Below are 69604 nucleotides of genomic sequence, written 5' to 3' on the forward strand. Positions count from 1 at the left end.
GAGGGGAAGGTGCTAAGGGAGAGGAGATCCTGAAGGTCTGATCCTGGATCGGATCTGAGACCCAGCAGTGCTGGAGTCTGGTGTACTGTCTCCAGCGCAGCTGTATCCTGGTTCCCTTGGCCTTTTATTCACCAGGACAAGCGGTCCTGCTTGGTTCAATGCCTGCGGCTGGGCAGCAAACAGTGGCTTCCTCAGGGGACAAGGAAAAAGAGATCAGCCCCTCCGTGCTTCAGAACGGGAGAAGCTCTCCTAGTAGCAGAGGGTTGCAAAGGCCCACAGGCGGCACAGCTCGCGTGGTGACCCAGCCGTAGCTCGTCCTTTCGCTGTGCCGCCTCTCACCGTCCTGCGTTCCTCGGTGAAGGCAGGTGAGGCAGGCAGGCTGCCTGGAGGCTGGAGATCAAGCCAGGTCAGCTGAGGCTGGAAGCCTGGGGAGACACCGGTATGGCGGTCTCCGGAGAGGGAGGTGTTGCCCTGAGGAAAGTGCTTAGGAAGTGGGAGAGTGATCGCCTGTCAGGGAATTAGGAAGGCAGCTGAAGAAAATGTCATAGGGCAGGCGGCGAGGGCAAAGATCTCAAATGGTAACAGAGCTCCTCCACAAGGATCACCGAGGTGCGTAACAGAGGGATGCTGCAGGCAGAGGGGTCCCCAAGGGAAAGAGGCGTGGGGGAGAGCTGCGGTAAGGTAGAAATGACAGAGGTGGTATCTGGGGTGAGCAGACGCAGACTTGTCTGTGTTGGACTGCTGTGTTTAGTCTCCATCCAGTTTTTCAGGCTGTAATAACTTGTGTTCACACGGTTTGTACGGTGGGTACGATAGGTGACATACGTTCTCCTGTTCTCTTTGAAAGGGAATTAAATTTAAACCGCTGTGGGTCCATCTTAATTTCCCATTGTTGGAGGCTGACAGATTCCCAGTGGTGGGTCCCCAAGTGGGGCAGCACTGGTAGAGCTCCAAAGCTGCAGGTAAGGTGGGACACACAGAGTGGAGGGAACACAATATTTGAATGCCATTGATTGCTGCCAGATGTTGCAGCACCTTTCCAGCTGGGAAAGAACAAGAATGAAGTCAGGGCAATTGTAAGATCCTCCCCACCATGGATAAAATCCGTATCTGCTCATGTGTCCTACTCCCACTGCTTAACAGTCCCCCAACTCCTGTGTATGTATGCACTTGCTCCATTTCTGACTGTGCCTCCCTGCTTAAAGGATGGCAGAAGGGGGTACAGAGGCAACAGAAAAGGAGGGTAGGCTATTTCATTACGGAAACTTGCAGTGGAGCATAGGGAATAGCTTCTCTGCCTTACAAGTCAGCCTCAAATGGGAATTTGGAAGAGAAAATGTCCCCATATCAGGGATTCTGACTGTAGAGTTACCCCACTGAGGTACCTCAGACACCTTCATTGGTTTGGTGGGAGTTGAAACATGACTGCCCGCCAGCTGAGCCTGTGACAGGGGAGGGAAAGCAAAGTGGAACTGGAAAGGCTGGTATCTGCCAGGGAATGTGGGCACGGTTTATTGCCTGAGAGCCGTGTGTGCTTGTCGACCACATCTCTCTCTGGATCTCTGTAGCCTTTTTTGTACTAGAAAACAGAGGACCCCAACTGACCTCCCTGCTGTCTTCTGGGCATCTTGAAACCTGACTGCTGGAAGGGGCTGGGCAGGTTCAACGTCCACTCCTGCTGCCTGGCAGGAGGAGACAGCTGATCTCCGCACAGCGCGCTGAACTCGTATAAACCTGCTTCAGCACAGCAGTTTACATCAGGTCCAGATATTAGGCGATCAGGGAGCCAAAATTAGAGACAGAAAAAGATGTATGGTATTCGAGCATGTCAATTCTTTGTGACTGGGGTCAAGGCAGGTCTTTTACTGCACTACAAGCCACCAAGGTTTGATTTAGCCTTTTGAAGGTCCCAGTGGGGACAACAGGCCATAAGGCTGCAAGAGTAAGTTGTGGTTTTGGTGTGTATTCTTCCCTGTTAGTTTGGTCATCTCTTTGACTGGATTGTCTCCTGCCAGCAACAGTTTAGGACCAATGTCACAGTACTGAGCAGCTCTTATTCCTCTCAGTCAAAAGTAAGAACGTGCTTGGGCTCACATAGGCAGTCACAACAATACTTTCATGTTCTGTGCAGCAATATCCCCAGCTTCTTTTGGTGCATAACACCAACCAGTGAGTGGCTTTGGTTTTCCTCCTAGTTTAAGAAGAGTGTCCTAGTGGAACATCAGCTTCCCAGTCATCTAAGCACAAAAAATTGGAATGTGACTTTAAAGGTAATTTTCTTGTTTCTGGTCTGGGCTAGGTGGACAGAATCTGACTGGGGTAGGTTCCTCTGATAGCATCGTCTGTACACATTCCCAGCAGGCAAGTGAGGGTTTATGATCCATAACTACACTTGCTTGCTTCCCAGCAAATTATTCTTTGGTGCCAGAGGCTTCAAGTAAGTAAAGGAGCGTGAAATCTGGGATGAACACAAACCAGACTGAAAATACAGCATTTGTAGTGGCTCTGTTTAGCAGACCTAGCAGGCACCTATGTCATGGTGTCTACTTTGAGTCCAGAGTAAGATCATGGATTACCTAGCTGGTGAAGCACGGGTCTGAGTCTCTGGATATTGGGGTTTGGTTTACGGCTCCATCACAGATTTACTTGTGGGCCAAACCATGTAATCACTACACACCTGGTTCCCATATCAGCAAAACAGAGTTAATACTAATTTTTTTCCCTTATGTATGTAGGTCTTGAGATAGATCTTGGGGACATGGCTATCTCTTACTGTTTATATACATACAGTGTTTTCTCTAGTGTCATCCTGATTTAAGCTGGACCCTTTAGGAGGACTAATTAGTCCTATTAAAAATCCACCCCTAGCTGGCTCCAGGCTCTGAAGATCATGTCATCAGTAGTTTTCATTTGTTGGTTTCTGCAATATTCTGAGCTCTGTGGGGTAAACTCTGGAACAATCTGGGGAGTGGCTGCCACGGGGAAGTAATTCCAGGTCTTACACTGAGCCTGGCACAGAAGGGGATGGGATTCAGGGAGGCTTGCCATATAGTTCTGGGAGGTTCTGCCATATGAACATCTGTTTGTCTCAGATAATGGAAACAGTGGTCAGACTTGTATTTTACTCCTACATTTCACCCCACAGGTTAAGGTGTTCCCATAAATCTTGCATCAACACTTGATTAGGAATCAGTTGCGGATAAATATGTTATTTACGGAGTTTTGAGCTCCACTGCATTTTTAGGTCAGTTCAGGATTTAGGGTCTCATGTGACTAGCACATTGTCCTCTCTGTCTCTGATCCAGTGATTCTTCTGAAAGGCTAAAGAATGTGTTATCTGATAAGTCTTTCGACCTGTTGAAGGTGGTTTGGCTCAGGGTCCCAAATTCCCAGGGAAACCTGAACTCTTGGCATAGGTTAGGCTGAATGGTTGTGCCCTGTGCCTTTGTGACACAAAGAGCTGCACGGAGCCTGCACCTAATGTCAGGCAAAGTGCAGGTGATATTTCTTCACCAAGAGAAACTTTGAAGAACTGAAAATTATTGAGTCACTGAAGTACTGGGCTTCCAACCAAAAAGAAAATCCTTCTGCGGGCAGCGGAGGAATCCTGCACATGTTCTGTCCCCATTGCTCAGTGCTGCACTAATTGCTTCACTTTACACAAAAATGCTGCAAGAACATTTTTCCCTTACAGAGTCATGCAACTTGTACCCAGTTACTTCTTAAAGGCAGAAGGATATCGCCTACTAGAAAGAGATATGTTTCTGTATCAGCTGTCTCTGTTTCTCTGTCTCCTTTTCTTCAGTTTTATTGCATTCTTGTCCCTTCTTTCACAAATATATTTCTTTTGCACAGCTATTCCTTTCTTCCATTTTCTTAACCTGCATCTTGTTTTCCTCTCACCTTTTTTTTCCTGTCCTTCCTTCATTTTCTGTAAGACAGATATTTCCTTCCCTTATTTTTTGTTTCAGTTCTTCTTCATCCCTTTTTCCATTTCCCTTTCTCAGTCACTGTCTGTGCTACCACGAGAAGATCTAGAAAAACATATGAGAGTTAAAGTTGGAGAAAGAGTGTTACAGTGGCTGTAGTGTCAGGACACTGGCTGGAGTTAAGGAGTAGGTCTAAACAGTCTGTACCCCACCACCATCTATGCGCACAACCTCCTCCCTTGAGAGAGGTTCCCAGGCCCACATCAATGTCCCTCGTAGTTCACCCACCCTTTGTTCAGCTGCTTGTTCTATAAACAGGTAGTGCAGTGCTTCTTATTTAAGACAGACTTCAATACAGGGGCTTATGAATCCAAAGGGGGATATAGGCAGTGTTTAGGCAACTACACCTAAAAAACACGTTCCCAAAAAAACACCCTCGGTGGCTGTCATGTACTGGAGGCAAATTTTTGTCATTGCTTTATTTCTGAAAATACTGTTTGCATCCCTGCTAGATCAGACATGACATGAAATGCAGTGGTGATTAGTGTGTTTTTGTAAAAAAAGCCTCCTTGGGAAGCCCTTCCCACCACCAGAGGCAACCGGAATGGTGGAGGTCATAGGAAGTTTGCGATTGCAACTTCTGGGTCAGGCAGTGGGACACATCCCCATACAAAGAATAATTAAGGGTGCATTGCGTATGAGGCACGAGGCAGCCTGATTCCTACCTTACCCGGCATAGGTACAGAGAGCAGGTGATCTTGGCTTCTAGTCTTTGCTCTGGTCATTTTTTCACCATGAGCGTGTTTGAACATATTAGGCAGAGCATATGTATATTTTAAGGACTACCACAGGTAGCTATGAGATCTAATCGGGCATTCAGAGCAGCACGGTGAGTAGGTTTGTCCCCACTTGTGGGGGACAACTTGTGGATCCATGAACACGATGTCTAGGAATGTAGAAAAAGGGTCCCTTAACGGAGAAGTTGAATGCTACTCTCATGTTCTGGGGTATTGCACTAATCATAGAGCTACTCTGTCAATGGAGAGAAAGAGCAGATTCTTTAGTAGCTGCTTGTTTAGGAGTAAAGAGAGGGGTGAGTGCAGGTTCAGAAAGGCAGAAGTTGCAGGTCCCCTCTGAAGGGAGACACCTCCCAGCAGTGCTGAGCACAGCAACACAGGCCGAGGAGTGCTGGGCTTTACTGTTTTCCTCTGTGCCATTTTGTATTACAGTTCCCCAGGGTGCTGGCTTTTTGGATCCATAGTAGCAATATCCATCTCTCCTTCCGGGCTTTTGGTTTCCATTTAAGGGACTGAGTGCTTATGCTGCAGTGCTCAGCATTGTGGCATCTCAGTCTGGAATCTACTTTTAGTCTCTCTTTGTCTCAGTTCTGCATCTGAAAAAGGCTCTTGCCTCCTTTCAGTGGGGTGCTGTGAAAAACCAAGGCTGTGATGTGCCCAGATCCTACAGTGCTGCAGAAGTGGTGTATATGCATACATGCCTCATGGATGGAGGGGGGTATGTGGAGATGCAAGAAGCGACATATTTTGCAGCACTTGACATATTTTTCTGCAATTCCCTTAAGACTGAGGATCTGGCAAGATACTGCTCTATTCTATGTCAGATTCCAACTGGCTGTACCAGAAGCAGTAATAACCCAGCAGTCCTTCAGCTGGGGATTTGGCTCACAGGCACAGTCCCTGACATCACACCTAAATTCCCATGCTCAGCCTCACTCAGCCAGTTCCTCTTTGGTGTTGGCATTTCTTTTATTCCTAGCCCCTAAATTGTCCTCCTGTATTTCTGCGTGGAGGGTGTGTGGATGTCTTGACAGGAGATGTCTGCGTCTTGCTTTTACTTCTGAAAAATCTCATTCTGTTAGGTCTATCCCTTCGCTCTTTCCATTGCCAAGGAGATTCAGTTTTCCAGGGAGGATGTCTGTCAGACTGACTGCTGTGAGGTATTCACTTCTTTAGCAATTCAACTGCTTGGGGATTGCAGGGCTGAGCTATGCACATATGTATGTGTGAGTAGGTGAGTCAGAAGTGAGGATGACTGAGAGGGACCCCGTGGTATACTGTGGGAATGCAAAAACAAGGAGCCTCACTGCAGCCTCCAGGAACACATGAGCAGCGTGTGCAGGACCGAGGGGCAGAGCAGAGCAGCTGAGCACAAGGATGTTGACACTGAATATGCTCCAGCTCTCTAAAAAAGCAGCAGTCGCTCACTATACCAATCCCCCCCCTCAGTCCTCATGTTTCTGAGGCTTCCACATGTGGTACTGTCTGCATCTGCCAAAAAATCTGCTTTACCTGGCCTCCCTCCTTCCCTCCGGCCTGGCACTGGCACAGCTGATAGCAAGACTGCTGCTGCGTGCTGAGGACGTGAGAGACCGCACGAGGATGCAGCCCAGCTCCCTCCAGCCACATCCTGACTCCCAAAAGGCTGATGGCACTAATCAAGGACAGAGAAGGGCAGCTTCCCACCCCCACTCATGCTTTTAACCCTGTGGTGACCACAGCATCCTTTCCCAAGGGACTTTGGGACAGAAATGAGGGAAGTACAGCTGCAGAGGCTGGGAGAGGAATGGGGAGGCACAGGCAGTGAAAAATGATGAGGGAAGGAGTGATGAGAGGCAGCACAGCTGGGGAAAGGAGGAGCCATTGATGAGTAGCAGGGTGAAGAGGCAATACGTGTCAAGGGGGCGAGCGTACAGAGAGATGTACGCTGCTCGGAAGCAATAGAGAAAAGGACAGAGGGAGAAACCACAAAGGGATGGAAGGAGACTTGAAGAAAGAAAGGAAAAAGAAGAGAGATGGCCTGACAGGGAGGAGGCACGAATACAGGAGGTGCCAAGAGCTGGCTACAGGGGTGTTATGCGACATGTAGACACCCAGGCACCCAGCCAGCGGGTACGAACGTGGTGTCTGGCCCTGCCTTGGGCAGAGTTTTGTAGAAGGGGAACTACTGATGTTTAAAAATGCTGCCTAGTGGGGAGAAGACCACTGGTTGAAGAGACCAGGTTTAAAGACTGGATGGACCCCTCAGTCTTTCCCTGTGGGTGTTTTCCCTTCTGTATGTCCCCTTGTTAGCACTCTTGTATCTCTGTCCGTAGCCAGGGTTAACGGACTGGCCACCATGTAGTCCCTGCACTATGGCTCCTTGCTATCCTAGACCTGCCATCTCATTTCTTTAGTTTCTGAGCCGGGGAATAGCCAGCTCTACTTATCTGTGTCATCAACAGAGGAATCTACGCTCTTCCTCATGCATCCAGTCTCTGCTTTCCCAGGTCCATTTCCCCATACCCACATTGTTTGCAGAACGATAACAGACTTGGCAGGAGAGCTAATTCAGGAGTATAATCTCTTTCAAACAAAGTGCACCCTGTTCCCACCTGGTCAATTAAACTGGAACAAATTCGTGCAGAAGCACTGACCTGAGGCCAAGCACTTTCCCTCCTGGAAAGATGTGTGATGGCTTCCCCTGTGAACACCACCTCAGCCCTACCTGGAGCTGGGGGATGGACAGCTCATCCCCACTGCCCACTGCCTGTCCGCTCAGGCAGACCGCAGCAGGGTCGGAGCCCACCATGGTGGTGGTTTCTGTGGGATACATACCTGTACAATCCACCCCAACCCCTTGAAGGAATGACTCCAAGAGTGAACAAGTGGCGTAGATGCTTTATGAAGCTGTTGCTGTCATAGACCAAAAGCCACAGAGCAGTGCTGAGCCCGTTTCCTCCCAGCTGTCTCACAATGTGTGTTATTTCTGGGGAACTCGGACTGCAAGCCTCTTGGTACTGAAGATATTTAAACCACCTCCGCCTCTAAGCTTATTCTTGAGGGAGTCCTGACTTCTCAGCAGCTGGCCTGTTCCTTACTGGGAAACAGGGCTGCAGTGACAGCTGTTTTGGAGAAAACAAAACATTTTGTGGGGAGGACTATTGCTGGAGTAACGTGGATTGGAAGGAGGGAGCCGTGCAGCCAGGACTGTGACATCTCCAGTCTCCAAAGCTTTCTCCGGGAGAGGCCTTGGCCAGAGCAGCCATGGCTCCTGTGCCATTCCCACTGCAACCTCTGCTCGGAGTTGCCACAGGGGAGTCCTGAGGACCTCTCCTTACACTTAAGTGTAAAGCAAGGGGTAGCTGTGCAGAACAGCAGTTGTGGCAATGTTGCAAATGGTGATGTAAAATATTACAAGTATTGCCCTTCACATCTTCTTGGAAAAGTACAGATTTCTTTTGAGGATTTGGTCAGTAGTGTTAAGTTTCTTAATGCTCTCAAAACTCTTATCTCTGCTGTTCAAGCTCTCTCCTTTTCCGGGTTTTGAGACCTTATTTATCACTGCAAAGAGTGATGTTTTTTGCACAATAAAATACTAAGAAAAACCCTCCTTCATTACCTACAAAAGTTTCTGTGTAGGATTTTATTTTGCTTTTAGTTTTGTTAATGTGAATGCTAGTGTGAATGCAAAAGTTAATGTTTGGTTTGGACAAACTGTGCCCAGCAGAAATAAACAATAAAAATATAGGCTTTCAAATAGGGAACAGGTGAATAGTGGTACACAGAAATGCATATATATAGACAAAAGTAGTAGATATGTGAATGCCAGCAAGCATAAATATGCAAACACAAACAAAAATACAGCTATATACTGTGTATACATTTATGCGAACACATGCATATGTACATACCTTTGAATGTATGAAGTTGCATGTGTGCAAGTATCTTTAGGTATTTAAGTGTATGCTCAGAAATAAAAGCATGTGCATATATGTGGTCATAAAGTAAAACACATGTACATGTTTTAATATTATGAATTCATGCACTGGTAATCTCAGACATGCTAGTACTTGTACAGGCATGCAATAGCACATATTACATACCTGTTTATGTATCAGGATATGAAGGTTTTATATAGAAATGCAAGTGTAATACAGGCCCCAGAGAACCCTCCGCCTGCCCATAGAAGCACACCTGAGCGTTTGCATACACAGCATCCTCGCACCGCTAGGCCAGCTGAATGTAACCACTCTAGTCTTCAAAAAGATGAGGACGGCCACAGGCAAGCAGATACATGTGTGTGTAGGAGTGGAAGTGAGCTGTGAAAGGGGGCAGGAATGATCCTGGAGGAGGACAAAGGGTGTGTGGAGCACCCAGAGGGAGCAATGCGAGAGCCAGATGAGTTTGCATGAGCAGGGCAGCATCATTGGAGGCTGAGGAAGGAGAGATGGAGAGCATGAATTGGGAAATGTGTGGTCTTCTTCTGAAAAGTGTCTGTATAAAATGAGGAGGCAGCTTAGGGAAGATGCCCACCCTGGCTTTCTGGGACCCCATTTCCAAGGGGGAATGGGGCAGAACTGCCAGGATGGGATGATGAGGCTGCATGTTGGGATCCCTCCTGTCCCCTTTCTGGTGGCTGACCCTGCTGGCAACACAGAGCGGGATGGGCTGCATAAGGCAGCTCTTCCTAAGGATGGGTTTAACCTCATCTTTCCTCGTCTGCTCCGCCTGGATCTCAGCACAGCAGTGGTGCGCGGTGTTTTGGAGCACTCTTCACATCACCCTCTTCCTCGTCCTACACGGGCTGCTCCTTGTGCTCCTGGCTACTGAGCAGCAAGTGTGGGGTGCTGGACTTGGGGCGGGGGGGGGAGCACTGCCACAGGGCAGCTCAGAGCATCTCTTGCCGGGAGGAGTGATAAATCCCTGTGTGCTAGACTGGCTTAGCCATTGTTAGCCCACGAGGTGAAACAGAGGGAGAGGGGGAGGCTCAGATGCTGCTGCCTGAGTGTTTCCAGCTCAACAGCAGCTAATTTTAGATTATAACAGCGAGGGGAGCAGGGAAGGGTCGGCCAGGGACTTTGTTTCTTTCCTGTGAATCCTGTTGCTGTAATCACATGTGATCTCAGTGAGCCAGTTTCCCAGTCGCTGCTCCGCAGCCCCCCCTGCCCCAGGCTACAGCCCTTCATGCCATTGCTGGAAAATGTAGTGTGAATCGGGCCAGGTACGTGGGAGCAGAACGTGGCTTAATGAGAAATGCCTCCAGAAGGCATTTGTGAATCCGCAGCTCCGCTTGTGCCCAGTTATGTGTCAGTGTGTTTCTGTGTCTGAGCTGCTGTGTCAACGTACGTGCATCTAATGTGTGTGTTTGCTGGAAAGCGTGTACGTATGGTGGGTGGGTTCGACCCTGCATGCCATATATGCATGTGCTGGCTGTGCCCGTAGTTTTTCTCTTACTAACGTTGGAGTGCGAGAAGTGTGCCTAAATGGGGACATGAGATAAGGTAGCTAACGCTGCTGAAATGCCTCCACCCCATGCCATGGTGTACAGGCCCAGACTGGCTCCGTGTGCCAGCACGCAGCATGCCCCAGCACCTATTGCACTGGTGCTGGATTGACCAGGCTGGGCATAAAACACTACTGTGAGGAAGCATGTGCTTTCTGATCGGTATCTGTGTGACTGAAACGCTGCAGCTGGTTAAGCAGCTAGAGAACGTTGTTTAGCAGAATTTGTCAAACTTCCCATCATCGTTTCATCAGGCTGGCGCAGTGCCCTGCACATACCAGAGAAGGATTCTTTTTATCTCTTCCAGAGAAAAATTGTTGCCCCTCCTTAAGAAATAACATTTTTTTTCCATCTGAATGTAGTATTTTCTTGAGAAATATGAAGTAAAGATTGGTTTTGTGAAGACTCATCACAAACAAACCACTCCTTATGCATGTGCTTTCCAGCCCTCGGAGAAAGGAGGGAAGTCTCATCTGAGGTCTCAGCGGAATGGCAACCCTAATTCACTCTATCCCATACCTTCTGTTCCTCCCCTGGACAGACCCCCAGCCCAACCACTCTCCTGAACTGGGTGTATTTTCCTGTTGCTATGCTGCCATTTAGGACTTTGCTAGGAAATTCTCTTTGTAATTTTATTCCTTGGTACAGTTTTTTCCCTCTACTTACGCTGATGTTTTTTTAATTGAACTTCATTAACCAGGTTGTTTTCTCACATTGCCCTTCAAATTAATTTTCTTGCTCGGGTGGAGAAAACCATGGTGAGATGCAGTGGCTGATATATAAAAAAACCTCACTAACGCTATTTTGGCCAAAGCCTCTCACTCCTGCCCTGCAGCCTCCTGCTAGCTCACCCCTGAGCTCCCATCACAGCTCTGCTCCTGCTTCCAATCCCCAGCTGCTGCAGCACCCATCCCAGTCTGGGACTGGGACATGGGCTTTGGGACAGTTTCGGACATAGTTCACCTGTTGCCTCCGTGTTCCAGAAAAAAGGAGGCAGAAACAGAGAGAGATCATAAGAAGGGCTGTTGCTTATGGAAATGATATATTTACAGCATTCTGCATGAGTCACATGCACATACTTCATTACTGCTATTCTTAGATATCGACCAATGTTAGAATAAAACAAGATAAACAGATAGCACAAGAAAAAGGCAAATGCACAGATACATGGCTCTTCTTTTTGCTGGAAAGCTGGGTTGCCCAGGCAACATCTAGCAGAAAAAAGTAGGCTTGTGGCCTAGGTGGTGGGCAGGAGTCTTTTTCCAATCAGAGCAAGAGGACAAGGCCTGAAGTGTTATGGGGAGTGGGACTAGGAAACCTTAGATGACTTTCTCGGAGTTGTCACGTCTCTCGCGTAGCACCAAGATAGATACAGGAAACAGAACTTTCAGTCTGATGCTAGTGTTTATCTAGCTCTCCAGCGTGTTGGTTTCTGCAGAACTATTCATTTTTCTAACAAAGGTTACTTCTCCTCTGCAAGCAATTGTTAGAGTATTAAAAACTTTTGACTTCAGTGATTTGATTAATTGACCAGGTTAATTAGGAAAGTTTTCAGAGACATTAGCTCCAACCTACATTTCACATGGTAGAGAGCAGAGGTTAAAGGTGACTTTGGTTTAATGCCATGATCTCTCCAGTGCTATGCCTGTGCTCTCCTAGTTGGGTAATTCTGCAATTTCCTCCTGTACCTCTCTGTCTGTTTTCATCTTTTCCATCTATTCACCTGTTACCCCTTTTCCTCTGGTGCTTTGCTGCTGCCTTTCCCTTCCTTTTCTCTTTTATTCCTCTCCCTTGCCCTTCTAATCTGTTTTAGTGCTTGCTTTTTTCCCCTCCTTATGCCTTTTCCTTTCTTTTTGTTTTTGCCTTCTGTCTCTCTATTGGTTCTCTTCTCACTCTCTTAACCCCCTGTTGTCTACGGGCCAACCTACTCCCCACCCACCATTTTGTTTCTCTCTTTTATCTTTCCTCCTTTTTTGCCAGCCTTCTCAGCTCCTCTCAACAATAGAAGTTACTCATGGCTTGTGGGGGAAGCATCTGGCCCATGCTGGCTCTCATTCTCGCTCCTTTGTTCTGAATGCTCTTTTGTTACAACAAACAGAAAAGCACAAAATCATCTCTCAAGGCAAACACCGCATAATAATCCTCCTTGTCCCTTCTCCTCTTATCTCTGAAGAATTTGTTCTCCAGGCAAAATAATAAGAAACATGAGAAAGGAGTCACTAAACTTGGAGGGGAAAGAGGGAAACTGGAAAGAGCTTCATCATATGGAGCAGCACTGCTGACTGAAAGTTGGGCAGATATGACAAAGCAGCTAGTGTAAGGTGAAATATAGCTTGCCAGGAGCTTGAACAGCAGAGTGGTGACCCAGTGGTTGGTCAGTCACTGTTGATCAGTCTCTGTTCCCATTAGGTTGTGGAGGCATGGACAGGATCAAATTTTTTTTATTATTCTTTTTTTTAGCACCCAATTTCTTGTGCCTTCTCCTCATTTGTCCCTTGAGCCAAGGCCTTGTGTACATGAAGTGTGTTTGACAAAGAACCGTACCTGTTGAAGCTCCACTGATGTTCTCAAAAAGCCACAGCTAGGTGTGTCTGTGTGGTCACTTGCCAGCTCCAGTATCTGAGATAAGATAAGAACTGGCTTGCCCATTGCTGGGGCTCTTGCTTAATGCTAAATAAGCATTCTCTAATTAAAACAGTTATCCTCAGAAAATATAAGTGCCCTGGAAATGAAACATTAGTTGGCATGCACTAGTTTAGACATGCAAGTGTTCTGAAAGCTGAAAAGAAAAAAGCTTGTTAAGCAAAAGATGAGCCTTTCCCGATCCCCATAGCTCTGTGGTTAGGATACGGGTGTTTAATGTGGGGCAGCCAGCATCAAGTTCTACCTGGGGCCGGTTCTACCTGGGGCCGGTTCTACCTGGCCCTTCCCTTCGAAATCCTCTGGCTGGCTGGCTGCTGGCAACCTACAGTGGACCTCCATCCTAGTACGGTTAATGCATTTTGCATAATACACCAGTATTATATTCACAAAAGCACTAGGTGGATAGTTTTAGTTGGTGCAGTAGCAGATGGCTCTGCTAAGGAGGTATTAAGGTACTTCCCCCAACAGCTGATCTTCAGAAGAATTATCTGGGATGTGGGGGGTAGGTGTGTGTCCTAGGGCAGGAACAAAACTGATATTTAGGAGGAACAGGCTGTGATGCAAACTTCAAATCTAAATATTTGAGCATCAGCAGATGAATTCAGACTGGGGCAAAACTCACTGAAATGGGAGGTTGGGGTATTTTCCCCACCTTCCTTAGGGAAATTTGGTTTTCGGTGATGCATATTGAGCTTGTGTCTCTTTCTTACCAGGACCAGGTCTGTAAAGATAAAGAAGTGCCACCCACTGTGTTTTGCATCATGTGTTAGAGATTTAATTTTCAGCTAAACTCTTATTGCTTCTAAGTTGGACTGGTAGCTATGTATGTATTTAATCTAATCTTGAAGTTTGGATTGCTCAGCACTTGCAACAGTCACGTGGGTCAAGCATAAACTAGGAAAGAGGCCATTTCAGAAGAATACTTTGCACAGTCCGAAGATTGCCTCTGAAATTTGGATGTGCTTAGAGCCTCCCCAAACTTGGCAACTTCCCACACTAACCGGTAGATGACTATTTCCAGAGCTAATGCCAGAGTTTGAGACAGCTGGGTGATCTGATCACATTCAAGGTGGAGTTTGCTGTGCTTGCAAACAAATGGAAAATAAGCTAGGAAGAAGAAAAATAAATATGAGTCAAGATTAGTCAAACAAAGAGTGTTTGGGAATTACGGCTGCATCCGGCAGCCTGATAGAGGCAAAGCTGCCACAGCTCCTTGCTCCCAGGTGCAACCAGTAGCAAGGCTGAGCATGTATTCCCTGTAGGCACATGCATAAAAACACACATATACACCACATATGTACACATATATACACGGCTGCACACAGATCTACACAGACACACAGAGCATTTACACAAACGGCACCAATGGCCTCATCCTGTTCTCCTCCCGGGCTGAGCAGGATGGAGGTCCAGTAGTGGGAAATATACATACATATATATATATATACACACATATATACACATCTATAGGGTGGTTCATTACAGGAGCTGGGCTCAGACACTCTGTCTGCCCCCAGATCCCAGTCTCCCCAGTTGCTGGCACCAGGGCATAGGAGACCCAAGGCTGCAGCCCCACTCCTGTTGCTAGTACAGACCCCATCATTCACACACACACACAAGTGTGTGTGCGTGCACGGCTGGCCAGGACTCCCCAGTCCCTCCAGTAGCCAGCCCGCCGTGGTCTCGCCCTTAGAGACACAGACATCACTGGGTCTCACCCCTATAGACCCCCAAACCCCACAGTCTCTCTGGAAGCTGGCTGGGACTGTCCTGGTCTCTCCGATAGGCAGCTCCATCCTTACAGGCACCCCCTGGCTCCCAGGCCACTTCACCTGCTTGCCAGCTGGCCCGGCTGGATCTTTGCTAGTGCTCACACCCTCACCTGCACGCACAGCACCACGGGCGCATGGACCCCTGTGACCTGGCACTCAGACCCCCATACACAGCACCCCATCCCACCCCCAAATAGAGACTACCTCACCCAGGAAAAGAGTTAAAAATAGAATTTAATAACGAGAGACGGCAAACTGCGCTAATCAAGCGGAGGGGTGTCCTGGCCAGCCAACAGCTTACATGCAACTGTCTCTTTTTTCCCCCATCCCTCCCTTTCCCCACTTTGATTCCTCCCCTAAACATCCCACAGTAAGTCCTGTGCAATCCCAAAATGCTCTTCTCCTGCATCCTGTAATGTGTCGGGTGCCTCTGATCTCAGCACCCCCCCTCCTCCCCCGGTCAGAAAGATGCTCCAGCCATTGTCTCTTCCCGCTGGGTTTCACACCCGGACAATGGGGCTGATGGCTCTCCAGGGCCAGCCCTGGGGGCAGGTGGGGCCCAGGCAGGGTGTCCCTTCCTCTGAGTCCTTAATTTGGGTTGCCACCTAGCATTGTGTCCCTCTTGTCCTCTGGGTGTGTGAAAATGGGGCCTTTGATGTGCTGATGGCTCCTGCGGTGGGCCTGGCAGTAGCTGGGGCAGGGGGTCTGTGCGCTTTGGGGGTGTGCGGATGAGCTTTTGTCACGTCCCCTAAGAAAATGTGCCCTTCTGCACAACGTTTTTTCTGTTGGGAGTAGTATTTTACCACCAGCACATAAACAGCCACGCGTGACCCCATTTGACCCGTGCATTTCCCGTTACATGAGGTCAGGTGACCACACCAGATAACCAGCAAAAGTGAAATTAAAAGACGAGTGCGCCAGTTCCCTTGAATCTTGCAACAAAAATGCTGGCTGGTCCCAAGATAATTTTCCTGAGGACGAAAAGACGGCGTAAGTCAGCTTTCTCTCCCTGCCCTTGTCCCCAGCCCCAGCCCTGAGCTGTTGCCATCTTCCGGAGTCAAAATGCCTGGCAGATTCTTAGTTCAGGGAAGACTTTTACTGTTTGACAGCGGTTTTGCGTGAGGTTCAGCTTTTTGTTACTCTCCTGGCAGAGTTTGGCAACCGTTTGACCTGAAGGACGGACAGCAAATGAGTTACGAGGCAGAGTAGCGCAGCGCGATCAAAAGGGCCCACGTTTGGGACTAAACGCAGCTGCAGGGCCGCCACTTCGGCTTTGCCCTCACAGGTTCCAGCTCCGTAGCGAAAAACACATTTAAAACCCAACAAAACCTCCCCTAAAGCCAAGAACTGTGCCTCGTCCGCAGCGTTGGGAGGTGGGGAGAGCACCCAGGGAGTGCGGCACTTGGGCCTGGGCTCTTTGGGGGGCTGTCTTGCCCCCCCCCCCCCCCCCGCGGCCTCGCTCTTTTCACCACAGATTGGCAACAGCTGTACCTCACACGGCTCCCCCCTCACGCCAGCCACCCCTTTTCTGTCACTAGTTAAGGTTGGAGCGGCATCAAATTCTGGCAAAAGCTTCTCCTCCGGGCTTGTGGCTTGTCACAAGCGCCCTGTCCCCCCCCCCCCCCGCCCCGCCGCACAACCATGGTGGCCCGGCGGCCCTGCACGCAGCCTGATGATGTCAGTGTTCAGTCAGAAAGCGGGTGTGAGCTCACAGGACTCTTCGGTGTAGCTTTTTTTTTTTTGGGTTTTTAGGGACAATTACGGGAGGCCCGGGAGCTCCTCCCCGGCCCCTCCCACCCGTTAACGGAGGCCATAAAGCCCGGGCTTCCGCGGGGCGAAGGCGTGCGCGCGCGGCCGCCTCCTCCTCTTCCTCGCGGGTTCCGTTAGGCGGGGGCGCGGCAGCCGTTGGCCGGCAGCCGTTGGTCGCCAGTCGTTCGCCGTTCGTCGCCGACGATGGATGCCAAGAAGGTAGGGGAGGGAAGGAGAGAGGGAGGGAGGGAAGGAGGGAGGGCGGATTTCTTCCTCCTCCCCGGTGCGAGGGGGTCGGCTCGGCTCCCCGGGCGCTTCGGCGGGGGGCCGGGGATTGGGGACGGTGTTGGTGGTTGTCGCGACTGACGGGTGGTCGGGATTCATCGCCGCCTCCGTGTCTGTTGGTCGTAGTGGAGATGGATGCGGGTGGTGGTGCCGGCCGGTCCTTCGGCGGGTGGCTCGGGAGAAGCCCCGGCTGGTGGGGGGGGGGGGTAACGGGGATTGGGGGTGGGCGACGACCACACACCCTCTGTTCGGGAGGGGCGGGTTGTTACAGATCGGAAGATTGATTTGTTTTCGTGCGGGTGGCCTGATGATCCGCATGATGCGATCTGTATTTTGCTGTATTGATCACGCGGTTTATTTTGCTGGCAGGGCAGCGCTCGTTTGTCCCAGGCTTCGTGATGCTAAAAGGGACGTTACTCTTAAAAGCGTTTTTTTTTTTTTTTTTGTGGCGGTGGTACGGCTTATGTTTTAAATTCGAAGAAGAAAGCAAAGCAGCATATCCTTTCCCCCTTTTCTCCGTTGGAGAGCGGGGGACGGAGCCGTTCTCGGTACCGTAGTTCATCAGCAGCACCAGCGGAGTGAGCTAATGACTGCCCGTGTTTGGATGCATCAAGGGGGAAAAGCAGGCGGGCGTGAGGGAAGGCGGACAGCAAACATCCAGCTGAACCCGGGGCTGGATGCCAGGGGATTACAGTTACAGAGGAACGGCAGAATCAGGGGGGCCCCGGGGCCCTCACCGCCATATTGCTGGGAGGTGCGGGTAGTGTGAGGAGATGAGGCAGAGGGAAGGAGAGCTTCTGGTCAAGGTCGCTCAGAGGAGGGCTGGGAGGCCGCTTTGGCTGGGTTCAACAAGTTGTGCTGCTGTGAGGTCCCAGACGGTGAGGGGGGGGGTGATGGTGAGAAGCATCTCCTGGATAATGAACGCTACTGATGCCTGCGGTCGGAGGGACCAGTGGTGGCTTGAATTCCTTGCTGGTGTATAGACCTCAGCCTTGAGCCTTTGGGTAGGGTGGGTGTAGGTGTACTATTTCTGAGCTCCCTGTTTGCCTTTTGGGAAGTGAGGCCCTTCCCGCAGTAACAGATGATCCATACATTAGGTCGTGGTCTGGCTCACTGGAAGGGATGGGTCAGGCCATGTGATGTCGAGGTGGTAGGAGATGAATAGCAGGCAACGGAGCTATAGCCCGGAGAAGGGAGTATGAAAGAGGGTAGAACTAACCTCCTTATAGCTTATGTACTGTGGAGGTAAGGGGTACCCACAAAGCAGGTACCCTATGGTCCCTGCTGCACCCAGAAGAAAAAGGCCAGCTGTGACTACTGCAAACAGTGACAAAGCCGAGCCCTGGGTGGGGGGAAAGATGCTCTTGTGTTGAGTCACTGTGTTGAAAATGTGGAGAGCTGGGTTTTGTCCTCGGGTTTAGCTATACCTGCTGGCTAGGGATGACCTGGCCTGAAGTCCTAAAAGTGCTTAGATGTCTTAATGTCCTTTTACAGGCATCCAGGTGATTTGAAAGAGCTGTGTCCTTGTGGTTCTGTGCCAAATTTCCTTGCAACAAAAGTGAGGGGAGGGGTCACAGGGTGGCAGGGAGGAGAAGGCCCAGATCGCCTAGGGTGTGAATGCTACCCCGGGAATCATCTGCCCTGGCAAGAAAAGGATCTTGTCCCCTTTGTCCCCATCACTAACCTCGGGAGCCTGAGACATTTACATGATGTAGGTGGGGGAAACCATGCCTGAGAGTAATTTCCCTACTTTCTGTTTACTGGGGCCTAACTAGCAGCTGCATGAGGGTTGTGCAGGCCAGAGGCACCTACATGCTTGGCTTGAAAGATTGGAAAAGGTGGTATGAGCACTGGCAGAAGGTTATTGGCAAAAATTTTGGATAGTCTTGGGAGCCACTGCCGCTGGAGCTAAGCTGGAAAATGAGAGACTGGAAGAGCTGTGACAGTAGGCCCCACAGAGTACTTTTCTCTCCTCTGCCAGCCTTAGGACGATAATTGGATAGTCTTGGAAAAAAGACTGTTAATATTTTTGGAAAAGCTTCCAGTCCCTCCCGAGACAGAAACATGATCTTTCCAAATTGTACCAAGTCAAGCACTGGCTGTCTAAGTGCCAGCTCCTGAGTCACCTGCTCCCCCACGCCTCCCTAACACAGAGCTGGTTTAAATGCCACAAGCTTTAAAAACTTAGAAAATGTCAGATGCTTTTCACTGACACTTAATTTTCTCTGTCTGTGGGTCTTCTGATGTTGGACCTTCAAGCTTCCTCTATAGCTCTGAGGGCTCAGCAGTTTTTATTTTAATAAACAGATTCACATATACTCAAATTCCAGGGACTGTGCTTCATTTAAAATACCAAGTATTACCACAGCTTCAAGAGAAATAAGCGGGAAGGTTGGCAGCACTGGTGCTGCCTCCTGTCGTGCCAGGTGCCCTGGGGCAGGGTTGGGAAGCTCCAGCCTGGGAAAAACAGTCCTGATGCTGAAGAATGCATGTTTTAACTGTTAGGAGTGGCTGCCAGTATAGCTCGTGGGCAGATTTGAGACTCGATTTATGGGAACTTGTCAGCTGGCACAGGGAAGAGTTAGACCCTTGTTTCATGACATGCCAGAGATCAGCAAAAGCTTTTCTGTAAAGCAGATCAACCCAAAATAACAGCCACTAATGCAGCCGGTGTATTCATTACTAATGAGCTGAGAATAGTTCATGCAGGTCAGGAGATAATAAAGGGGAGGTCCTGACTGGCCCTCATACTTCCAGTCACTTTTTCCAGCTGTACAGTTGCATCTCCCTTTCTGGGGTCTCTGTTACTGGTACCCACCCTTGCTGGATAAAAGCCCGTTACCTGCCCTTGGCACACTTGCGCATGGCACCTATGAGCTGTAGCTGCTGTTTATGCTGAAGAGAAACTTGGGTTGTGTAGAAAGCATGAATAACCAAGTTAACTAAATAATTTCTTTTTCCACAGAAAATCACAGCACCCCTTATTTATGCTGTTTCCATTGCTGCCATTGGATCTCTCCAGTTTGGGTACAACACTGGTGTTATCAATGCTCCCGAGAAGGTGAGAGGGAGAATGAGTTGGAGAGCTGGTATGACTGAGGGGCTGATGGGAAAACAAAGGTGTATAAAGGAGAAGAGCTGTCTCCCAAGCAGCTAATAATTTGGTTTTGGTTGATGAAGTCAAGAAGACATTCAAAACCCCCCCTCAACTACAACAATTGAGAGGAGGGGCAAAATTTTGTGGAGCAGAGAAAGCAAGCAGAGGTTAATTCTCTTAATTAGGACTGCCGAGGGGGCAGGAGGCCTCCATCTGCCGATTCCTGGTAGGTCTATGTTTGGTGCGTGGAGGAATGCGAGCCACTTCAGTTTTGGGTCAGAATAATCCAGCCATGGCAGAAGGAATGTAGAGAGCAGCATGCAGAAAACAGTTGAGGGTTCGTAGGGATTACAGTTGCTCTAGTTTAGTTTATCTCGGGGACCATCTCGGCCTTCTTTATTTTATTTGTTTATTCCTTCCTTGTGTTAAGTGTGAATTCAGTGCTTGTAAAAGGGTTGTGAGTGGGGCACTCTGATCAAATCATCTCATGACTGTAGCCTAAGAAAGAAAAGATGAAGAAAACGAGAAATGTGGTTTCCTTGTAACTATAAGATGGTTCCTCTCTCTCAGGAACTGAGTCACCAATACCACATCCACGCCGTCTCCGGGAATAGATGTCACATCACCGGGGGTGGGAAGGGGGGGGGGGGGGCGGTGATCCTCCCTAGCTAATGTCCTGCTGCCGTCTAGTGGGGGCAGACACTGAGGCCATGTCCTCCTCAGCCCTTGCAGAATTTCTTTCCCTCATTATCGAAGGGGATGCCCCAGAGATTAGCAGCACAGCCCTGTCACATCCCCATGGGGCACTGAAGTATCGTTTTACATAATGCTGCAGTTTTTCAGTATTCTGTAAATGAAGTGAAACTTTGTGTCTCTTAAACCATTTCCATGCCAGAAAGCCTGTCCTTGCCACCAGAGTTCTGGTATTGCCAGAAATGTTCCCTTCCATTCTCTGGTCACGTTTTCTTGCTCCCTCTCACTCCCAACTGTCTCACGCTCCCTCCCAAGCACCACGAGTGACTCACATCATCCAGAAGATGAGCCTGATTTCCTTAATGAACACTGGCCCACACCCCCATGTTCAGTGAAGTAACCTCTGCCTCGCCATACTGCTACCTGTCTATTGAAAGTTCCTCTTTCTGCACCCTCATCTTCCCCTTGTATGACTTGTTGCTGCCTGCTGAATTTTTTGGGGTCTATCCTTGCTTCTTGAATCCATGAAAACAGAAGGAAGACCTCAGAAGCAATCTCCCCTCTCCCCAGTGCAAAATGCCTCCCACTGGATTGTAACTCTGTCCCCATCTGGTTGCTCTTGCAGATCATCCGGAGCTTCTTCAACAGAACCCTATCAGAACGGAGTGGGGAGGTTGTCTCCCCAGAGCTCCTCACCTCTCTGTGGTCCCTTTCTGTGGCCATCTTCTCGGTAGGAGGTATGATTGGCTCCTTCTCAGTCAGCCTGTTCGTCAACAGGTTTGGCAGGTAAGTTGGGAAGAAGGGTTCAAGCCATTGGGAAATTTTTCCCTTCTACAAGGGAGTGTTGAGAGGAAGGGAGGAGGAGGAGGCTGGGGAGGAAGCAAGAATATGTGGGCTGCAAAAAGAAAGGGTTGCAGGCCAAGGCAGGAGCTGAATGGGAATTACTCTGTTCTCCTCCTGCCCTGAGATGGGGCGTCATGGGTAGGTTTACCCCTCTCCCAGTGATTTTCCTACTGTATTTGCCAGTTTAAGCTCAGTCTTGACATCTTTACCCTGGCAGGAGGAACTCCATGCTACTGGTGAACATCTTGGCCTTTGCTGGTGGCACTCTCATGGCCTTCTCCAAGATGGCAAAGGCAGTGGAGATGCTGATTATTGGCCGCTTTGTTATCGGCCTCTTCTGTGGTCTCTGCACTGGTTTTGTGCCCATGTACATCAGTGAAGTCTCGCCCACCAGCCTCCGTGGAGCCTTTGGCACCCTCAACCAGCTGGGCATTGTTGTGGGCATCCTGGTGGCCCAGGTAAGCATGACACAACCCGATCTTGCCCTCAGGGGAACGGAGGGCTGGGGGGGTGTGAGATGCTACAGTATGTGGCCCTGTCATACCCACTGGGGTGGAGGTGAGGAATTGGGGAGTATTTCAATCACTCTATTTCTCTCCAATTCTTGGTGTAGATCTTTGGCCTGGAGGGAATCATGGGGACTGAAGCACTTTGGCCGCTGCTTTTGGGGTTCACGATGCTCCCAGCAATCCTGCAGTGCGTGGCTCTTCTTTTCTGCCCTGAGAGCCCCCGTTTCCTATTGATCAACAAGATGGAGGAAGAGAAAGCGCAAGCAGGTGAGAACTCATCTCTGAAGGGGCAGGGCTGTCTTCTGGCTCCCCGCCTGCACTGAACTTGAGTGGGAAGCCAGGACTGACTCTGGAGCCTGTGGTGGATCAGGGTGTGACTCCCGGCGGGCACCAAGCCTGCCCTCCCATCCTTCAGGGTGCACCGGTGCCAGGAAGTGTGGGAAACCTGGCATCCCAACAGAGGCTCCAGGTGGGATTAAGGTGTGAGGAGTGGCACCTGGCCTGGTGGGATGTAGCAGGGCCAGCCACTGCAGCTCTGTCGGCTCCTCCTGAAAGGCAGGAAACAGGCTGACATTTAAAGAGGAGCTTGGAGGGTGTTTCCCTTTCCTACCGCAGAGGGCTGGAGTTAGCTCTGGCAAATGTGTGAACAGAATTAGGGATCAAATGTAAGTTTCGAGATCAAGCAACATGAGCAGGACCTGGGCCTGGTTTCCACGCTGATCACAGCACCCCAAACTCTGGGTTGAAAAGATGAGCAAGGCTGCATGTAGAGGCTTGGTCTTTCCCACCCAGCAGGCCCAAACACGGACTGGCAGGTGGTCCAGTCTTCCCAGTGTGCCCTCCCTGAAACAGCAGGATGGGGGAACCTACTGGTCTTGCGTGTGTTATACCTGGCATTTTTTGATTCCTCCCTCCAGTTCTCCAGAAGCTCCGTGGTACGCAGGATGTGTCTCAAGACATCCTGGAGATGAAAGAAGAGAGTGCTAAAATGTCCCAGGAAAAGAAGGCAACTGTGCCAGAGCTCTTCCGTTCTCCAAACTACCGTCAAGCCATTATCATTGCCATCATGCTGCAGCTCTCCCAACAGCTCTCGGGCATCAATGCTGTGAGTTATCTTCCCGTCCTATCTGCTGGCCTCCCTTATCTCTGGCTACACTTGCACTTGCTACTAGTGTTGAGAACCGTGCTTCCAAAAACCTGTTTGCGCCTTGACTGGAGGTCACAGTTTTGTGATACTGCAGAGATTGCTAAGATAAAAGGTGGAGATTATACTGCCTTTCACTTTTCCCCCACACACCCTGGCAAGACATTGCGGCCTTGCACAAAGTGAATGAACCTTGACTGGAAGCATACTGTTTTATACTGCTCAGTGCTTCTTAGAAACTCCCTGTTGGGCCTGCAAGCCATTAGGCAGAGAATGAGGGACACGTTCTCAAACACTGGAATCCTGACGGTGTCCAACTTTTGCTTCTCTTCACAGGTATTCTATTACTCTACAGGGATTTTTGAAAGAGCTGGTATCACACAGCCTGTGTATGCCACTATTGGAGCTGGCGTGGTAAACACCATCTTCACTGTTGTGTCGGTAAGTGGAATGGGACCTTACGGTGAGAGGTAACCTCTGCCTGGGCTTTTCTGGGAGGTGTGACTGAAGACAAGCAGCCAGGCTATGGCAAAGCATTGGGCTAGGCAATGGCCTATAAGAGCAAAGAAAAGAATGCATTAAACGCATTGTGTCAGGAGAGGAGGGGAGAAAAACCTATTGTTATCCTTTTAGAAGAAAGGGAGGGTGAAAAGGAGTGCATGGGGGAAAAGAATGATGAGAGAAGGTAGTAGCAAGAACCAGAGAGGAAAAAGTTGTACCAAGGATGGAGCAAGTGGTGACCTGCACTGAGATCACCACTGGCACTGAGGGCTACAGGCGGATAAAAGAAAGGTGCAGGGCACACTGAGCAAGGGAGCCTCTTCTGCTCTTGCTGCTGAAGTCATGGATTTCTTCTTCTGCCATGTTTCCAGCTGTTCCTGGTGGAGCGTGCAGGGCGCAGGACCCTCCATTTAGTTGGTTTGGGTGGCATGGCTGTGTGTGCTGTTCTGATGACCATCGCTTTAGCTCTGAAGGTGAGTAATTAGTGTTCTTGTCTAGGCTGACCCCAGCAGGGACCTATATAAGACTATACATCTGCCTTGTCCTGCAGTTCTGCCCTGCTGGCAGGTACAGCTGGGCCTAGAGCTGAGTGTGTGGCAGAGAACACAACTTCCTAACTGTGAAACTGTGCCACGGTGTTCACAGTGCAGCTGAGAAAGTTGTGACATGGGAGATGGTATTGTGCTGTGCCGTGTTTGCCTCAAATTGCAGCTGATCATGTTTTGTTCTCTTGCAGGACACTGTGGTGTGGATCAGATACATCAGCATCATTGCCACTTTTGGCTTTGTGGCTCTCTTTGAGATTGGCCCTGGCCCTATCCCCTGGTTCATCGTGGCAGAACTCTTCAGCCAGGGCCCACGGCCTGCAGCCATGGCAGTGGCTGGTTGTTCCAACTGGACCTCTAATTTCTTGGTGGGAATGCTCTTCCCCTATGCAGAGGTAAGGACCCGGTTTGCAAAGCACTGTGAGAGTGCTGCAGCACTGGAATAGGTGTCCAGAGTGGTTGCAGAATCTCCACCCTTGGAGACTTCAAAACATGACTGTATGACCCTTAACAACCTGAGTTCTCCTTGAAGTTGTCCCTGCTTTGAGCAGAGGGCTGGTCAGTCTTCCAGAGGTCCCTGATTCTGTGTTCTGATAGTTACTGAAGGTTAAGAGTGTTGCAGCTCACCTTTATATTCTGTCTTAACTGCTTGTAGCTTACAAATAGTTGGAAAAGCCATCTTAATTAGCACATCAAGGCTTTCCCTTTAAAAGCCTCAATTTTTTCCACCCCCAGAAACATTAAAGTGTTTCAGAAGCCCACAGGAACCCACTTTTTCTCAAGAAAACATTTTTTTAAATGAAATTAAGGGCACTGTTGGAAGAAGGTGTTAGAATTTTGACCTGTCAACAGCAAATGACCTTGCATTTAGGTTTATGAGCTTTTCAAATTAAAACCTTGTGTTTTTCTCTTCCCTGCAGAAACTATGTGGCTCCTACGTCTTCCTCATCTTCCTTGTTTTCCTGGTCATCTTCTTTATCTTTACATTCTTCAAAGTGCCGGAGACCAAGGGCAGGACTTTTGAAGACATCTCCAGGGGCTTTGAAGGACGAGGAGAAGCCAGCCCCACATCACCTGTAGAGAAGAACCCCATGGTGGAGCTGAACAGCATACAACCTGACAAAGAAGCTGCCTAAGATTCACAACACACCCCTTCTTTGACTCTTACATGTTTAAAGAGTCATTAAAGGAATGAGCAAAGAAAACAATGAGAACTGGGACATTTTTTCCCTCCCCCTCAATTGCTGCTATTTTCTTCTTTGCACCCACATATTCGCCCATTCTGCCAGGCTTACCAGCATTAAGCAAATCTGATATGGGTGATCCCATTTTCAAGTACTGGAAGGCACCTGGCACTTGCAAAAGTAATCTCATCTTCCCTGTCACAAACATCAGGAGAAGAGAGAAGAGCTGGCAATATTTTTGCTTTTCTCACCTATAATTGCTATTTGGGGTTAACATTTATGCACGCAGTGACTGTCACGTATTTGAATCTAACTACTATTTTTGTAGTGAGTTGAAGTGACCCACTAAACAAGTCCCCGGCCCTTTGAGTCTACTGTGTGTGTGTGTGCAGTGTTACACTGGAATTTAACAAGCCTACCAAAAAGCCATCTCCTTGCTTTTTCCTATCCAGTGTGCACTTTTTTCAGCCTCAGGAAAAAGGGGACCAAGTTACATGCATATTTTTTCCTGCTCTTTTATTTTTTGTATAGACAGATTGAAAGCATACTTTTACTTAAGTTTATTTATTTGTATGTCACTTTGTAAATATTTATTTTTTTAATGGTGTACAAAAATGTACAGATAATGAAATTGAAGATGTTTAAGAGAAATAGCTATTCTAACAAAAGATGCTGTAGACTTGAGGTGCAATAAGACTGTAAAGGAGAAAAGTGGATCTGGACAGGAGATTGGGTCTTTTGGATGGTATGTACAGCAGAGCCAATTGTGCACATCACTTAAGTAATTTGTGCCCCCTGGAAAGAAATTCAAACAATTGTGTACTAGTGAGAAGAGGTATGCTTGTTTGTCCACCAAAATCTGTTGTTTGGGATTTTTGGGGTGGCAATTTTAAATATTGTTGATTGGAAAGTGTGGCATTGCAACAAATGGGTGTTGTTAGTTTATACTTTTAGTCATGGTTAAGCATTCTATGGGATGGTTGAGGGTGGTGATTGCAGTCCAGAAGGTAACTTTTCCTGCCTTCTCTTAATTTTATTTTTTTGGCTTCTCTGCTGTACTCTAGTAGGTCTGAAAATCTGAAATTTGCAGGTTCTTATTTAAAGGTGTGTGAGGATAAAAATTATTTTCCAGAGCTGTATTTTCTTAGCAATTGTTATAAATATTAGACAGAGGCATGTAGCATGACCCTTCTGGACACGGGCATGGTCAGTTATGGCATGTGTAAGTTCATAAAGGTGGAGGTGCAGGACTAGAGACCAGAGCTACTGGAACTTGCTAGCTTAGCAGCATGGAAGGTTTGTAGTGCTCAGTGCACTGGTTGGTGGCAGTCCAAATGTTTTTTGCCCCATGCATCCTCTCTGGAAGATCTTGCATGATGTTGTGATGCTCAGCAGTGTGCAGCATGCTGTGTAGATGTGTACAGCTCTGTAATAGTGCCTCTGTTACAAGGGATATGGCAGACAGTAATTGTGCATCAGTAAATATTGGTTTCCCTGCTTGTCATACTGCTAGGCAATCAAGAGCATGTATACACCTACCCTTGCTGCCAGGCTAGCACAGTTCAGTTCAGGAAGGCAAAAAGTAGCACATATGGTATACTTGAAATCAAGGGGTGGCAGCTTTGCTTCACTGACTTGCAGCGCTCCGTTGAGAGAAACTCCAGGCCCATGTCTGTCCCGAGCTGCATAAGCTGTCTAAAGGTAGCACAGAGGTAGGTCCAATTTAAATTCCTGCTCTTAAGATCTTCAGACCTGAACAAACAAACTCGGGTCTACCTGCAAACTCATGCTGGAGTTCATCACTGGATATCCTAGAAGAGAGGCAGGCCCACAGATTCCAAGGTGGGTGAAAGGAAGAAAGGCTCAAAGGCAGGAATGACAGCAAAATTGTCGTAGCATGAATAGCCCAAGCTTTCTTGACAACACACTGCTTCAGAGCAGGTCAGAGAAGTTCCCATTGATGTATATTCTGGGGGTGTGTATCTGGCATTTTCAGTAACTAAAGTGATGACATTTCTACCTTCCCTAATGAGACGGTTGCAAAGATCAGTAAAATTTGCTGCTATGAAATACTTCCTGTGACTTCATTTGAAATACTCCAGGTTTGCACAATGCAGTCCTATTACATCCAGTTTTCCCTAGCTTTCTATCAGGCTTCCATGCCAGCTATTTATTCTCAGAAGTCTTATATAAGACTTCTTTTCCAATTTCGATATTTTGGCTCAGTTATACAGATTTCTGTGCCCTTCCTTTGACCCTCCAGCACTTCCAGATGTGATATTTCTACATGGGCATCTATATGTTAGGAAATTCCCCCTACAGCTGTGCATAAGAGCATTCCATACTTTGCATCAGAGATGTGTGGTGGCTTGGACCGAAATGTGTAGGTCTTTCTCACGTGGTATTTCTTTGTTATTTTCTTTTTTCTGTAACAGCATTGTAAGTATTTTGGATGGGTTTTATATCCTTATTATTGTGGTTGTTTCTTGTTTTTAAAATAAAAACTATAGAACTAAGTATCTGGTTTGGATTTTACCTTACCCTGTAGGTCTTCTGGTTCTTACTCCTTTATCACAGCCTGGGACTACATCCTGGAATGTCCCCACCTTCTGCCCTGCCACCTTTCTGGCTAGCCTACTGCCTGGATTTGCTGTTTTGTTCTAGTGGAAATTACCGTTTTGCTCAGCCTCCATACATATCATATCACCTTACTAAACTCCCTTACTACTTATTCCTTAGGAGTTTTTAAACTAGAAAGATGTTCTTCTCTGGCTCTTGTTTTGCCTGAATCCTTTTGTTTGCATCCAAATCTTTTCCCAGTATTTCTCAGTAACAGAAGGGGAGAGGAAAGAGGCTGGAGGTTAGGAGTCCTGCGCAGAGCTAAAACACCTGAGACTTCTGCCCCTGCCCTCTTCTGAGAGTGGTCCTCAACTTCTGTGCCACTGAAGAGGGAGTCCTTCTCCCTGTAGATGATGCTTTCCTCCCTCTGTCTGGCAGTGACCTTAACGTTCTCCTTGGAAATCTTGCCTGTGTACACTCAGTCCTGGGTGCCTGAGGGGAGCAGGGTGACAAAGAGGAAACCCCAATGCCTGGACAGAGGCCATTCCCCAGGAGCTGCTCCCTTACCCTGGGGGCTGTGGCATTGCTGACCCACTGGAGGTCTGTGGGGTGCTCTCACCTGTGGCTCTCTTGCCTCGAGAGTACCGAGCACCCACCTATTGCCATGAGGCAACAAGCTCTTGTTCTAGTGCACTCCTTTCCCTGTGCTACAGCCATCTTACAAGCCCAAGGAGTCTGTACCTGTGTTAAAATATCCTTCAGAGGAAGAGGATGGAGGGATGGGAGAGAAAGAAGATGACAGAACCCAAAATACCCTGGAGGGAGAATCGGGCTAATACAACTCCAGAGCCAGCAGGCTGCACAAAGCAACCAGCAAACAGTAGGGAAGTCTGAAAAAGCTCAGCATAACAGAGGCAGTACCAGCTTTCTGAAACCTGACATTACCGACTGCTGCGTGCTCCTAGCTCGTGCCTGTGTTTTGCACAGTTTGCTACATAACCAGCCTCAGAGCTGGGCAGCGCTCTGGGCTAAGCTGTGCATGATTGGTTTTCAACTCTGTGGCTGAGCTGAAAAAACCAAAACCCAGCTGTCTAAACACATGAGGATATCTAGGTCAAACTTAACCCTAACATTTCTGTTTTATTGTCAAAATGGGAACCAGAGAGCAAAATTGTTCAGGCCCAAAGCACATGATTCACTGAGCCCTAAATTAATGTTTTGTGTGGTTTTTGTGATAAACTTCTGGTTGGGGAATGAGTCTTTGTTTTAGGTGTGGCTATTTTATTTCTGAAAATTGTAAGGAAGCTTCAAGAGGAAAAGCTGTTTGCAATTAAATGGCTTGAATGCTTGAAGGTGGGTTGTTTTCAGCTGAAGCTCTTCATCAGGTTCAAGCAAGTGTGTAGGCAGTTCTTTTGGCCACACAGTCCCCCCACAAAAATGTCATTTATCTGACAGGGGTGGCAGAGCTAGCTTGGACAGTTATGTCTTTGAGTCTACCCACAGAACTTTGCTCTGGCTTGCTGGGTGCAAGTGGCACTGCAGAGACCTTCAAAGCATGGCATAGGCCTCAAAATCCAGCTGGTCCCCAGAGCACCGTGAGAGATTCAGGTTTAGCGGCAGCGGGCTTTTTTCTTGCTGGTATCCTCACGTTACCTCTTGGGTACATCGGAGCTGGTGAAGTATCACCTCTGGTGGGAAGCAGAACACTCCAAGTCTCTGCATCCCACTCCTGAACTGGACCTGCAATGAAAGGGAGAGAGGAAGCAAGGGAACACAAAAGAATATCATAATGAAGGAAGTGAAAATTTAGTAAGTCTGGGAGGAAACCCCCTCCCTTTGCCACTTCCCTTCTCTCTGCCCAGCACGTACATTACAAAACCTGTGAGATTCTCGGCACCTTCTCAAATGTCATGCTATTGGCAGAGACGGAGTTCGTGCTGGATCAGCACCACTCTGGATTCCATCTCTGTTCCAGTGCATTCCCCATCTGAGCAGCAGTTGGCAGAGGTGTTATCACCGGAAAAATCCCAAATGGCATGGGAAGTTTTGACATGTCTGTGAAATCAGGAGGCCCTAGGATGTGTATGAGTAATTAGATCACTGCAGAGCCCTTCTAGGAGACAAACCACTGCTGAGTGCACAAAAGATCCCCAAGGGTCACAAGAGACATCAGCCACGTCAAAGCTTTCAGTGCCATTTTGCAGGCTGGAGCATGATAGAGAGTGTCGCAGCATCACTGCCAACATTTGTCACTTTTTGCACATGTTATTTCTGACATATTTGTGTACCAGACAAGAAGAGCAGTTAATTTCTGTGAGAAGAAATGTGGAAAAAAAAAAAAACAAATAAACCAAACCCCAAACATTTTATTGGAGGTAGATTTTACTGCTGCATGCAATGTGCACAAATCTTTATATCTGATTTTGTGCTCTTTTGAAATTCCAGGCATCTCAGTAGCTGGAGAGACCATGGGGATGCTTCTTTGGGAAGGTACCCAGGTGAGAGGCCAAGCAGTGCTGCAGTCTTACCTCCAAGCAAAGCTGCTAAACCCTTCTTTGAGGGAGATTTGCTAGTTTGGTGGGGGACTGCGCCATCGGTTTTATTCAAGAGGCAGAAAGTTGTGGATGCTCTTCTAATGCCATCATGGTGGGGCCATGATGAAGCAGCACCAGGAGGTGAATCGCTACAATCTGCTGTACACATAATGAAAAAGGTCCTGCCAGCAGGTAGATCAAACACACAATGAGTTGCACAGAAAACTTACGCCTCTCTGACTGGGGTTTTTTTTCAGGCTTTCTGCAGACCAGACCAAAGACACAGTTCTAAGGCTTTCTTCACTTTGAGAAGGACTCTTCTTTGAAGACATGTGAGGTGCTTACTAGAAAACCTGGGGTACATGGCTCTGGTCTGTCATGCTTATGCTTAAGTCTGGCTCTGTCTTTACAGTGTGAGTTACCAGACAAGAGACAGCTGTCTTCATAATGTGCTGCTGGGAAGAGACAGCACTCGGGGAAATTAGGTTTGCTTAGGCGAGGAAAGAAAATGGGTTTGTTTCCTAAGGTACGTATTGCTAAGACAATTTAATTGGTGCTAGTTCGAAGTATGCCATATCTAGTGGAGGCAGGCTGTGTAACTTTAAAAACAATTCACTTGCTGTGCTAAACCTTGTTTCTATGCTATACCCCACTAAAATACACAGTGTTTACAAGAACTGTCTTCCTTCTCCATAAGACACAGCTTCAGCGTGCCTGATAGACACATGACTGACCTGCTAAGTCTGTTTTCTGCTTGCATTGCACAACCATTTTTTGTTTAGCAAATGGTCACATGGATTTGTGTAAGGCGGTCACATTGGTGCACCAGTCACTGTGGCATGCAGTGTGGCACCATTGCAGATCAGGTACTGAACAAGTAACCGGTCATCCATGCAATAATCAACCTGATCAAACACCACTCAGTCTTTCATCTCTGCTCTGGTCTCTGTTTCATCCTGTTTTCTTCTCTTCTCCATCATGAACGAACTCAGATGTTTATTGCTTCCTTTATATTCCTGTCACCAACTGCTATTGTCATCCAGACTGCACATTATCTTGTTTTTAACTTGTGTTCATACATGAAATACTTTGGGGCCTGGACTATCTTTGTTCCCCTCTGCTTTGCCTATGTCTTTCAAAGTGCTCTCTCTGATATGGATCAAAGCTCTCAGTGACGTGTCTTAACCTCATAGCTCTGCTTTGAGTCTAATCTATGACGCAAGTCTATGACCTAGAGTCCACAAGGTTTAGGACACAGTCACCAGAGTAATTTTCCACTGAGGAAGGCATAGGGATGCAGAACCAGGAGAGGATGAAAGGTGGGAGCAGTGGTGAAGATGTGGAGGGATATAGATGCAGCAGTGTGGCTGGAGATATTTACGATGAAGAGCCCGTAGGAGGCTGCGTACGAAAGGGAAACAGTGAAGGACGTACTGAAGCAATCAGTAAAAAGAGAATGGTGGGTTGCTGGTCTCCAAGGAAAGGAGGAATGAGGTCCAAGATAAAAAAACCTCGAGATCTGGAAGGAGGGTGAGGCATTCCTAAGTGTGAGAAGGTGGAACAGGCCTGAGAGAGAGGAGTATGACCTTTGGCAGAAGCAGGTGAGAGAGTGAGGAAGAGAAAGAGAGAAGACAACGTGCAGTAGAAAGGTGACAGCCACAGCACCAAAGTACGGGTCCTTGAGCTGCACGCCAAATAACATGAAGCCTCATAGGCCTCTGGTAGCTTATGACTCAGAGGAAAGAGGTCATCGGTTCCGGAGGGAAAAGGACATGCAGGTGTCTCCTCCACCATGAATGCCCATGAGAACCTTTGCAGCTGAAACAAATAGCTGTGTCAGAGCCACAGTGTTCCTTGCAGTGGGACCTCACCTCTTGGTCCACAAAGTTTGGGTTCTGCTTGCTTGAAGGAGGGCATTAAAAATACCCATTAAGTGCCACAGCCAGGGAAACGAATGGGCATGTAAAATTCAGCTGGCTCAGCTAGACTAAAGTCAGCAGAGTAGCATACCAGAAGCTGCCTTTCCGTGAACACAAGGCAAAGGTGTATTCCTAACTGTGTTAGGTAATGCAAGACAAGGTCCTGACAAAGAGCACCAGCCAAGACAAATGTCAGCAAAGCCCAGTGTGGACAGGTACCACCGCTGCATTGAAATCTGCAGGGGCTCAGCCATCTCGGAACAACTGCCAGCGCAGAAGCATTGGAAGAAATGCTTTCCAGCTTCCTTATGTCATGCCACAGACAAAACTTTTGGGAGTGATGGAGCAGCATCACACCGCCTTTACTGTTTGACTTTTTTCCTCATTCTGACATAAGAATAATATTCATACTGATCATACATAGCTTATAGGTAATTTTGTAGGTTGTAATGCTTTGGTCACACACACACACACACACACACACAAAGTTAAAAGCATTGTATTAGTGGGAGGCTTTAGTGTTTCTAAACACATCGTCTAGGGCAATTTTGCTGTGTGAGCAAGTCTGATTTCTGTTCCAAGTGTAACTGAAACCAAAAATTTAAAAAAAAAAAAAAAAAAGAAGTAGAAGTAAAGAGAGCGCTACATTTTTCCTTGGGTATGGAAAGTCCACCTCCTGCCTGGCTGTGTGTGTGAGGACAGAGCAGCCAAAGCACAGATGCTGGGGCTGGTTAGAAATTAAGCTCCGGCAAAGATTTAGTGCACAGTGGTGGCTCATGAAAAGAATTTCAGGTTTTCTTCTGGGCTGGGACTTAACCTTTTGTTACCTAAACTGAGCTGAGAGAGCACGTCTTCTCCTGCTGAAGGGAAGGTCGGGACAAATTAGTAACGCTGCAAAAGCAGAGACGGGGAGAATCTAAAGCTCGTGGGAAGCCTAAAAGGAGTGCTGCGCCCCAGATGCGCAGACCCCGGGCGTATTTGTTTGTGCAGTGCCCGACACCAAGGAGCCTGCGGAGGCACGGCACGGCTTGTGGTTCCTCATCCCCTTCGGCTGCCTGACACGGAGGGGCAAGGCGGTGCGAGAGGGGCACAAAGGCAGGGGGTTGTTCTGTCCCTGGTGCCCGTGCCAAGGGCTGCAGGAGGTGCCGGGTGACCGGGAAGGTCTGGGAGCCAAAAGAGATGTGTCCCCTGCTCCCTGGCTCTCAGAACTGGGTGCTACTGGGCAGCTTTTGGAGCACAGCCATGAAAACCATATTTGAAGTGGCTTCCCACCAACATTGCAAACACCAATTGAGACTCCTATTAGAGGCCAGGTCTTTCTGAGAGAAAAAAAATATCTGATGTGTGGTTTGTGGGTGTGAACTCTTCATTTGCACAGATAGAGTGTGCTTGATTACTTGCTCAAGGTAGGGCATTAAAAGTGTAGGCCAAAATAGTTGGGATATAAGAATTTTCTGTGTTTAAGCCAGACTTTCTATCTCCCAGTTTTTTAAATAACGTTGTCTGAAATTATGTCCCCCTCTCTGCCCCCTTGATTCACACTGAAACATTGACAGACAGGTATGAAACCCTCAGAACTGCTTTTAATGTCTTCTTACAGAAGTCTGGAGTCTGAGGTGTGCCAATGTCCTCTTGGAGGAGGTAAATGATACAACAGAGGAATCAATCCCACTGAAAGGCACAAAGACCGGTGCGTGTAGCCCATTACCATCCCTCCCAGGCTCAGTGCCAGCACCGCACCGTTAGGGTTCAGTGCTGCAGGTGGCTGGGCTGTGACCAATAGTCTCATGGTCAGAGAAGGAGCAGTGTCTCAGGGTGTGAGGAGGGGCCAGACATGAGTTCTTAGCAGGTAGGTCTGTGCTGATCATGAAGAAAAATGGTGTCTCTGGAAGGGAAGCTTAAGAGGAACAGGTGGTGGGGTTTTATGAGTGAATTGTGGGGAGGTCTTAACACTGGAAAAGACTTTCTCATCCCCCTGCTCTGTCTCCTTCTCCCTGTTTGCCTTTTAAAATCAGCTACTCCTCCAAAATAGTCCTGCTACCTGGAGTCTTCCATTCTACCTTGGTCACCCTAGAACTGGCAGCCAGAAGCTCCCTCCTCTCCATATTTCCTGTCTGTGCCTTGAATACCAGCTCCTCATTCTCAGGGGATGGGGACAGAAATCTGAACTAGGGCCTCCTTGCTGTAAGGAAACAACAGTGCTTTGTTCTCTGAAGCACCTGTCATGCGGGTCAAAAAATGGACCAGTAGCTACTATGGAGTTCCATCTCCAGCCATTCCAGATCCATGCTAACCTGCAGGTATTGGCATGCTGCACTTTGCCCTTCTACCTCACAGTGTCTGACCAACCTCTTCTAGTATTGCTCTAGCCTATTCCACACCCCAGCACACAGAAAAATGCTAGTCAACCTGTATGTCCTGCTATCTTAGGTCCTGCCTTCTACACCGAAGCATCCTGCTGGCTGTCCCACCATGGCCATCGCTGTACCACAACAGGCTGGTGGGCCCAGTAGCTTGTGCCTAATAGACGCACTGCTGGGTTTTTCTTAAGGAATAGCCCATGACAGTTATGCACAAGCTGAAGCTAGTGTGAAGCATTTCTTCCTCACACTGTCTCCCTGGTTATGAATTCACCACCATTGACATATCCTCTGGCCTCATGGAGCTGCCAAATGTTTCATGGACAAATGCATCTCTCCAAATTACATGCTCACGAAAACCTACATTTGGTGGATGTGCATCAGCAGAATGTCAGATGTATGTGGTGGCAATAGATGTGGGATGCTTCTTCCATTTCCAGATATTGCTTATGAAAAGGTTGGGGAAAATCTGCTAATATTTGGTCCATTGGTTATGGCTTTGTATAGTCTACCTAGCTTTTCCTCTGCCTCCAGTTCAAGCTTCAGTGCTACAGAATATTTTAATGGACAGTCAGCTGGTGTATGTGCTACATTTAGTCTTTCTGATGTATTGTACCCCGTGTCAGGGTGTTGAAGAGTGTGATGGGTTGCCCAGGGCACTCTTTGGGCAATGTCACGTTGCCAGAACACCAGAATGGAATTAGGAAGAGCTAGTCTACTGGTGGTGTCGTTCACCTTCACTGGGGTATTTTACAGCTTCCCATTTCCCAGTATGCTCAGTAGTGGCTTGCTGTCATCCCTCCCCCTCCTTCCAAAGGAGCATGCTGTGGGAGTCTACCTACGGTGTAACTCATGTCAAAGTATGTTACATCAACCACTCTTCCCTAATCCATATAGCCAGTCCTTTCATTTTAAAAGGCAGCCAGTTTGCTCTTGGTAAACCAGTATCAACCTTTCCGGATTACGTTCTCGTCCTTCACACGTTTGGCACTGGGTTCCAGGAGGACGTACTACTGAGTCAAGGATGACTGGTCTGGAGCTCCCTGAGTCATCCTGCTCGCTTTCCATACAGTTGAGCACAATGTCACCCTTTTTCCAGCTGTCAGGGATGACAGCTGAAAGACTGAAGCCTCATAATCACATCAGGCAATTCTTTCAGCAGCTTCAGACGTATCCCAGCACCCTTGAAATATATCCTATCCAATCCCATGCACTGTGATATACCCAGCCTGTCTAAGCAGTACCGAACCTCTTGCTACCCCATGCCTGGCTGTCTCTCAACTTTCCAAGCCATTACGATATGTTTGGCGATCTAGGAGCAGGCTTTGCTTCTACAGACTGTTGCAAGGAAGGCTTTGAGTACCTCAGCCTCTTCTAAGGCTGAGGCATCCATCGCTAGTTTGTCCCCCATTCCTCAACAGACATGTATTTTCCCTGGACTGGCTGCTAGGATAATTACAGAATCCCTCGTCACCCATCCTATCCCATGCAAGTTCTTGCTCCTGCTGGATTCTCAGAGGCCTTTCTGATTTTGTCCTTCAGTACCCAAGCACTCCTTCTGTCCTCCTCCTCCATGGCCTATCCTTTTTTTCCACCTCTTGCATACATGCTTTTTGCATTTGAATTCATTGTGAAACTCCTTCCTTAGCCAGGATAGTTTTCATCCAAAATTCCCAGACTCCCTGCACAACAAAATGATTTGAAGATGCTGTCTTTCATTCCTCATCTCCCTATACCCACCCAGGGGCTAGGCCAGGGCAAACAGTTGCTGATGCTGCGTCACTGTCTTTTTACAACTCTCTGATGCTGCAAATCAGTGGAAGAGCCTCAAAGCAGTCAAAAGAATACATCAGAGGCAGCATGGAGCTGGTGGAGCAGGGGTAAGGTTGTATTGAAATTGAAAGTGATGTTTAGGGAACAGAACAAGAGGAAGACAAGGAAGGGTGGAATGGAGGGAAGCACTGAGAGATGGTGCAGCAGAAAGCCTGGCAGAGACAGCGAGCGACTGCAGAAGGGAGTCCCAGAGCAGGCAAGAGATGGTCACCGCAGTGAACTAGCCAGGGGGGTTATCATATACCCAGAGCATGTCACTTAAAGTAGGAGACAGGAGGAAGCTGTGTGTGCTAAGGGGCAGGAACAAGTATGCAGGGGTCAGGTCTCTGAAGGCAAAAGCGACCGAAAAGACCTCGTATGGGACAAACCTTGAAAGCAGTGTGGCGGTGAGGGGAGCTGAACGAAGCTGGGTGGAGTGGCTACCAGGTAGCGTTAGCTAGCTGTTAGGTGTCTCAGTAGGAGACCCCACTTTTTAGTCATGGGATCATGACTGCAAGGTGGATTGGGAGCAGGCAGCTGGAAGGCAGAGGAGGTAAATAAACTCTAGCCTATATCCTCCAAGAATGCGCAGCTCAGCGCTTGCTGTTCCCCAGCAGTCTTTGTCCTTTTGTCACCATGCTCCATCCAAAACAGTTCTTTCGTGCCCATCCAACAGTGCTCCGGGGGTACAAAGAGGTGACTGGGTGTCACTGGGGTGCCAAGCGTACTGGGGTGGTGGGAATGAAAAGAAAATGCAGACAGCTTTGGAGTAAGGGTTATACTGAAGGCTAATTTGTTTCAGCAGCTAGAAACAGGACTTGGTGTGCTCTGGGCTTCTTTATCCTGTGGATAAAGCAGAGATTGACAGCAGTTGATGAGAAGGGTGGGGAAACACCAGTGTGCTTGCAAATGTATTGGATATGCAAGTGCAGGGCTGAGCCTGCTGGTTAAACGCAGACAGCAATACTACATGACACAGCACTTGTCTGGAGTGTCAACGCTCTTCTTCGACAGGTCTGAGATGGAAAGCAGGGACAGGGATGGGGCTGACGTTGATAGGGGCAAGAGTTGGGGCCAGGTATTTTGCGTGCAGCAAAATGTTGTGCCAGTGTGCGTTTTCTTCTCTGGGCTTTTGACCTAAGCAACCTCCTTGGAAGAAGGGATGATCAAGGTGAAAGTTTAGCAAGCAAAAGATCACCCAGCTCTTATCATGGGGTGGTGCTTGGCATGCAGGGGTCGAACTGGAACTCCTGGCCTTGCTGCTTGGTTGCACAAAAAGCTCCCCAGCTTCAGGCAGAAAAGCTGGCAGTGCCATCTCCTGGTCAGAGCAGGGGCTTTGAGCTGAGCAGCTCACATTCTGCGCTGCTGCTGCTGACCGGCTGAGTGACCCTGAGAAAACCACTTCCCCTCTTTGCAGCCAGATGTTTTCATGAACAAAATGATGGTTCTAGGGAATTCGGTGAGCAAATTGCGTGCCCATCTAAAAGACAGCTTGACAAATAAAAGTGCAGAGCTACGCTCGCGTTGACAGTCACTGCTGGAGGGAGAAGAAGAGCACATATTGCCTGGGCCTTTCCACAACTTTCTCACTGAGTTTCTGCACAGGGGCATAACGTATTTCTTGGCTGTGGTTCTTTTTAACTGGGGACTTCCTAATGGACCTGTCCTGGTCCTATCTCCAGGTACATCACAGTGGAGCTCTTCAGCCATGTTGTTGCATCTTCTTCCCACAGAAATTGTACTTAATTTGATAAGAAGTTCAGTGCTGTCAAGTTTTAACAGCCACCACTGATAAGGAAGCTGGGTGTGGTGGGAGATGATGGGTGGCCTTTGAAAATTTCCGCTAAGCACACCACAGCTATATTTTCTCCCGATTATGAAAGCAACACCTTCAAGACTGAATCTTGCCATCCATATAGGCTAGATTACAATTGCTCCACAGGATATGAGCAATCAACATCTGCAGAAAGTTACTCACATCCTGCAAACTAGAAATTAGGATGCACGATTGTGTGCAGAATGAGATTTTTCACATCAACCCAAAGAGAAACATGACCAAAACAAACACTTTTCACAAAGTATCAACTGCTGGAATTTACTGTCAGCTGTCCTTGGGAACTACCTGCATAAAGGGCTCAGGGCAAACTGATAAATACCTGGGATCTTTTAAGTGCCACAGCCAGGAAGAACTGATGGGCATGTAAAATTCAGCTGGCTCAGCTAGACTAAAGTCAGCAGAGTAGCATACCAGAAGCTGCCTTTCCGTGAACACAAGGCAAAGGTATATTTCTAACTGTGTTAGGTAATGCAAGACAAGGTCCTGACAAAGAGCACCGGCCAAGGCAAATGTCAGCAAAGCCCAGTGTGGACAGGTACCACCGCTGCATTGAAATCTGCAGGGGCTCAGCCATCTCGGAACAACTGCCAGCGCAGAAGCGTTGGAAGAAATGCTTTCCAGCTTCCTTATGTCATGCCACAGACAAAACTTTTGGGAGTGATGGAGCAGCATCACACCGCCTTTACTGTTTGACTTTTTTCCTCATTCTGACATAAGAATAATATTCATACTGATCATACATAGCTTATAGGTAATTTTGTAGGTTGTAATGCTTTGGTCACACACACACACACAAAGTTAAAAGCATTGTATTAGTGGGAGGCTTTAGTGTTTCCAAACACATCGTCTAGGGCAATTTTGCTGTGTGAGCAAGTCTGATTTCTGTTCCAAGTGTAACTGAAACCAAAAATTTAAAAAAAAAAAAAAAGGAGAAGTAAAGAACGCGCTACATTTTTCCTTGGGTATGGAAAGTCCACCTCCTGCCTGGCTGTGTGTGTGAGGACAGAGCAGCCAAAGCACAGATGCTGGGGCTGGTTAGAAATTAAGCTCTGGCAACGATTTAGTGCACAGTGGTGGCTCATGAAAAGAGAGTTTCAGGTTTTCTTCTGGGCTGGGACTTAACCTTTTGTTACCTAAACTGAGCTGAGAGAGCACGTCTTCTCCTGCTGAAGGGAAGGTCGGGACAAATTAGTAACGCTGCAAAAGCAGAGACGGGGAGAATCTAAAGCTCGTGGGAAGCCTAAAAGGAGTGATGAACCCCAGATGCGCAGACCCCGGGCGTATTTGTTTGTGCAGTGCCCGACACCAAGGAGCCTGCGGAGGCACGGCACGGCTTGTGGTTCCTCATCCCCTTCGGCTGCCTGACACGGAGGGGCAAGGCGGTGCGAGAGGGGCACAAAGGCAGGGGGTTGTTCTGTCCCTGGTGCCCGTGCCAAGGGCTGCAGGAGGTGCCGGGTGACCGGGAAGGTCTGGGAGCCAAAAGGGATGTGTCCCCTGCTCCCTGGCTCTCAGAACTGGGTGCTACTGGGCAGCTTTTGGAGCACAGCCACGATGGCCACATATCTAATGCGTGAGCTGTGTGTGTGAGCACTTTGGTTGCACACATACTGTATGCTTGATTCTCCCCAGTAGTGTAATGAAAAGGTGCAAAGTGTCCCCACACCCCGCCGGCTCTAGGGAGGCCTTCTGAGAGCCTTGACCACAGCTGGCGGATCTGCATCCTCCTTTCCCCTGTAGGGGAAAGTAAGGCAAAAGCTGAATTACTGTAATCATACAGCCATGCACACCTGCCCAGCTTTGCAGCACAGAGAATCAAGGTTTTCACCCAGCTGCGGTGATGACCTAGCCCCCACACACCACCCTGGGTGTCTCTGTGGCAGGGAGGGCCACAAAATTGCTGCCGAGCCTGCAGATCGCATCTGATGCACGTGGTGACTTGCAGGAAGAGTGCAATGCAGGGCCAAGCTCTCTTCCAGTAGCAGCCAGAGACATGAGATCGTGTCTTTCCATGTGGAAGCCTCTATTACTAGAGTTGAAAAGTCCGCCTGCTCCTTCCTAACACTGTCTTAGGTGATTTGTCTCCATCAGAGGTCCAGCTACCACAAAAAAGGGGGCAAAACAGCACAGTGAGAGTGGTGGAGGCTCTCCTTCCATTCAGTGGAGCAGGTCTCCAACCCACCAAGCACTGCTGGAGTCACTATAAGCTGAACACAATGCATGCTCCTTGGCACCAACAGGGCCCTTTCATCTCCCTTCCATGATCTCCCAGGGCCTTGGGAGTAGCTAGAATTTCGCTAGAGTCCTCTCCTCCTTCTGGCTCATAGTGGCTCTTTCTCCTCACAGGCTCTCTGATATATCTGTCTCTGAATCTACTTGTGCACACCCAGAACTAGGGAGCAATACACCTTTGGGGTGATCACTACCCACTTTCACCAGGCTGACATCTCCTCTCAGCCTTAGGAAGGGCAGGCATGGGTAGACTGAAAGTGTAGGTGGAGACTGGCTTGCATTACCTGGCCAGCTCTGGGCTCTCTCTCATACCTCAAGGCCTTTCTTGTGGCCCTGAACCTCGCTTGGTCCTTCCTTCTACCACATGGCATTAGCCCACTGCTTCCTGATGGCCCCATTTCTCCTGTAGCTCCTTCTGCCTATGTCATGTGTTGCAGGGTCTGCCTGTATACAGAGCAGAGGGTGACCTGGCGGTACGCTCCTTCACACTGGGGATTCTCTCTGCATTTTCCCTCATGTTTCAGCCCATTCCTCCTGCTCTTCCCCATTTCTCTGCTTCTCCTTTGCTCTTCCCTGTCTCCCCTTAAAAAGCCATTCTTTAAGCCCTGCTTCATGCCGCTGTCCTTCCTCTGCCTCAGGTTTTCTTCCAGATGTATATCCCTAAATCTCTGGGGGAGGGTGTGGAGGTTTGAGGCACGTTATCCTGGGCTGACTAAACTTGCATTAATCCCATCCCAAACTCTGCATGACACAGGGGACCCGCTGAGCTTAAATCCAAGCCAAAGCCTTGTCTCACAGGGACCGTGGCCCGATGGATGCTCCTACTGCCATCCTTGCATACTTCAAGTCCTGCCCTACTGCAAGGTCACCTTACGATGGCTTCTGCTGTGCTGGAGAGGGACATGCCCGGCGGGGATGCCGGCACGGCTGCCGCTGGCAGCGGAGGTTCGTGCTGTGCTGGCCCTGCAGCTTAGTCTGTGGCTGTGCCACCCCGGTGGCTCTGCTGCTCACAGCTCCTCCGGCACCGCTCCGGTAGATCCCAGAGGTGTTTCTCCAAGCCTGGGGCTGGGAGACACCTGCAGGCTCTGCTTTTTGTGGTGAGCCCAGGTGACTTTTGCTACATGCCTCTTCTGCTGTGAGCAACAGGTATTTCTTCACCTGGGTCCCAGAAGAATAGCACGACCGTTTAAAAACTCTCTCCTGCTTTTTTCCAGGCTGAGATTTCCACAGGCGACCAGCCTCCCACTCTCTCTGTTGTCCTCCCAATGAGTTAACATTACATCCCCAAACCGGTTACCTTTGGGCCGTGAATTGCTTCCTTGCTCCTGAGGTCTCTCATTCCTGCTAGAGCACAGCACCCAGAGGGAAACAAGATCCCAAGTGCAGCCTCGCTGGAGGTAACACTCCGTGTTACCCTGTCTGTAGCTTCGAAACATGCCTAATTATTTGGCAACCCACTGGCAGCATGTATGTTTCCCAGGTGTCTCATCCTTAGCAAATAGTCCATGTAGATGGTTGTCATCCACTCCCACCCCCCAATTCTCCTTGCAAAGCTTAGGTTCATCTGCAATGTAATTATCAGTAACAATTTTTTAGAGCAACTGATAGCTCATAGAGGTAAATCTTGACATGCCAAAGCACAGGGCTACTCTGAAACATGAATGCCGTGCCCCCACCTCACAAAATATGCAACACCCCCCCCAACTCCAAATGACAACCCAAACCAGACTACAGCTCAGCAGCACTTCTGTGGGTCCTGGTGCACACCTGAGCCAGAGCTACAGGCTTCAACTGATTTTTCTACAGAGTTGATGGTCTTGCTCCTGTTTGCCCTGCAGAGCTAACAGAGCCCATGGGGGAACCAGACCCGTTAACAACATTGTTTATTAAGATCCAGCAATGATGTGACTGATGCCCCAGTAAAAGCTGCTGGAGGATCATCCAGCATAACCGTTACTGATGGTGATGAGGCAGAGGACCAGACCTGGCTTGGCCCTCTGGCTCATCCCCGTTCCAGAGTGGGCTGGTACGTAGGTGAGATGATTGCGAAGAACTGGCGGAGGTGAAGTGGCAGGCAACCTTATTTACTTTCATCAAAGCCCCATCTCTGGCACTGTGTCTGCCAGTTCAGCCCTTTCCACCTGTCCTCACCTGCTTTGTGGGAAGGGCAACCTGAGTGGAGCTGGCAGCGGGAATGCCTTCAGACAAGACAGATCCCCCCCATGTGTAAACAGAGATTAGATCTACAGATTGCTGAGAAGATGAGATGCTGCTGTTCTGGTTTGATACATGCTTGGCAGAGAGGAGCTGTATTTTGTAACACTCCTGTGCTTGCTGCTCTTCCCTGGGGCCTCCCTCTCCCCCACTCGTTTTGCAGGGCACACAAACCAGAATGTAACCTCCTTCATGTAATCTCACCATGACTGTGCATAATACCACCCTTTAGCTCTAAGGCAAAAGTTTTCTGCATTGACATCCTGACGTTTCTGCCTAGCCAAGGTGTGGGCAGTGCTGCACAATAACAGGCCCTTTACTGACTCCATAAGGTGCCTCAGTTTCCCCATCCATGAAAATGAAATCATGTGGATCTTTGTTCAAGTGTTTGCATGCCTGCAAAACAGTATTGCTGTTGCTTGAATTTGGTAGACCTCAGCTGGCAAACATGCATCTCTTTTGCCTGTCTTTTTTTTTTTCTCCCCATGCTGTGCTTTCTAGACATCTCCCTTTGATTACTTACCTTTGGGATTCTTTCTCCCCAGGTGCATGACTAGCCCCCATCTTTCCTTCTTCCTCCCTGCCCGAGCAAGATAGGTTCCTTTTGCATTACTTCTTTGTTCTCTGTGGTATTTGCAACACCCTCCCAGCCTTGTATCACCTGTGAATTCCATTCCTCCTGGTTGTGTTTTCCCTGTCTTTGCAGCACCTAGAATGACGAAGCCTTTTGTGCTGCTGTTGCTGCAATTGAACCTGATACTTGAAAGGAGGAGAAACGGTTGGAATAAACTGCTCTGATGATTCATCCCCGGGGCTGAGAGATTTGCTCCTTTGATATCAGTCCCTTGATCAGAGCTCTGCTATGTTATCTCTGTTTGTCTGGGGAGACTTAATTCCTGGCACATTTGGGCTGGTGGAATCCCAGATACCAGAGCCAGTGACTGGAAAAGGAGCACACTGCATTCTTCTCCCAGTCTTAGATACGTCAAAGAGTCTGTAAGGTTTGATGCTCCAGGCCCTATAAGCCCCTTAAGAGACAGCCTTTTAATGCAACTGAGAAACCTCTAACTTTCTTCCACCTGCCAAAATCCATCACCTGCTCTCTCTGTATCTTACACCCCTGCAGAGGTGTCCCAACACAGTCTCCTCTTCCTCCTGCCTTGTTCTGTGGGCCGGTTTCCCTACCAGCTCATCCTCTACTTGTGTGCTACTCACTCACAAGATATTGAGGACCCTTTCACCATTCCTTTAGGAGACTGCACACTGATCCACTGGTCAGGAAGCAGGATGAGTGAAAACCATGAAAGGAGCATGGAAAGCCTAGCTTGAGCCTAGCCTACCTCAAATATCTTCCTCGAAAGCGTAATATCAAAGGGCTGGATGAGTGGGATGGATTCCCAGGTATGGACAGCTCAGCTGGAAGAGGGGCCATGGAGACCTACAGTTTTGCAAGTTGGGCTTAAGTGGGGATTCTCTGGAAGATTAGGAAGCCTAGGAACAAGTTGGGGGGGGGGGGGTGGTTCATACAGGGACCACATCTCTGTAGGACCAAGTGGGTCTAATGGTAGGAGAGTGTTTTCTCTATGAATACGTTTTGATTAAAATGTTCTGCATTACACGAAATGGTTAAACATGATTTGAGATTTCAAGACCTCAGACAGCTTGGTGCCATGGCAGTGACCACCATTAAAAATCTTCATAGCTTTTGTTAAAGAGAAGGGGAAACAGTTCAAGCACTAAAAAAATGTAAGCATTGGAAAATCCATTATCTCCTTCTTTTCAGGGAGAAAATATAGCACACATAACATTAACAACAGTTAAGATCCATTATTCTAGGGGAGTTACTCACTATGGACCTGGAACGTAGCTTTGCTGTTACTTCATATACAAACTTTCTTCTTCAAAGACAAGACACGCATTGAATAGGGAAACGAAGACCAATGAAGGAGGAAAGTGCACCTTCCATTTCAGATGCTGGACTCACACTACTTTCTGCTGGTGGCACACACACGGTATGGACAGGCAATTTGGCAGCATCATGGCTGGCCAAGAATTTGCTGTATTTGCACACTGCCCATAAGCTTGTAGCCATATAGCCAGAGAAATTGCTTTGGCCAGTAACCACAGATGCCTTTCAAACATGAAGTCAAGAGACAGAAGGTGGACTGGAAAAGCTTTGTGAAGGATGGGTGAGAGCAGAGGAATCATCCACTACATTTCAAGAGATGTTGGAATGAAGCTAAAAGTGGTAGATGTGGCGACACTGTCCAGGGCCTTCTCTTCTGCCTACCCTGATTACATTTTTTTTTAGCAGATCAAGGAAGTAAAATCCTAAAGGTGAGACCCAGGAGACTATGGGAGTGCCAGGAAGGGCTGGCAGAGTCCTTTTCTTCCAGTTTCACCTTCCTCTTGGCATCAGGGTCAAATTACACTTCTCTTAGAGGGCCTCACTGTGTGAAGGACTTCAGGAAGGGTGTATGAGCAGAAAAATCCATCTCCTGATAATGATCAACAGCTTGTCCTAAACTGCTTTGTTGGAAACTAAGCCCATTCATTTCTTGGCCCTTACATTTTTTTCACTGGGCAGATTAGGAAAAAAAAAAAGTGAGAAGGAAACAGAGGGGGAGGATTTAAATATATATATGTATATAGATATGTGTGGGTGCACAATAACAGGCCCTTTCTGAGCCCATAGGGTGCCTCAGTTTCCCCATCCATGAAAATGAAATTACGTGGATCTTTGTTCAAGTGCTTGCATGCCTGCAAAATAGTATTGTTGTTGCTTGAATTTGTAGACCTCAGCTGGCAAACATGCATCTCTTTTCCCACAGATTTTCACTTTTACTTTTCAGTGATTTCACTGAAAAAATTTGCACAGCAAAATAAGTCGGGCTTTTGTTACTCTGAATAATTTAAGAGAAGGGGCCTCTGCAGACTATTCCCTTCCTTCACGAACCAAAACCACTTAACACGGGAAGTTTACTCCTAAATTACATTTACAGAAGGAAAAATGGAAGGCAGCTAGGAAATACTGATGAATGTTATTTAAGGTTTGCAGACTTCCTAGCCCCTCCCCCGGGCTTTTTTCGGTAGGTGTTACCATAGCTCCCCTTACATCTTCCAGCTCTGAGAGGTCTTAACTTAATTTTTTATGGGTCTGGATGGCTGCTATGTACCGTGAAGTACCAGCTCTGACCCTATTTAGCTCTAGGCCCAGAATAGCCTAAGAAGAGAAGGGGAATCCTTTTCCTTTTTCTTTGTGATCACCCATCTGAAACTTGCTTATATTCCCTCACTGGGCATATATTTTACCCCTTTCAGAATTTTTCAGCCCAGTGTGACACACCTAAAAAAACCCAAACATCAGCAGCATGTTTATGATTTTTTTGGAATAAATTTTCCTTTGCACTGCCTATCCTCAGTACAGCAAGACCATATGTGTTAGGGAGAAAAAAACCCTCCTTTTCTGGTACATACTCATTAACAGTATTTGCAAGGAGGACAAGGCCATTGTGAGGACAGGTAAACACACGGATCTGACTAGATTACAGCACAGTCTCACACAAAGCAAAGAAAAAATGTAGACGATGATCAATCACCAAACAAGAAAAGTCTCTGGAGAAAAATATGTTATTTTAGGAGAAGTAAATTCAAGTTCAAGTTACAGTTAAAGAATTAACATGCTGAACTAAGTGGTTAAAAGGGGAACAGAGTGGGAACGTTGCAATGTGGAAATGTTTTAGCTACTTTGCTTCTTATCATTCAAACTGTATTAGTTTTCCACTTTTTTGCTATTAAAAATTTCTTTAAATTAAGGCATTATTATCAATATCAATCACAAAACCTCCGCAAATGTTTAAACAAAGCAGGGCATTTGTTTGAGGCTTCAAAGGAGAAATACTATAAAACAATACTGTCAAAGCCTTTGTCTTAAAACAACTGCATTAACTATCTTTGAACACTTAACCAGAACCACATTCAAGGTTCAAGGACTGAAAAGCATACTTTTTTTAAAAGCCGACTTGGACAGGAAAAAAAAAATGTTTGTTTGCCAATATTACTCATCACAGAAAGAGACTGTGTGGCCCAGAAAGCCTCTGGAGGGTTGCAGGGTGCTCGCCTGCTGCTAGCAGCACATGAGCCTGAGCACAGGTCCCTCTGAGCAGACGTGCTCCCCACGCACCCCCCCCCGAGTGGGGTCTCATGAGGCCAAGCCTCCAAGAAATTTGTTTTCCTTCTATAGCGGTAGCAATAAGGACTTCTAAACTGTTGCCCCCCGAACTGCCCCAGCCTTGCCAACCAAACAGGAATGCAGATGTAGCGATGCTCTTGTTGGTGGCATCAGCTGTAGCATCACTGAAGAGGCTGTCGGGCAGGGCTACACCAAGATGAAGTGAGCCACGAGGGCTCAAGCTGTGACTGAACGTCTAAGTCTATGCAGGATGCCGTCAGCTTTAACTTTTAGTTCTTGCTCTGTACACGTCAAGTCTTGTTTGCGTGTTAGCTGTCATGGGACACTTCGCCAGAACACAGACATCTCAGAGTCAGGGCCGTCCAGTGTCTTTATCCAGATCTGAGCTTTCCCATTTGACCCTGTCTGATTCCTCTTTTAGGAGAAAAGAGCAGCAACTGACAAATGAAGAGGTCTCAAAGGTAATTTATTACCTAAAACCCCAGTGAAGAGCAGAAGAAAAAAAAAAAACCAAACAAATCTAAAGGTGTTGCCTGGAAGGATGATTTTGCTGAGGTCACCTATGAAAGGTAGGCAGGGATTGTTATAAGAATATCAGGTTGTCACAACCATATGGACTGTGCCAGTGAAAGGACCTAGTTACAGAAACCATTTCCAGGAGTATGTTCTCCGTCTTCTGCTCTGCCTGAGCATCTTCTGAATGATGTCCATAATCCCAGCCCAGTTTTCAAGGTTGTTTTTTCAGCCTCTCCTGCCTTCCGTGTCACTAAATTTACCCTGTCAGTAGCACCTGCGTTCACTGCTTTGTGGTTATCATCTTGGGCAAGTCAGCATGAGCTACAACCACATCGTGGAGGGCATGGGGACAGAGAATGAGGAATTTTCCTCTTTCCTCCTGGTCTCTCTAACTACCAGTCTTCTTATACCGCTGCCTTTATGGGGGAAACCTCGTCATTCACAGGCTACTGTTTCACTGCTGTGACTGTTGCAGAGGTCAGCGCCATCTGAGAGAAAGCAAAAGACTTAGCTGTTGATGCAAGATCATGTTACTAACACGCCTGTGAAGAATTTACCCTCTTTTTATCGGCGTGTGCTTTCAGCGTCACGGTACAGAAGAGCACATAAAGGTTGCTCAAGATACTAGAAAGCCCTCGGAGCCGAGAGCACGAGCCTGGAAAGGCTTTTGTGGAGATGACCGTGAGATGATAGCGAGTATTTGGGCCCAGCCTGGAATAACACAGAACCAAACCAGCGAGGGTCCGGCTCAGCGCGATGCCGAGCCACGTCTGCCGGCTGCCTGCAGTGCCGGTTTTGGGGAGCTGCCGCCTGCCCCAGCGGCTGTGTCACGTGCGGCACGGGGGAGATAAGCTGCTCCCCGAGAGGTGCTGCTGCTCTGAAACCGCCGAGGGTGAGGCCCGGAGGTTCCTTCAGCTCCTCTGCCTCCCGGTCCCCCTCCTGCCCCCGGGGAGGTGATTCCCTCCGTGCCGCCCCACTCACCGGTCCAGCCGGGCCGGTGGTTCTGCTCCCAGGGGTAGCACCATCCTCCACCCCGGCTTCTGCCCAGCGGGACTTTGTAGTGCAGGTGACTACGCCAGTTTATTATGGCCTCTGGGCACTTTGCAAGAAAGATCCCAGACACCTTCAGAAGTCGCTGAAATCAAGGAGCTCAAGTGCAAAGTGCTCGGCCAGTGAGACTCCCAACAAATACACGGATACCCACTGCCACCCATGCCAGCACCCCACGCCATGTTTTCTGCCAGGTCTGCAGATTAAACAGTCTTAGAAGACATGTTGATACCCTGCAGGTCTGCTACCTTGTTTTCATTTTCTAACTGCATCTAAGGCCATGAAAACTTGAAGACCAAGGTACGGTAACAGGCCAGATGTGAATAAGAAGGAGCACATGACATTCTCCTTGACTGGTGGCACTGGAGCTGCCCAGCAGGGTCCCAAGCCCTGTACAGCTCAGGTCATTGGTGTGTCTCCCTTTGCTTAATCAGCTAGGGCCTGAGGGCAGATAGGAGGGATGGTGATCTGAGCTCATGTGGCACTGCAGCTCTGAAACAGGGAATGATTCACAAGTGAGGCATGAGCCAAAACCACCGTGTAGAGGCTGCTGCAGAGTGATTGCCATATTCAGGATGTTCTTGGGATTCTATTGGGGCTGATGTGCTCAAAAGCCCTTTTTTTTTGCTTTAAGTTTTTCAAGTTAATTTCATATTTAAAACTGCATTTCTTGTGCAGACAGATGTCAGTCCCTGCAGTTTGTAGGCACACAAAAGTGTTTCAGAAAACATAATACCGAGTGTCGAGTTAAAGAGACCCTAGCCAGGCCCTTAGCTGCCTCCAGTCTGCACCTCATGGGAAAGTGGATGGTCCCAAGGCAGCAGAATCATGCTGTGATGTGGCAATTATGTTGAATGGTCTGCCCATGATGGCTCAAGAGAAGCCGCATTGACTTTCAGGTCCACCCACAGGCCAGTCCTGCAGTTCCTTTTGGTTTCCCATGCAGGGATCTCAGAAGGCTCCCAAGTTGCCCCCATTCTACGGACAGGGAAGCCGGGACTAGTGCCATGGGACACAGCAGCAGCAGAAGTGCTGGTAGAAGTGGTGTTCTACATCCTTTTAAACTGATGCAAAACCCATTTCCTATGGTCTTGCTCACCCCCACCTATCTGTTTCTTCTCCCAGCTGATACTTGAACACTCTCACAGCAAGCAGGTTCCCCTCTCTGCCCTGTTGGGCAAGTACTGGGTGCTAGCACAGGCTTGGGAAGAAGGCAGCAACAAGCACCTGTGGAACAAAGAGGCGCTGAGGGGTGCAGGGACAGTCCAGGTTAAATCATTTTACACTTCTGTGGCTTTGCACCCTCAGCTCTGAGCTTCTGACATGAGGCATGCGCATGTCCTGGTACTAAGGCAGGGCTGGTTCTAGCAAGAAATATTTGAATTAACTCCGGGACTTCAGTCTGTGCATTGAGAAATACAGACATTAGCTAGAGACTCACACACAATGTCTTTTGAGGTAAACTAATGAAATCTTCCTAAACACAGGCGGAGCAAATCCTCCTGAGGGAAAGGGACTGCAGCAAGCCCAGAGAGCAGATCAACCTGCAGGCCCATAGCTGAATTCTGTGGCTCACTCACTTACCTCTATTTATTTAATGAACACCTCTGCAGGTGCCTGTCCCCCTTGGATGGGCCATATGTCAGCAAACGTCAGTTAACCCTGCCTTAAAGGAAGCTCTTCATCGTCTTTATTCAACCAGCCAGTGACAGCCTGGCAAAGGCCACAACCAAGACTACACAAATGAAAGGACGTCCCTTTGAAAGGCCACGGGGGAGCAAATCTGTCAGCTGTGGACCTTACCTGCACTAAATCTTTTCCTACCTCCGGAGTGAAAATGTCTTTGCTGATTGTGCCTCTGTAGACCAGCCGGCTGCGATTTCTGAGCCTGCTCTGCAAAATGAGACCTGCTGTTGGATGTGACTCATCCAGCGTTTCCGAGTTTTCTCTGGCACAGCCATGTGGAAGATGGGCCAGACACATTTTCAGCTGGCTCCCTCGAATGCCTCTGTGAAGGAAATCCCTTCTCAGTTTAAAAAACCAATAATAATTAGGTTCTAGCCCCCAGGTTTGACCCTTACTTGTTTGTTTCCCCCTTGCTCCTGTCTCTGCCACCTGCACCAGGAGTGCGGGCAGTGCAGGTCCGGAGGGGGTGTGCGGGGGGGGGGTGTCAATGTGACACAAGCCACAAAGCAAAGGTCTCAGAACCCTCCCCGTAACGTGGAGCCAGGGCTTGGGCTTGGCCGGCAGGGTACTGAGCAGCTCAGCACCCGACCTACCTCCTGCCATCTGCCGTGTGGTGGAGGCTGGTTGGGCTCTGCTCCCCCAGCGCAGCGAGGGGCCCTTCTGAGGCTGCCTGCGCTCTGGGGTTGTTTCGTGACGGGACAACTCCAGGCGAGCCCGGAGAAGAAAGCAGGAGGAGGTTTCCCGGGGCTCCGGATCAGACCCCTGCTCAGGTGTGACCGAGGAACCTGCAGAACGGGAAGAATTCAGAGGGGACATATTTTAGTCCTGATGCCATGTGTGGCTTCCCCCCCCCCCCCCAGCCCCCCCAGCTCTGTCCCCACCCCACCAATCAACCTCTTTAACATGACAAAGAGCCCGGAGGAGCGGGCGAGGGTGAATATTGCAGTCCCGGGCAGGGTATAGCCGGCTATAAAGGGAACTGCCTGTCTACCTCAGCTCGCTGCCGAGCACTGACCCCCCCCGGCCCCCCCCAGCGAGGGTGACATCCATTAGAGGGTGGGGGAACCAGCCCTTCCCCCTGCCCACCATGTGTGCCCACTTGGCTCTGCCCCCCTACCAGCCTTACCCCGCCGGGACTGGCATGGGGTACCTGGAATTTTACTGGAACTCGGCGGGGGAGGCAGGACATACCCCCGCCTCGGGTGGGCCAGCGGCAGCCGCCGGGGCCGGCCAGTCTCCGGAGGGAGGAGGGAAGAGGCAGATGGCAGGTAAGGCCCTTCGGCTAAATCCTAGAGCCGATCCCCCGGGATACCTGCGGTCCCGGGTCAGCCACTGGCTTCACCACCCTGGGTGAATTCTTCTCCCTCCCTGCCTTGGTTTCCTGCTGCGTGAGCTTGGGCAGAGCGTGACGTGGTGGGCGAGGAGGATGGGTGACCTCGGGCAGTCGCAGCACCCTTCCGCCCTGCTTCTCTTTGGTGACCGTGAACCGGTTTCCTAAAACCCTCACGGGAGCCTGGCAGAGGCCAGGCGCTGGCGGGGCTGTGCCGCAGGCTGACGGGCAGCGTGACAGCGTGGGCTCGGGGACGGTCGTGGTGCTCGGGGCAGGAGTGTCTGGGCCTCCTTTTAGGCAGATGCTGTCGTGTGCTAAGGAGGGAAACAAACCCTGAAGGTAATTCTGCTCGTGGCAGCCCTCATCCCCTTACAAACTCCTCGCCCCCTTCTCGCGCTCATTAAACTTGAGCCAAGGCAAGCTCTGAAGCCCTGGGCCGGGAAATCTGCTCCCTTTAAATCCAGCGTTGTTACTCTCTGCTTCTTTCCATTTGCCATTTGCCTCTCCCTGTTTCCCTCTCCTTTCCGTGCTCTTGTTGCCTTGCCTTCCCCTCTTTGCAAAAAAGTCCAGGCCGGACCACGGTGGCATTTTCTGTTCCTGCCATTCCTCTCCCGCTCCAGTGAGTGGCAATAGAATAGCTGATGAAAGCAGGTTTTTGCCCAGCCCCGTTGTATGGTCAGCAGGGTAACGGTCAGTTCCAAGCTGTCAGATGCCATAGAGAGCTACAGGCTCGGGCAGAGCAAGTGGCTAGTGACTACTTGGCACGTGGCTACTTGCCTTGTAGTTTGGAGAAAGGCTTAGGTTCTCTGCATGCTGCCTGCTCCACAGAGGCAGCAGGCAGCTTGACTCGTTCGTGTCCACAATGGGCCTGGCATATAGACTTAAAATCTGTCTTCAAACACTCTGGTGCCTGTCTCTACAGAGGGAGCCCAGTCATGGACGCAAACACCGACAGATGTCAAGGGCTTGTGCGAGTGGGTCTGTCTTAGGTTTTTCACGTTTAGGTCTGTTGCACTGCTGTTTGCGTTTCTTGCTTCCTTTTTCCTTCACTCTCTTCTCATGGGAGAGGGAGCACCTTTGTCTTGCGCTCGAGCTGCAGGGGGTAGATTACATGGCGGTTTGGGGTGACAGGCCGAGCAGGAACACATGGGAGCTGTAGCTCTACGGTGTCTTGCTGTGGTCCCTGTCTAACGGAAGACTTTCCTGTTTTCCAAGCCCACATTCTCAGCATGCTCATTTCCTACCTGTAAGGTTTTTACTGCACAGCTGTAGGAACCAAGCATCCTGTGGTACCACACAAAATTTTAGCTGCCCGTGCACAGCTGTTCAGCTTCCTCTCAGGCTCTGCAGTCTACCCCCCATGCACATAACACCTCGGGCCCTTGCACCTCTTCTGTTGACAGCCCCTTTCTCCTTGGAGGCAGAATCCCTTCGTAATCCTCCTGGCTCTGCTCCCCAGCACCAGAAACCTGCCCCACTACACACTTGCCCCTTCACATAGCCCATGCTCTGAGTGGTTATCATCTCCCAGGGGTAGGAAATAGCCAAGAGCAGGCAACCCTCGTGTGGCAGGCACCACAAGGACGCGTGTGGCTCTGTCAGGAGGGTACCACAGATATGGCCACCTTTCTGAGGCCCAGCAACACTTCCAGGCTTTTGGGTGCTTGCTTAGTAGCCTCTCACCTTGGGACAGAAGGAGGAAGGGTTTGGTAGGGTGGATGGGGAGCCCATTCCTCAGGAGCGTGTCAGGACTTTGCGTTGGACATACGTTCGGGAGGTTGAGGAGGGTGTCTTGGTGGGCTTCAGTCACGGCTCTTAGGGTGACTAGGAAGGAGGTTGGGAGCTCTTGGTTGGGCTCAATAGTCAGAGGGCGCGTACTGAAAATGGCACTGCCCCATGCACTGCCCCACCTCTCTCCTGAAATGTCAGTAGGAGGAGAGGGGATGGACCATGCAGAAGGGTTTGCAGAGGAGCAGCTGGAGGAAGGAGGGGTGGACAGATTTATCATTGCAGTTATGGGGCAGGGGGAAGACTGGCATCGCAGCCCTTCAGTCACGGCTGGCCTGAAAAGGTCTCAGCCTCTCACAGACCCCAGCGACCAGGCACCTGACAGAAGGGTGCTGGGGTAATCTCTGTTGTTAGCATTTTCCTATTCAGGCAGCCTGAGCGACTTTGCATCTTGGCAGCTTTTGTCTGGACTGGTAGCCGATTGTTTCGGAAGTTTTTCCTTTAGATCTTTATCTCGACTTTGTCCTCAACAGAGTCCCCTTAAGACGTGTACCAGGACAAATGAGAAGGGGCTTGGACACCTTCCTCTGCACTCTTGAATTTTGTCCCCCATGTCCCTGGTACAGGATTACTGGCTCATGTCACCTGTCCCACACATCCACCTTTCCTCTCCCCCTCCCCACTTCCACGTCCAATTTCTCTCCTTCATTCTTCTCTTGCCAGAAGCCCCCCTCAGCGGAACAGGTCCCTCCAGCTATACGCGTGTTGCCCGTAGTGGGATGGTCTGTGGTGGGAGCCACAGGCGAACAGGAGTGAGCCAATATCCAAAGCCTGACTGATGCTCCCCACCTGCCGCCCCATCACTGTAAGCACCGACTGCTCTGCCCCACCGTACGCCCTGGTCGGCGGTTGCTTTGCCACTGTCTATCAAGTGCCTCGAGATTGCTGGGCAGGCAGTTTTGGGGACCCCGCTCACCAACCCAAAGCTATGCTTGCAGTCATGACCAGGCCTTTTTACACCACACTGAGACCAAAATATTGCGGGGGCCTTCGGGAGGAGGATAGTGACACTGTGAGCCAATGTGCACCATTCTCCCCTCCCTGCCCTGAGTTTTCCACCTGGCAGAAGGGAGCCGCTGGCATCCTGGAGGGCTGAGCTGGGAAGCTGCTTGCTGCCAGCGGGCCTGTCTGTGCTCACAGGTCCATGAAGGAAGGAGGGTGACAACAAGCGTTTGCTTCAAGAAAGCCCCTGTCTGGTAGGCAGGGAGCTCTACAGCAGGCAGGGAGCATGCTCATACCCATACAGCATGTCCCATTATGTCTTGTATATCTTTTCCCATTGCCTTTTTTTTCTTCCAGAAGTATCCCCAGCTTCGTCCAGTTCTGGGAATTTCAGCCAATTCACACCAGATTCAGCCACCAGTCCACATTCAGCATCCTCGTCCCCACAGCCTACGGCTAAGTCTCAGAAGGGCAGAGAAGATGGCATGGAGGGGGTGAGGAAAGCCAAGAGCCGCACGGCTTTCTCCAAGGAGCAGCTGCAAACCCTGCACCAGAGGTTCCAGAGCCAGAAATACCTCAGCCCCCAGCAGATCCGGGAGCTGGCTGCCGCCCTGGGGCTCACCTACAAGCAGGTGAACACAGAGATTTTGACCCCTGGTATACCTGTCACACAGCGGCTGAGTGGTCGCATAAGGCAGTGGCAGGATGGAAAGATGAGTCCCCAGCAGAGAGTAGAGGCAAAGGTGCCAGCTAACAGTTGCTCCCCTGCCTATTCCTGCCCGGAGATCAAAAGCACTGCTGGGGGAGAAGAGAGCCAGTGGCACCTCACTGGGGCCTCCCCAGTGAGGGGTCAGTTAAGGGTACTGGTGCCAACACTTGTAGTAGAATTGCAAACACAGCGATGAATATGCTGTTTGCTACAAACAGCCTCTACCCTGGGCTTGACAGCACTTCACAGCCTTTTTCCATGCACTGGTGAACTTCACAGAAACCCTGGCATGCATCAGTTCTCTGAATCCCAGGGCTGCAACATGCTGAAAGCTATTGCTCACGTTTCCTAAGGCTGATCTTGTCCCGTACCTAATAATGTCCCACGCTCAGCACTGCCTGGCTGCTCGACACCCGCTCCCCCCTCCACGCAGGTTCGTACATTGCAGCCTTTCAGCATCTCTGCTGATCTCCAGGTAGGCTGTGTGTAGCGAACTGCTGCTGGCTCCAGTGATGCCCTTCTAAAGCAGAGGGGGTTGGGCAATGGGGCACAAGTGCTTGCAGTTACAAGTCCAAAATCTGCCTGGAATTTGGATCTGAGAGCTGGGCAGGATGGCCGGGATGCTCCCGGATGCTTCGGGACTAAAAAAGTTACATATGCTTTGTAGGTGCACACATAGGCACGCACACACTGAACTGGTTCTGTCAGGAGCAAGACCTGTGGGACAATCTGCTCTTTCCTTCAATCCACATCCCTGCAAAGGCTGCTCTCACAGCACAGACACAGCCCTGGAGGCAAACGGCTCTGGAATTCACCCCAGCAAGGAGCTTTGCATTTGGGACCTGCTGGGTACAAGGAGCAAGCCTCTCCCTTCTCCGCTCGCAAGCGTGCGGAAACCGCCTGTCAGAGGTTTGCCTGTAGCTCAGGGGGTTTGCAGAGACCTGGGTGGGTCTAATTTGGACCGGTCCTTCATCTCTAATGATGGAAAGGAGTCAATTTGTCACAGCTATGACTGTCGGTGGACATGATGCGGCCCCCTCCCCCCCTGCAGATGCACTCGCCGCCTGCTGAGGCTGCGAGACAGACATCTCCCCTGGGCATCGACCCCAGGGAGCTCTTCAAGGCCTTTATCTGCTGCTGCCCATGTATCTATGCCATCTGGTCACTCTCCCCCTGGTTCTTCCTGCTTGTGAATCTGATAACATTTGCTCTTCCCTCTCCTTTGCTGATGTTTTCTCTGCTCACCCTTTCCCACCCAGGTGAAGACTTGGTTCCAGAACCGGAGGATGAAGCTGAAAAGGTGCCAGAAGCATAGCCTGTGGACTGAACGGGCTCAGTGCCTCACGCAAGTAAGAACACAGCACGTGGCTCAGCGTGGCCCTTCCATCTGGGCAGATCAGTCCTGTGATACATTTCCTCCACGGGGGCAACTTAAGCATACAAGCATCGGCGTACCCTGCCTTCTGGTTTGTTCAGCGCAGAGGCACAGACTTGGCATGACTCTCCATGTTATGTAGGTAGCCTAGCAATGGGCTGACGATGCCACTGAAATGCTTCCAGAGAAAAGCTGTTTTCCTCATATATATATATATATACACACACACACAACTGTGTATCCACCCCTGAGCTATGGGGATGCATATGGTTCTTCTTGCCCTCCCACGCCATTGCCGCTGATCAAGAGACAACAAGAAATGTGAAGGGACAGAGCCCCCGTACGTGTCAGGCCTGTGGATGCCGGTGGAGAAGCTATGTGTTCTGACTCACTGTCTTTCCCTTGCAGGGTGGTTTCCAGCCAAGTACTTACCTGGACGTGCACCCCAAGTTCCACCAGGGCTACCCCATCACTGCAGCCAACAACATCCAAACCGTGCCTCCCCCCCGTCAGCACTACGGAGCAGGGCAGAACGCTTACACGATCGTGACCAGTGAGGATGGAGGAGTCTTTGGCAAAGGTGGGGGCACCTGCAGCGTCCAGCAGACAGTGGGCTTCATCGCCCAGCACAAAGTAGACTTTTACCACAGCTGTCCTGGCAGCGTGGAATATCCGAGCACAAAGGCAGGTGATGGCTGTAACTTTCACCACTCGGCCACCATGGGGGCTCCTTTCCCAACCGCTGCTGGCCACCATCTCTATCATTCCTAGGCACTGTGGATGTGGGGTACGTGGGCACCCAGGAATCAAATCTTATTCTCCTCTCTCCCTTTGTTATTCATGTGCTCTCCAACTCAGGGGCATCATGTAGCTAGAACCTGGTTTGGCATCCAAATATGTGCCTGCAAGCACGCACAGACACACAGACGTGCAGATACCTGTTTGCCCATATATGTACATACAGCCCTTCATTCATACATCCTTACACACGCACACACCCCCCCTTCTTTATTGGCACAGACGACCAAGTTCCCTTATAGCAAGACCCAAGATCTGGCTACCTAGATTATCCCCTGGAACTTCTAAATTATTGTAACTTGGCTCAGAGGAAGGACAGATTCCTTTGGGGATCTCATTTATACATATCACTGTACAGTTGTGCACACATAACACGTGAAGCCATGGGCTGTATGGAGAGGTGCTGGTCACATACCTTTCACCAAAGTTGGAGAAGCTATTGTCACATGCCAGGCATCCATCTGATGGTTAGACCACCAGTTCTGTAGGTCAGCCACAAGGTATAGAATTGATGAAGCGTCTAGTGAAGGGAGATGTGACAAGTAGCTTGCAGAAAGGCTGGTAAGATGATCTTATAGGCATCAAAATTATAAATAAGCCCTTTGTTCTAGTCTGTATGTTTCTGTGCCTCCCCTCAAGAAAACCAAACAGTGCATTCAATTTGGCAAATAATAAAATATTTTTTAAGATGGGTTATGTATTTTTCTGTATCTTTTTTTCCACTGTAATAGAGCATTGCAATATGAAATCCAGATGGAGCATAAATAGCCATAGCAACCGTATGCCATTGTTATTACTGATTTGACTCTGAAGCTATAAACAGACATTTTTCTGTGTTATTAATGGATCAGCTTCATGACTCTTGGCAACGCCAGATATCTAGAGTCAAAGGACAAAATGAGTAACTACCACTCACCTTAAAAATTGCCCCTACCCAGCAATATTTAATACTGGGACTGGCTAAAACATAGAGGTACCATCATTTCTAAACTTAATACTATGTCAGAGTCTAAGTACATAAAACCAGATGTGTATATCAAAGTATATTTAATAACAAAGCCCCAGTTCCCTGAGTCACAGGTTTTCTACCACTCTGATGATGGCAATAACTTTATCTTAATGCAATGAAGTAGCTGTCACAGTTTAAAAAAATGAGCATAAAATGAAGATAATTGATGTCTGCGACCAGCATAATAAGAGGCATGGTCTTCCACTGGCAAAGCTGGTTTATGTCCCTGTGCCTCACAGCTGTTTGTGCCCACCCCCCCTCCTTCACACAGGCACTCTTTGACCCTTTGGTTGTTCAGCTACAGTGTTTATAGAGCTGTACTGTAAACTGTATAACCAGCATGATTTGGGGAAAAATAAGGCCATTTGGAGGGCAAATCTCTAAGTCATACCATTTTGGAGATCCATTTTAAAGCACAACCCAAAGACACATGTCCTACACACAGCAAGTGCCTAAGCTTGGGAAAGACACGTTCTTGCAGCCACTGCACTATCAGAGGGGTGCGGATCAATTGAGTCAGCTTCACTGGAAAGGTGCTGGCTAACAGCTGAAGGTGCACTACAATAGCAGCAAATATCAGGGCTCTCATATGAGAGTTTTTTCAGCTCCTTTGGAGCCAACAGTGCTGCTAATAACCTGAATATCACCTGAAACCTTGCCATGTCACCCCATCAAAAGCTGCTGTAGGTGAAAAAGTTGAGCTTGTGACTGCTCCTCATTAATAATTCTTTGGAAAAGGAGTCACCTGTCATGCCCTGTTCCTTCAGGGATGCTTTAGGACAGCCAGGATCTTTCTGTGAAATCTCTGGGACTGGCTTGCAGGAGGATGCTGGCTATAAAAGCAACAGTTGTGATCTTCCTACTATTAGACCTCCAGCAAAGCTGTGCTAACAAACAAGGAAACTGCAAGATTTGGTAGCCAGAGACCCATAAAAATTTTCAGATGCCATCATTCAAAGACAAAGCTTATTGCCACAGGTGGTTCTGGAGACCAAAAGCCTGCAGCAATTCCAACAGGCAAGCAACTTCCAGGAAGGGAGTTCACTGATGTCTGCTGTATCAGGAGCTGCATTCCCAACGCCCGGTGTAATAACAGCAGGAATGCAGCTCCTGTTACTGGCAGTCCCTCAGCCACAGCCAGCCAGAGAGGGACACTGGGAACTTGCTTTCTCTTCTGGCCCTTCCCTAGTATCTAAGCAATGACTTGGATGGATCTTGGGGCTCACCCAAGGCAGCAGTCCCAATGTTGTAATTTGTAAAAGATTCAGTGATTCAGGCACAGCCCAGCTGCTAGAGACACGCCCTGTCTGTGAGCACACGGACTTCCATTAAACCTGAGAAATTAATTCTAGCCTGGTTATGAAAAAGACTCACAGATAGGACCCGAGGGTGCTCTTCAAAACTTTGGACGGCATGAAGATAACATGGCCCTCCCAGGGAAGGAAAAACACTTTTTTTGTCTAAGACCAGCACCCTGATTTTGGGCCCTTCATTACTCCTGACTGCTCAGTATCAGCCAAGATGCTGTTGGCCTCAGGTCAAGCAAGAGATGTGTGGCAATGCTATACTGAAAATTTCCAAAACCCTGTTAGCTCAGCATTTGAGTCACACAGTGAGTTAGATAACTAAATATAATGTTTACACATGCCCATAGGGGAGGGCCTATTAAAGCAAAGATGATGCCTTTTATCTGCACTGGAGAGACGACGGGGGCTGCGAGCCCTCGCTCATGGGCCACTCGGAAGAAACGTGTAGCTTGTAAAACATCACTGCAGGCCACGTTGACAGGAGAGCAAGGAATGAGGTTGCTTGCACCACTCTACTTGCTTGGTATTTTGCCTAAGTGACAGCAAAGGCTGGAGCCCACTAAACTAGAGAATAAACCCTGGCCTACATAGTCTGTACTAGATCTAATTGCTCCTGTTTGGGTGGGATTGTCTGCACCGCTGCAGCTACATCTACAGCATTGACAAACCGGAGCCTTGACACTGCAGAAATACTTTGAAAGAGCAGAGTATTCCCACAAGCTATAATACATATAAAGAGCTCCATATGAGCTTACAGCTTGATCCTAAAAAGATTTACTGGTGAGGCAAATCGTGTTTGCAGCATGCAGAAATCACCATTACATAGCTCAGTCACAAGCAGCAGCAGTCCTAACAGAGATGTAATGGATCCCAGCAGAAAGGGCTTTTGCCGACATGCACTTACCTCCTCTGAGGAAATGATATAAACCCTTTTGGAAGTATGAGTCTGGAGGGATTAATTGCATCTCCCCCACTTTTGGTAGTAGTGCTGCAATTACCTGTGCAGCTGTTTCACATGGTGATGTGACTCAGGTATGTCAAGGTAACAGAGGAGACCTCCAGCACGGTGGAAAGGCAGAGTCCTACTTAACTCCACAGCTTCCAGAAACTCTGCCTGAGTTAGAGCAGTCCTTTCCAGCCTACCTGCCAAAATTCCAACAACAGCTACTCTGCATGCTCCCTGCATGTGCTTGCCAAACCTGTGTGCAACCCAGGCTGAGCAAGCAGGGGAAAAACGCACCTGTGAAGGAATGCGCCATTTCTGCAGAAGGCTCCCATGGTAAATGCAGGAACAAAACCCACAGCATGCAGAGCAAGCCATCTCAGCCCCAGGGCTGCTTTAGCAACAATATCTGTTTCTGCAGGAGGACACCTGCCAGCAGAGCTCTGGCTACCTTATGGCAGAAACGTGGAAGAGAAACATGCCCGAGCAACACAGGTAATCTGTAGCAAGCATCCTCTGCAATCATTCTGCAAAGACCTGAGTACCTTGTGTATTTCTTTAGAGCTTATGTTTGCATCTTAAAAAAAAAAATTAAAAAGGACACTGCTAGTTTTACAGCGGAAAGGCAAGGCTTTAGTTATCTATGACTTTTAGAAGTATGTGGTTCAGCTTTGTTTTTTCAAGGGAATTGTTGAAATTAACAGTACTACTGGAGCATTACCCAGAATTCATTCAAAATGATGTTGAGACATGGGTCTCAGGTCAGGATGAGAAAGGATCTCTGTTCTGTAATACAGGAAACTGTGTGAATCTGGCATTTCCTCCCTCTTCCAGGCCAGATTTACCTTTTTTCTATGGTTGAAGGTTGGCAGCCTGTGAATGGAAAACAGGTTTTTTTCCTCCTCTACAGGCTCAAACCTCCCTTCCCTCTCCTTCCTGCACATATTCCACCTCACCCTTGGAAGCAGAGCATTACAGTATTGCAAAAGGAAAGTGGACACGCTTCGGCACCCACACAAGCAGGTTCTGGTCAGCAAAGGACCTGGGGCAGTTTGAGCCTGAGCAGTCAGCTGCCAGTTTAGCTAACGGTGCACAGTGGGACTACCTATTGAACAGCCCCTTTCGGGCAGATAAAAAGCCTTGGTGGTGTACCGTGGTTTAAGGAACCTGGGATTAAACCCAAACACATCATTTTTGCTAGTTTAAACTCTGGCTATTAACAGGAGCTTGGTTCTGCTGGTACAGCATCAGCCATTGAACACAGACAGCTGCCGCGTTTTGTTAGTGCTGCTGTCCACAGACCCTTGCAGCCCCTGGCTGCATGCAGGTTGCACAGGTGTTCAAACTAAGAGGCATGCAAGAAAAGCAAAGCTCTGATGAACCAAGGCTCGTTGAGCAGAAAGAGGTTCATTGAGTCTCTAAATAGGTGGCTGCTGATGCACTGCTTCAGTCCCAATGTGTCCATCTCACATTTTTCAGTACCTTTTAAGTGTTGCTCCCAGATGCTAAGAGGAGATAAATGCAGTCTTGGGGCAAAGCAGGAAAAGTAGTAAGTTTTTTGTTTCAATGCTGGAGGCAGGATTCAGTTACACACAAATTTCTGCTGCCATGTGAGGTTAGCACAAGAACCCCAAGAGAGCTGGAGCCTCAATGAGGCAGGACTTCCAGACCTCTAACTCTGACCTTCTGGAGAAGCAGCAAGTAGCCACACAACCTCAAAAGGCACTTTCTTTTGCTCCTGCCCTCATATTAAATAGTTATTTTGAAGCATGGCAGTTTAAGGGCTAGTGCAATTATGTTAACAGCAAGCCAGCAGCTAGCAGACCAGTTGCCTACCCCTGAAGCCCCCTCCCCTTGCACTAGGCAACACACCTGCATGTTAAAAACAAGGCTGATGGACTTCTGTGACTTACTGCTTTTAAACAGTTACTCTTGATCCTACTTCTGGGAGAAACACAGTAGGGTTACTTCTTTTCCTCTTTTCCTTAGTACTGCTGGTCTAACCTGTGCAGAATAACCATTTCTGCAGCAGGCTGTTCCATTGCAAGCTGATGACACTCTTTCAACATTAAAATAAACCAATTTATTTTCAATTCAAACAAGTTTGTAAGAACATTAGGCAAAAACAGTAATAAAAGACAACATGCACATAATATAAAACATGCTTGAGATCACTGCAAGAAAATACTCTTTAAGAAAAATTATTCTGGAAAAACAACAAACGTTCACCTCCTTTGCAGTGGAAGTTTAACTACAACATACAACCCTTGTGCAGACATTTGAAGACAGGGTTGCAGTAAAAATTGTGCACTAACCACAAAAAAAATAAACCTCTACCACAGAAATATTTATGCTTTTACCATCTCGTTTACTCTTGCCAGCTCGTGCCATTTTGTATGCTTGGGCAGTGGCAGACTGGACTCTGCAGTTCCGCATCTTGTAAAAAAAGTCAGTTTCACATTAGGTTGGAGCTGACTTCCAGTTTCTCCATACTGGAAAGAATGATTCAGTTATTTTAAAACAAACCAAACCAACAAACCCTGAAGATTTTAATTCACATTTTCCTCATTTTGTCTAACTAGGTTTCTTTAAACTTCTCGCCTCCCCCAGAACTTGGGTACTTATGTCAGATGAGGCAGCCAGTGCCCTTTTCAGCAGAATAATACAGAAGAGATCCAACTAAGCCCTGGGGAAGGGACAAATATCCTACTAGCTTACACTCTTAAAACTGGGATTAGACAAGAGGGTGGGGAACCATCCTGCTCTAGCCCCTTGGATGCCAACTCCACTGGGACCCAACAGGATTCCCTGCCCTCCAACATCCAGGTTAAGCGACATTAAACATCACCTTTAAAATAACTGAGTCCTTTACCTAGCTGCCCGCTTCTAGCCCAGAGAAAGCTGCACTGTAGTGGTGCTGTGTTTGCAAAGTGCTAGGGGACCATCATGTACAGATAAGCAGACTGTTCTCACCACTCCAAAGATGACTACACACAGCCACTCCGCACACTTCCAACAGCGGCACTTCGCGCTACCCTCTGCTGCAACTTGCAGGTTGGGGCAAGCCAACAGTCTCTCAGCAGAGAGATGTAGAAAGGCAAGATCTAAACTGGGTGGGGACAGTCCCAGAGACACCATCCTGAATGAGCTGACAGGCACAAAGAAGTTAGCAGCTTTGGAAACCAAAGTTTCCATGTGATATATGGGCAATACTCTACCCTACTTTCTCTCCTCTGCTCCTCCCCTCCTCTGAACTGCCCATGGTACACAGGAGGGCAGCAGGCAAGCGGTAGGCAGGCACTGACCCCTCCAGGAGGGGCTGCTGAGAGTAACTGGATCAAATCATCTGAAATCAGATGATCTCATGTAGCTTTTTGGTGAGGGACAAGAGGATGTAGTTGAAGAACCTATTAGCAGTTAGCTGGCTGAGGTAGCATCAGAAATAGGCAAGACAGTAGGAAAGGTTCTGGGCTACAACAGGGTATTTCTAGCAGAAATATGCTGAAGTACAGGGTTTTCTTCTCCAGCAAAGCTCTGCTGCAAGACACACAGGGTGAGGATCAGAGATCACCTGCTAAAGAGGCAGCAGAGGGAGGCGAGACGTGGAGAGCAAACACGGACCTTTACCACCTCTGCTGCTCCTGTCTGTGGCCTTGCACATTCCCCTCCGTGAATGAAGTCTCATCTATCCACACACAAAGCACCCTTGCCAAGGGTTAGCTATGTACAGTCAGGTGCCTTTAAATAGAAAGCTAGCCCAAGGCAGCAGGGTGCTGCACCCCCCCAATGGTTAAAACAGGAGTAGGGGAGGAGGGGCAAGAGAAAGGAGTGGAACCTGGATCCCTGAGTCAAGACCCCAGAAATCCCATGAGAAAAAACAGGAGAAGGGAGGAAAAAAATACTTAAACCTAAGACTCATAACCATTCTGGGTCCCCAGGGGATGCCAAGGGGCCTGGTACTGATGCCGTACAGGAGAGCTCGAGAACGATATGATGCCGTCAGAGGTGCTCTGGAAGCCGTAGGTGTCTTCTGACTCCAGGCTGACATAATCCGTATCAGCAGGGTAGCTGTGATAGAAGTTCATCTGCTGGCTTAATAAACCCATGGTTTGCTGGCTATTGCAGCTTGTCCCACCTTTTCCAAAGAGCCCCTCATCCTCCACAGCCACGAATGAGTACAGGCTCTGCCCGTTCCCATAAGTCTGGCCACCGCTGTAAGCCTGGTGCACGCCGGTCACAGCCTGAAGGTTTCTGCTGGCACCCACGGGGAAGCCCTGGTGAAACGTGGGGGTTATATCCAGGTATGCAGCCTGATGAAACCCGTTCTAGGAGAGACAGAGAAGGCTGTTCAGTAAAGCAGAGCACCACACCAGCTGTGCCCATTCTTTTGGATGGGTCCTCCTTTCTCCCCTGCCCCCTCTCCCCAAGCCAAACAATAGTGTCTTTTTTTTTTTTTTGGTACTTATTGTCCTCACTATAGACTAATAATAGCGGAGTTGACAAGCTCTTAAGTTAGTAATCTCCAGCTCAACATGTCTGGGAACACCATGCTGGGGAGAAAAACCGCAGGAGTAGCCTTGCTGGCCCTCTTTGGCTATTTTGTTTTCTTTCTAGTCTCAACTGGGAGATAAGTGGACTGGAAACAAAGCTCTTTCAGTTGCCAGGGCAGGCTTAAAATAGATGCCACTGTAAACCCGATTACAAGAAATACAACTAGCTTAGTAATAACAAGTCCCCTGCATTGTTTGAGTTAGCAGGTTGGACATGACACACTTCTCCCCAGAGACTGGAGGAACCGTGACTGGTGGTGATGGGGGAAGGGGGAATTCTCTCACCTGTGGTAGATAGACCCCTTTTTCCACCCACTGGCTCTCCTTCTGGCAACGTTTAAATTTCATCCGTTGGTTCTGAAACCACGTTTTCACCTAGAAGTGATGGGGAAAGGACATAGGACATTAGAAATTCATTCTCAGAGCTTACTATACATCCTAAAGAAGTTTTGCCTTCTACTACAATCCAGTTTCTTCTTGGCTCCTGATACCGCACGCAATTGCAGCAGCTAACAATATGCAGGTAGCCATGGAATCACAGAGCTGAGATTTGAAAAACTAACACTCTTATTCCTCCGATTACCACGGGACAAAAACCCTACCTGAAAGGCAGGCCAAGACAACTGCCAAACCACAGCTTGTAACAGCAGCGGCATCTCGCTGCTGTGCCAAAATCAGTGCTGACTCAGGAGTCATTCCTTCAGTCAGATGCGAGTAGCTGGTGGGGCAAGGACCCTCTCTAGGGAGAGACCCAGGTGCCACTCTGACTAAGAAAGGCAACTTGCACAGCAGCGCAAGTACCTGACTTTTCATGTTCAGAGACAACGCACGTCCACGCCGAACAGTAGCCTGACTCTGCATGCGCTTTCAACCACCTGCACGGAGTGGGTGGGTAGTGCTGAACCAAACATAAGAGGAAGACTGAGTCATAAGTTTTCACACCCTCTGCTCTCTCACGTAAGCAGTGGCATAAACAAGACCACGAAAGAAACTCATCTCTGGGTTTTTTAAGAAAAAAAGAAAAAACACCCCCAAAAACCGCTCGCAAGGTCACGTCACACCAGAGATGCGACTCAGCTGCTCAGAGCAAGACGTTCACCTGCTTGTAGGTGAGCCCCAGGGCGGCAGCCAGCTCCCGGATCTGCTGGGGGCTGAGGTACTTCTGGCTCTGGAACCGCTGGTGCAGGATTTGCAGCTGCTCCTGGGAGAAGGCCGTGCGGCTCTTGGCCTTCTTCACCACACCCTCACCTTCCTCCTTGACCTTCGGGAAAGAGGGATGGGGAGACGGGCGCTCCGCCGTGGGGCTGGTGGCGGAGTCGGGGGTGTACTGGATGAGCGTCCCAGAGCTGGAGGAAGCCGGAGAGACATCTGAGGAGAAAAAAAGAGAGGGAACCGGGCTGAGCGGGGCCGGGCGGAGAAGAGTCAAAGCCTTGGAAGTCCAGCTTCTGGGGAGAATTTAAGATTGCGGGTGCCCCGGGGACTTGCAGGGACCCCGCAGCCGCAGGCAGCGCGGAGAAGCGTCGTGTGCCACGGGCACCCTGGGGGCAGCGGAGCCGGGACCCCCCCTTTCTCCGCTCCCACCTCTGCCATGTCCCACCCGGTCCCAGAGACCCCCGGCAGCCTCCCCCCCGCTTGCAGCGGGGCAGGCGGCCGAGCAGCCCCCGTCGCACCCTCGTTGGGGCGGCAGCAGCGGCATGGCCCCCCACCCCCGGGGCAGAAGGCACACGAGGGACACCACCACCACCACCACCACCACCCCCCCCTTTCCCCAAGCCAAGGGCAGCCCGATGGCTCCCCCCGGGGCCGGGCCGCCCTTTACCTGGGTGGCTGGGGGTCTTCACCGCCGCGGGGAAGGGGGGGGTGTCCGCCGGCGGAGCTTCCTCGACGGGCACGTTGTCCATGCTCCCTGGGGAGAGCCAGTAGTAGTCCCCATACATGACGGAGCCGGGGTAGGGCAGGTAGGTGGGCATGGCCAGGTGGGCACTCATGGCCGGCCCGGGACCCCCCAGCCCCCAGCGGGCAGCGAGCTGGCGGCGGAGGCTGCAGGCAGGTACCCCATTAGGCGGGGGTGGGGGGGGGGGATGCTTTATGTCCTCCCCAGCCTGGCCTGGGCTAGGAGGGATTGTCATGGCCATTGTCATGTTAAAAGTGGGTTGATTGGAGGGGAGGGGCTTGGGGGGGGGGTATTCAGGGAGTGGGGGAGGGCTGCGGCACCGGGCCCCGCTTCCCACCTTGGCTCCTAGGTCGGGCCGGTGCTGCCAGCACCCCCCTCCCTGCTGGGGGGGGGGAGGAAGACCCTTGTGTCCCCCTCGGGGCCCAAAGGCCCGAGCAGAGTCGCCCGGTGAGTTGGACAGGGCTGGGCAGACACCCCCCACCCCCCCATTTAACACTCTTTCTCCCCACCTCCTCTCCCCGGTCCCCACCCGAATGCAAAAGAATGGAGGCGGGGGCGGGGGGGGGGACCGCAGAGCCTGCCCCGGGGCATGCGGAGACTATGCGTGTCTGCATTGCAGATCGCAACCATCATCGCCAAGAGATAAGCCCTCCACCTCCCCGCAAGTCAGTACAGACTGGGGGCGGGGGGGGGGACACACGGACACGGGACGCAGGCGGCCCTACAGAGGTGGCTGTGCTGGGGGGAGGAGGGCTCGCAGAAAGCCAAGCTGCTTGCCCAGTGGCTAGCCCAAGGCTGAGGCAGGCAGGCCTGTTTTGCAGGGGCAGGGAGAAATGGCACTTGGCCTTTTTCAAGCCTCTTTCCTCAGCCATTTGACGCTTTTTGGTTTTGAAAGAAGTGGTAGCTTAAAAAAAAAAAAAAAGAAACAACCAAAAAAACCCAAAAACCTCAAGTTTATTTTTGGTACACCAGGGAGGGGTGGGAATCATCCAGTCAGATTCCAATGGAAACGAGAGTGGTGCAGCTATGGAAAAAAAAAAAAAGAAAAAAAAAAGCCTTACAGATCTTAAGGATTTGAAGCCAGGGCCTACAGTCTGCTTGGGGAAGATAAACTCCCCCCGCCCAGCTATTACCCCTTCCTGTAAGGAAATTGAAAACTTATCACAGCCCAGGAGTTACAAAACCTGGAAAACCACCTGGAAGAAGTACAAATAAAGGCATGTGACACGTCAAGAAAATTTCCCACCTCCACCCAGTGCAAGGAAACGACACAGGCACTTACCTGCATACAAAGGCAGGGGAGTAGCTACTAACCTGTTATACTGTTAAAAATCTTTTGGAGAGGATAGAGAGGGGCCTCCCTTGACTTCCATATATCTCCTCCTCCCCTTTTGGGTCATGATGAGGCCCAGCTGGTGCCCTGAGCCCACCGCCCCAAGGTAATGCAGGGGTGGAGGGCTCCTCCTCAGGCCCACCTTTGATCACCTCCTAATTAATGGTGATTTCGTTTCTCAGTTAGAATCCAGACAGGATCCAAATGGAGAGACAATTAGGAGCGCGGGGGAAAGTGGTTATAACCGGGCGAGAGGGATGAAATACAGAATTAGAGCCAGAGCCCCCTTCCCCCCCCCCGCAAGCAGTGCCCACCACCCTGGGCTGTGGGTTTTGGGCAGGTTGCTGATGCACCCACAGAAAGGGATTCCCCCTTCGACACGAAGCTGTCGTTGTGGGGGCAAAGGTCCACGGTCCCCTGTGGACAGGACTGCCCTGGGACACGCATGTTCCCCATGGGGACTCTCCGTGTTCCCCCAAACCAGTCTGTTGGAAAGACAGAGGAAAACACAGGGTTGAGGGGGTCGGAGGTGGCGGGGGGGATTGTGTCTACAAACCAAAGCCCTTGCCTTTGGCTGTCTCTCGGCGATGGCAGCTTAAGGGGTGCCCCGTGCCTGCCTCTACAGCACGCAGCAGGCAAAATAATTTTCTGTACTGATACCATCCTCTGTGTGTGTGTTTGGAAACGCAGCAGAGCTGCTCATAGTTTGTAATTTTCCTGTATGGATCAGTTTTCATGTATAGATCAGATTCCCTCCCAGAGGCAGACCTGCTTTGTACAGTGTGCATGGAACTGATTTCATTTCCCCTCTCCTTTTCCTTTTTTTTTTTTTTTTCTGTCTTTGTTCATCTTTTGATTTTCTCATCCCACTTTCTTCCATTCCCTTGGTTTTTATGCTTTAACCACTGTATCTCTTTTCTGTTCCATAAACCCCATTCCAGTGAGGATAATTTGCTCCCTCTCCCCAACCATACCTCTGATCAGGTGACCAAACATATCTTTTTTAAGATCTTTGCGAGAGAAACAAGACTTGTGTGAGTATATAAAACCATACCATCTAAACTCAGAACTTATTTAGGAAAACAAATCCAGTTATTCTCCCCCCACCCCCTCGAATAAACGATACACACAAAAATATCTTGGGAAGATAAATCCAGAAGTTGTACAGGCACAGAGGATGCTATGGGAAGCAAGATGTAGATGTTTGAGAGGCTCCCCAGGGTGCTAGGTCTGGGATATGTGCCCTGTGGCACCATCAGCCTTCGAACTGGGTGTACTGCCCATGAATGTCTAGAGCTGATGGGCTTTTAAAAAATACCTGTTGGGAATGACTCATAGAGCAGATGCAAGTATCCACTTCTGTTTCTTTTGGAGCTGTTTTTGGCTGGAGTGGCAACACAGTTCAGATCTAGTCTAGTCCTGTTCTTCTCATCAGGGCCAAACAGCAGCAACAATTATTTTTTTTTTGGCCCAAGGTTGTGTCCCACTCTCCCTTCATGCTGTGGCCACCCCCGCTTTTGCAGTTCTCAATTCATTAGGTGC

At 49.2% G+C, this 69604-nt stretch overlaps 3 protein-coding genes across 4 annotated transcripts; 2 read left to right on the plus strand and 1 right to left on the minus strand.

Moving 5' to 3' along the window:
* The first annotated feature begins 15525 nt into the window (after positions 1-15525).
* SLC2A3 (solute carrier family 2 member 3) lies at positions 15526-27692 on the plus strand. 2 transcript variants are annotated; one of them, XM_075051580.1, is made up of 10 exons: positions 15526-15616; positions 19626-19721; positions 21076-21236; positions 21511-21751; positions 21907-22069; positions 22720-22907; positions 23283-23387; positions 23819-23920; positions 24184-24387; positions 24913-27692. In XM_075051580.1, exons 3-10 carry the CDS (start codon positions 21190-21192, stop codon positions 25126-25128), a joined length of 1266 nt encoding a protein of 421 aa, XP_074907681.1. In that variant the 5' UTR covers positions 15526-15616; positions 19626-19721; positions 21076-21189; the 3' UTR covers positions 25129-27692. The 2 variants fall into 2 exon arrangements, with proteins under 2 accessions (XP_074907681.1, XP_074907680.1); XM_075051579.1 differs by lacking the exon at positions 15526-15616 and adding an exon at positions 16438-16594.
* Positions 27693-51171: 23479 nt separating this feature from the next.
* LOC142042145 (homeobox protein NANOG-like) lies at positions 51172-57058 on the plus strand. The gene is made up of 4 exons (XM_075051726.1): positions 51172-51352; positions 54502-54776; positions 56113-56202; positions 56637-57058. Exons 1-4 carry the CDS (start codon positions 51172-51174, stop codon positions 56997-56999), a joined length of 909 nt encoding a protein of 302 aa, XP_074907827.1. The 3' UTR covers positions 57000-57058.
* Positions 57059-64193: 7135 nt separating this feature from the next.
* On the minus strand, positions 64194-66823 carry LOC142042051 (homeobox protein NANOG-like). Its single transcript, XM_075051513.1, has 4 exons — positions 66655-66823; positions 65935-66203; positions 65121-65210; positions 64194-64610 (listed from the first exon to the last, which is right to left on the minus strand). The coding sequence occupies exons 1-4, from the start codon at positions 66821-66823 to the stop codon at positions 64194-64196; spliced, it is 945 nt and encodes a 314-aa protein (XP_074907614.1).
* Positions 66824-69604: the final 2781 nt, after the last annotated feature.

This window comes from Buteo buteo, chromosome 19 (genome assembly GCF_964188355.1).
Source record: "Buteo buteo chromosome 19, bButBut1.hap1.1, whole genome shotgun sequence".
Classification (NCBI taxonomy): Eukaryota; Metazoa; Chordata; class Aves; order Accipitriformes; family Accipitridae; genus Buteo; species Buteo buteo.

What these genes read in the sequence shown, in the direction of transcription:
- LOC142042051 (XM_075051513.1), bottom strand. Translation starts at nt 66,823, where the DNA reads ATGAGTGCCCACCTGGCCATGCCCACCTACCTGCCCTACCCCGGCTCC. An exon ending in GAAGACCCCCAGCCACCCAG is followed by an intron (nt 66,204 to 66,654) that starts GTAAAGGGCGGC and finishes TTTTCTCCTCAG; the next exon opens with ATGTCTCTCCGGCTTCCTCC. An exon ending in AAGGGGTCTATCTACCACAG is followed by an intron (nt 64,611 to 65,120) that starts GTGAGAGAATTC and finishes TGTCTCTCCTAG; the next exon opens with AACGGGTTTCATCAGGCTGC.
- SLC2A3 (XM_075051579.1), top strand. An exon ending in AGCTCTCGGGCATCAATGCT is followed by an intron (nt 22,908 to 23,282) that starts GTGAGTTATCTT and finishes TTCTCTTCACAG; the next exon opens with GTATTCTATTACTCTACAGG. An exon ending in CCATCTTCACTGTTGTGTCG is followed by an intron (nt 23,388 to 23,818) that starts GTAAGTGGAATG and finishes CCATGTTTCCAG; the next exon opens with CTGTTCCTGGTGGAGCGTGC.
- LOC142042145 (XM_075051726.1), top strand. Translation starts at nt 51,172, where the DNA reads ATGTGTGCCCACTTGGCTCTGCCCCCCTACCAGCCTTACCCCGCCGGG. An exon ending in AGGGAAGAGGCAGATGGCAG is followed by an intron (nt 51,353 to 54,501) that starts GTAAGGCCCTTC and finishes TTTTTCTTCCAG; the next exon opens with AAGTATCCCCAGCTTCGTCC. An exon ending in TGGGGCTCACCTACAAGCAG is followed by an intron (nt 54,777 to 56,112) that starts GTGAACACAGAG and finishes TTTCCCACCCAG; the next exon opens with GTGAAGACTTGGTTCCAGAA.